Source organism: Lutjanus erythropterus, chromosome 4, assembly GCF_056507025.1.
Source record: "Lutjanus erythropterus isolate fLutEry1 chromosome 4, fLutEry1.hap2, whole genome shotgun sequence".
NCBI classification, from domain to species: domain Eukaryota; kingdom Metazoa; phylum Chordata; class Actinopteri; order Lutjaniformes; family Lutjanidae; genus Lutjanus; species Lutjanus erythropterus.
Window position 1 is genome coordinate 24,632,404 of NC_139320.1, and position 72,089 is coordinate 24,704,492.

General features: G+C 40.0%; 2 protein-coding genes across 2 annotated transcripts in view; both read left to right on the forward strand.

Moving 5' to 3' along the window:
• Window positions 1-1,089: 1,089 nt before the first annotated feature.
• fndc3a (fibronectin type III domain containing 3A) lies at window positions 1,090-60,428 on the forward strand. The gene is made up of 25 exons (XM_084717409.1): window positions 1,090-1,227; window positions 20,328-20,403; window positions 33,384-33,460; window positions 33,560-33,803; window positions 34,079-34,378; window positions 36,520-36,578; window positions 38,328-38,494; window positions 38,605-38,664; window positions 38,755-38,893; window positions 40,111-40,164; window positions 40,273-40,397; window positions 40,570-40,744; window positions 42,518-42,604; window positions 45,640-45,778; window positions 47,041-47,109; window positions 47,212-47,330; window positions 48,408-48,513; window positions 48,735-48,910; window positions 49,075-49,188; window positions 49,992-50,141; window positions 51,534-51,880; window positions 53,971-54,183; window positions 54,481-54,647; window positions 57,179-57,303; window positions 59,734-60,428. Exons 1-25 carry the CDS (start codon window positions 1,117-1,119, stop codon window positions 60,055-60,057), a joined length of 3,723 nt encoding a protein of 1,240 aa, XP_084573535.1. The 5' UTR covers window positions 1,090-1,116; the 3' UTR covers window positions 60,058-60,428.
• A 7,120-nt stretch (window positions 60,429-67,548) lies between these two features.
• Window positions 67,549-72,089, forward strand: part of mlnr (motilin receptor) — a 5,885-nt gene continuing 1,344 nt past the window's right edge. Inside the window, exon 1 of the mRNA XM_084716391.1 lies at window positions 67,549-68,379. Within this exon, the coding sequence (XP_084572517.1) occupies window positions 67,596-68,379 (784 nt within the window). The 5' untranslated portion in view covers window positions 67,549-67,595. The remainder of the gene's footprint in view (window positions 68,380-72,089) is intronic.

The window sequence follows — 72,089 nt, forward strand, 5'->3', positions numbered from 1 at the left end:
GTCAAGACCAGAACATCTCGCCTTCACAGTAGTACTTATCCTACGCATCTTAAATCAAGCACATGCACTTGCCACTTGAGCAATATGATGAATTGCATTATCGTATGAATTGCACAATTTATATTTGTTCTTATGGTACTGTTACTGCAGTTTGTCTTTGTGCTGCTTTGTGTTATTTGTTATTATGTTTTTGCTGTGTAGTGCACACCAAAACAAATTCCAATCAACTGTGGATATCACAATAAATTATTGGACTGTGCAAGTTCCAGACCATATAGACTGATATAATAGCACAAAGGATGTTTCCAATTACTTTAACCTACATAGCATATTTATATTCTATAAAAAAATACATCTGATCAACCCTCTTTGGTCTGTGATAATCAAGCCTGTTTAGTTTGGATGGGACAGCTGGCCTAACCTGGCCTTTCATTGATGCCCTCAGAAAATATCTTTCAGAGTCAGCAACTGAGCTGCTGTGCCAGAAAATGCTGCCAGTGCACAACTGGCAGTGGAAAACAATGGATGATGTGTGAAAAGTAATTATGATTTGTGTCAAATTTCCTCTAACTGCCATTCAGCTTGTCACTATGTCTTGACTGGAAACGGTGCTTTCAGAGGTCATTAATATCATCATAAAATGGAAAAAAAAATCCACCAGCTTGGAGTATAGCAGATATGAGTCTTGCTGCCCAACACTCATATCCAAATAATATTTACATCTTTTTGATTACAGTATTTGTCACACTGTCATATTGTTTGTGCTATTAACAGAAAACACTTGAGACATCTGTAGAAATGGATGTTTTATGGTGATCATTATCATTCTGTCATATATTTATTCACATTTTTCATCTGCTTCATATTAAAAGTTGTCACATCCCCAAGTTGTACAAATGTAGGTGATTATGCGCTCTTATGTACGAGGAGAGGGGAGAGAAAAGCTGCATCCTGTTGGCATTCTGGGTAAATGTGGGTTTCAGAACAGGTCTAATGGCTGGTTGGAAGTCTCAAGACAATGATACCACAAATCTTTGTGGTATACTTTGTACGTTTCCATTGACCACTGTGTCTTTGTTGCAGGAGTACCTCTTCAGTGGTGTGAATGAGGGAGACATGGCAGACCACACCCCACCTCTGGAGTCCGGCCAGCTTCTCAGCCCTGAACTCCCAATCCTGGGCTCACCACCACCCCCAGCTATGGTCAACGGGGAGGGCCCCCAGCAGGTACACTCGGGCCCCTCTGCCCTCATGTCTCTCTGCTATTAGTCACACTTGCCGCATCAAGTCTGTTATGCCCAAATTGACTTTTAGCAGTCTCCTCTGTAATTATAGTTGAAGGGGGTTTGTTAGAGGTGGTGCCTCAGGCTTATTTTGTCTGTTTTTGGCCTCAAGTTTTCAGTTGTTGAACTGTTGTGTGTTCCATGTAGCCGTGCCTATGATGTGGAAATGAAGCAATAATAGCATATGTTAGCTTCTCTGTGCTTGTCAGAAATAATAACACAGCACAATGGACTGCTTTGCTAAGCCAGAATATTACCTTAATTTAATACCTTAAAATCCAACCGATTCAAGGACTTAATCAGTGAAATTGAGAAATTTTAGTAGACATGCTTAAAGCACTTAAGTAGTAACATTAGAGGCAGTGACATAGTGAATGGTTCGACCAGCACTGTGGGGAAATACTAATCTGGTATTCAGCCTGATATGTATCCAGCAGAGGCTGGAACCAGGTTTGTGAGTGTCATTTAATAATTAGGGCTGCAACTAACGATCATTTTCATAGTTGATTTTTTTTTTCCTCAATTAATTGATTGCTGTTTTGTTTTATAATATCAGTTGACCGTTGTAGAGAATTTTAGCAATCAAATATACTAACATTTCAGAAGCTGAAGTTAAAGAATTGTCACCTTTTTTTCCTTTAATTACTCAAACCAATTAATCGAATATCAGACTAGTTGGTGATTAATTTATAATGAACTGGGTTTGATGAAACTACTGCTACATAATTGTTTAAACGTTCAGTTGTTGCAGCTGTAGTAATAATACATCCAAATGGTGCCTGAAGCCCTGGATGTGCAATTGTTTTACACAATGACTATTAGTGTTGCACAGTATAACGAAATCTATTTATTTATTTTCCAAAAGCTCTACTTGGTGCTCCTCGCGCACTTTGCAAAGCTTCGATAGTGTACATTTTTCGCTGGTTTCAACTGTTGAATACAATGTTGCCTGTGACACTATTAAGCTCAGGTTACTTTGGAGTCTTGTTTTGGTGCTTTTTAAAGCCTTTAATGCTAAATAGCATAGGGCTACTGTCACTAGCTACATGTAGTGTCACAACGGGCAGTAAAAAAGGCACAATGACTCCCACTGTAAATTTAGAGAACATAACGGTGGGTTGCTGAAGTAGTATTTACATGTAACTGGCCTGTTAGTAAAATCATGGTTTGTAGTTTGGGAATTATTCATATAATAATACATGGGCATTGTGCAGAGCAGGGCTATAATATATATTAACATTTGACCCAAAACATATAACCATAGATTAGCAATTTGCCCTCATGTGTATTAAATTAAAATGAAATCATTCAGATTTCATTGAACATGTATTCTACTCTCTGTAGGTCTCATGGTTTTGCAGCAGCATACTGTATGTCCAGGGTTAATGTCTCTTGAAAACGTTTTGTTTCTGTTCTGTTCTGGTTTCGTGTATCGAACTACTATTGTTTCGGTTTCAAGTTTAATTTTGGTATTGCAAATCCTATTCTCCACATGTCGGAAAACATGCTTGTTTGGTACAAACCCCAACAAATGTCACATTATAATAATTTTAATAGTTATTTTTGCAGCAGAAATGGAAATTGTGATGCAAAAACGAAATGTGAGTCATGGCAATTGCAATATCTGTTAAAATAATTGCAATATGATTATTTTTAACTCATCATACAGCCCTATCGCCAACCCAGCTGTATTTTCATTGTGTTCTATAAACCCAATCTTATTATATCTTATTCATAACTGTTTTCTGACATGGACAACAGCATACAGTATCTCTTGGTGGATTGTTTCAGGTGCTAAACAAAATTTGCAGTACTCAGATGAGTATTGAAACAACTCAAACAGATTTGACTTCTACTCCTTTCTTCAGCTGCTCGTGGAGTGTATTTCATAGGCAACAGGTGTTTGTTGGTTATGAACCACATCTCTCTCGGTTTTGACAGCAGCCTTTGCTGTGTGAGTACAGGATATGGGGCGATATCCCCTACCCTCTCTTGTCAGTATCAGAGTGAGATTGAGTGGCCCTGACAAGCCTGGGTGATTTCCCTGTCATTTTGATTGTCATCAGTTCGATTTGCTTAAGTTTCCGTGACTTCCTGGGGGATAGCATGGAACCCACGGTGATATCTTTTCCGTCATTTCCTCAGTCTTATGCAGTTTGTCGAGATAAGACTTGCTAATATTAGCGCTGCCCTATAAACATGCCTTTCCAGCCTTCTTGTCATTTTCCACAGTGGAAAAACCCTCACCTGAATCAGGCTTTGTTCACGTAGAGATCAAATTTTGCTGGTTGTGTTGGGCTGTGAGGGTGTTGTTCTCATGGAATTCAGTTACCATACCACCTCCCACAAAGGTTACCTGATTACCTGTACATGTCCCCTGTCAGTGTTTACAGTGTTTTGAGAGCTAGAGGAATAAAATGCTGCTGTTCCTCCCTGGCTTACATCATTACCACCCTGCTGCTCACACCAATTTGAGACACCACATGTTCATGATCGCTGAAATGTACCGAAATGTGTTCCTATGAGGAGGAATAACAAGTATCGGATAACACAGAGCTGTTACTGTTTTTTGAACCACATCATGTTTTTGCATTAGTTGTGCTCGTATATCCCTCTCAGACACATCAATACTCAGATACATGATCTACAGTTACATACAGAAACAATTGGTTGCTGTTGAGCTAAGGTTTTATATGGTTTGATTTTATGGTAAATAAATTATGAGGTTTGAATTGAGGTAGCTAAAAACAAATATTGTCAATGGCAAAAAAGCAAAAATCAATAGCAAATAATATTTTATTTCAAGTATTCACTTTTTGGGACATGTCCTTTACGTATGTATTTACATGTGTATGTAGAACTAGATATTGTGCACTGTAGTTTCAGGGTAATATACCATATGCATGCATGCCCTTGCAAATAAAATGGCTTATTGCCTTTGACCACGAGGATCTGGGTGTGAGTATGCAGTTGTTAATGCTAGTATGGTTAGCTTTGTGTTAAAACTGATACTCTCGGTGGAATAGAGCACTAAGGTTTATGGACTACCAATACATTTTTTAAGTATTTAATGGTTGTTTCATGTTTTGCATGGTTCTGTTGTTTTTCAGACTTGCTTCACTGCTTTTTGCAGAAGTCAAAGAATGTTGAAAGTCTGTACCTACAGCTGGCTGGTGGGTTGTGTAGAGAGCAGTCTGTCATTTTCGTCTGTGTGGGATTTGTTTAATATTTTAACCGAAGAGTGGTGGGTCACATGCACAAATACACATAGTTGAGGCTCAGGAGCACAGAGACTATTGTCCTTACTGGATCTTTGACATCTGTATTGTTTGATCTTTGTTTAAATTCAGAATTTTTAATTGTTAAATGAATTTCTCATCCGTATCAATTTTAGGGTTGGATGATGTTTACCAAATCAACATATGATCACGTCCACAATGAAAATCGAGATGGACAATGTTGTTTTTTTGGGCCTGGGAGTGTTCCCTTTTTGACTATATTAGGAAGGCTGTCCAGTAACAGAAAAGCTGACTTGCTCAAGTGAATCTTTACCAGCTCACCACTGTAGTGACCGTTGCTTCCAACTGTCGTTCTGACACCAACCTCCAGCTGTCACACTCTGCTGAGAAAACTCTGGCTTCCATCACCAGTGAAGGGAACAGGCAGATTAACTCACATCCCTGCCAAGCAAGCATCTGAAATTCCAACATGCATCCCCATGCCAGGTTTAGAAGGATCTTTGTCTCTTCATCTCCACACCATGTCTGTGACTTAGTTGTGTTCGGGCTCTCAAGATTAAAACAATGTTATCCGGCTAGCTATACTGAGGAAGCTAAGCAAAGGAAACAATAGTGGTCATAACAACAGCACAGTTGAAAGAAACAAGTAAGAGTGGCTTGAGAAAAGAAACACTGCTGCCACCAACGTAACTGTGAATGCTGTGTTAGTTTGCATTATTTTATTTATTTATTTAGAGTTAGCTATAAGTTAATTTTCATCTGTAGTCCCTGGGCAGGAAACAGAGAATAATTTGTTCTTGCCTTTTCTGTACTGTTTCACATAAGCTTACATTTGGGCCACTAAAAATGTACTTTGGTCACCAAATTAAGGGGCCTGGTGGCCCATGGAGTTAATGCTTCAAAAAATTAGCGTCCATCCCTGTAGAGGGCTCAGTGGTCGATGACTGTGGGCCATAGGCAATGAACTCGTTCCTAATTGGTGTGTCTTTGCGTACCTACCAGCATGTGTCTTTTTGATTGTATAAACCTTTTTATTCAATTAAATTTTAGCTTGTTTACCCATTAGGAACTAGCACTATGTAGTGCCTTCTTTAATGAGGGAAGATTTTGTAAAAGCACATTTTACATAGGAGATTTTGATGTGAATTTAAGCTACTAACAAGGAACTTTGATATTGTGTTCAAAGCGGTAGTGTTTGTACAGTAATAATCACAAAATATAACATTACATGAATTTAAATAAAAATCTCCTTGTTTCTTTGAACTGGCAAATATACTGCTCACTTTTACTTTACCTGGGAAAATGTGAACATGGGCTTCATCTGATTTCAAGGAGAATTCGACCTGGTGGTTATTTAGAACATCTATAGGCCAACAGAAGTAGTCAATCGCGGATGGTCTTGTTAACTTATGTAGGTCAGTAATAAATTGACTGTTTCATAATTAGTTAAAAAGTCATTGTTATAGCTTTAATTAACTAATTTCTTGGTATCAGAGTCTTGACTCTGATCCTGATGCAAAAAAGACATCCATTCTGCATTATTCGATGTAGGGCTTTTCGAGGATTGTTTTTTGAGCGCTGCTGTGAATAAGATGTAGCTTATGTGTGTCGTGTGTCTGAGGAGGTGTGTAAATATCATGACAGCTGCAGAGTGAGGAGCAGGAACCACTGGAGGGGTCTGGGCCCTGACAGAGCGAGGCAGGACTGTGGTGACAGTGAAGAGGATTCACAGCGATGGCTGACCCCTCCATTTCTGACCTTTAGTTGGAGAAGCTGCAAGGACACCTCATTCTTTGTTCTTGGTTTCTTTATCCCAGTCCTGGCTTGGTATTAACGCTCTGTTGGACCAATTATTCTGAGTCAGAGAGGAAGCTGTTGTCTTGGGGTCATTACCTGAGATGATTCCTTTTTAGAGATGACTTTGGCTACAGTATGATTCATTGCTTCCATCCATTTAAGCCCCCCTCCCCTCCAACTTTTTCCTGCTCATGCCGTTTGGTTTGTAGCTAAATTGGTGACCGATGAATCAGTCTGTTTCTGTCAATGTTTAAGCCCAGCTAATGGCTTATGTACTTAGCTGTTGTCTGTGCTGATGGTTATGTATATTTTCTTCCATTTTGTTCATTACTCTTTTTCATTAGACCTGCCATTTAATGTTTTCATGTTCTTTGCGCTTGTGTCTTTCTGATTTTTTATTTTTGATGGTTTCGAGGTCTGTGTTGTGTATCCTGACAAGCTGTAAGTGAAAAAACACCTTTTTGAGAAATTTGATGAGGCGTTAGTTGAAATGGTTCTTTGGCAGTTATTTTCACTCCTTTGTGTAATCTTCCTGCCGTGTAGTTACTGTCAAAGGCTTTCCTAAAAATCATCCAACCTTTCAAGAAATACAACATCTTTCATGGCAGTGTAGAACTTTTGAGGAATAGCTTAGAAAGAATAATGAAAAGAAGAGTATGTGTTTTGTTTTTCATGTTATTTGAATTTCCTTTCTATTCTGCTGTGATCCAAACAAGATTATGTCATTTTAAACTTATAATAATATACAAGTTCTGCTGCTCTGGGGCTCTCTTGCATTAAAAGAATAACAAAAATTGCAGTTTTATGCCATGATGTGGCTTGGGATCAAGGGAGCTGTTTTTTTCCACTTTTAAACAACTGCCATAGCTGAAGAAAATCTCACTATAGCAGAAATCATGTTCATGCAGGGTTCCACATTAACTATGGCCCGTGGCCGCAAAAAGTTACTCCTTAAACAAGAACCAGAAATGCAAAAGACGAATAAAAAGGTAACACCAATGAATGTTTTGGTGTGAAAGGAAGCAGAAGTGGTGGCTAGAAGTTGACACATCTAATGTGTCTATCTGTAATGTGTGTGCTGTAGTTTTCTCAACTAGCCAAAAAGCATGGCTCTTTTTTTCATCAGTCATCAGGAAACACCATATCACAATTAATGGCAAAATGGAAAAGACAAGTATCACAATTAGGAAAGGCTGTGTTAAGTTGCATTGCCTGTTCTGTATTGTTTTTACATAAGTCTACATTTGGGCCACCAAAAATGCACCATTGCCACCAGCATTAAGGGCTTGGTGGCCAAGTGTTTATTCTTATATGCTGACTTCCTTTCTCACTTTCTGACTAGGGGTGTGTGATATGACGATATTAGATTGTGAAGGATTAGAACATGTAGACGATCTGCCAAAGTGGGGAGATCGTATGGATCGTCTCGGTCGCATTCTATAAACTGCAGTTCTATGCTGATGCACCGACGCACCTGTTACGTCCCTTAGCTTGTGTTGGGAAAAGGGAAGGAACATAACGGCGGTGGCTGTAACAGCACCAAACGTATTACGTGGTCAACCTGACCGACCAATCATAGCAAATTATGGGCAGTGATGGAATTTGGAATTGGCTTTTCCCCAAATGACAAAGCGCAAACAAAAGGTAATTTGCAAAGTTTGCACAGAGACGGTTCGCACGTTGGATGGCAACACAATGAACTTGTTCAATCACTTGGGGAGAAAGCACCCTAAACTGTATGCTGAGAGCCAAACAGCGAGGGGACCGCCGGCGGCACCGGAGCCAGAGGCAGCAGCTAGACCCAAACAGACAATGTTAACACAGGCATTTGATAAAGGCACTCCGTATGAGAAGACAAGCAAGCGGTGGAAAGAGGTAACAGAAGCAGTTAGCTTTTATCTTGCAAAAGAAATGGTTCCGTTCAAGACTTTTAGGGATGTTTTACATAAAGAAATGGTTTGGTTGCACTGACCAGAAACTTGCAAATTAGTCTCAAAAATACACGTAAGATTGTGATAAAATCAAAATCATGACTTTATAATAAAAAAAAATCGTGATATGATATTTTTGCCATATCTGCGTATCTGACATATTCCATATTTTCCCTGAAGATCTAGCAACAGCTAGCAGAAAACAGGTTTCTCAGTGTTTGAACATTTTTGGAAACAATTAGAATCATGAAAGTACATAACTCAACAAAATATATAACATACCACTGGTGTTTTTAGACATTTTAATGCGGAAATGTTATATATGATAGTTTTAAATCCTCTATGGCATGAGATTTAAAAAAAAATCAAATATTGTAAATTTTCTTTGGATGTCTTGAGAAAACACTCAGCTTTAAGTAGTAACTCCACAAACTGAACAGAGAGCACAGAGACATGAGTGTATGGTCTGCTTGTGGCTACGTGCCATGCGTGGGCTAATGTTACTGTGGGATAGTGAGACCTCACTCCCGACTCAGCCGTCTTTGGTGCTGGCCTTGTACGCTATAGCCAGACACAGGAGACAGGGCCTTGGACATGTGCCCCTCACCGGTTGCCAGAGGCCTCGAGATGTTGTGACAAAAAATGCAACCCACTCTGCTTGTCTCCTGGTTAGCCACTGAATCATCTGTTAAGATGGGTTGAGCCCACAATTTGCCAACTATTGTGAGGGGGTGGACAGTGTGTGACTCAGCAGTATTTAGGACACTTTCTTCTAAGCCAGTTAGAGAAACCATACAGTTATTACTGCACCAATATTCAGAACAGGCTCAGGTACTGAATATGTTATCAAGAAAATCAATCAATGCTGAGCTCCACTCAATAATCGTTCAAGTACAAGTACCGCACTTTATCAAGATATGCAATGAAAGCTTCAAGGTAACTCAGGTACAATGCAACAATTTGATGTAGAGTCATGTCAACATTGATGTTTAATATTATAGACTACACTTGGGAGACAAAGGCAACAGGTGGCAGTGGTTAAAGCTAGTATTATATCTTTCACATCTTTGAGTAAGCAAGGATCTGTATGACTTAAATTGAGTCACATTAGGGTGTGTGCCTAGACTTTGTGTGGACATCGATCTACTGTGTACCTGTTGAAGGCAGATATCAGAAAGTAAAACAGAACTACAATGGATTCATGATGTCCACAACATTCATGTATGTGTCTGTTTCAAAGTATAATCCAGCCTTAAGACTTCTGTGTAAATTTAGCGTGTTTTTCCCTGCAAAACAACAGCCGTCATTACTCTGGCTTTGGTTTTTTTTCACCTCCAGTGAACCAAACAATGTTGGTTTAATGCTGCCCCAGTGTGTGATTGGCTCTGGAGGTAAAGCAGGTTGTCCACCCCTGGATGGTCACTGGTTTGATCCCAGGATCTTATAGTCATGGGCAAGATGCTGAACCCCAAATTGCCCGATGGCTGTGTCATCAGCGTGTGAATATGACTTGTAAAGCACTTTGAGTAGTCAATAGATTGAGAATAGTGCTAAATGAAATGCATTCCATTTACCAGTCCATTCCAAAAGAGGCATGATGTGAAATGCAACTGCGTCTAGTGTATCCTATCCAGCCGTCTCACCCTTTTTACACAAACGTTGATTTGGCTCTGTGACTACCTCCACTGCCAGCTGAAAGATGGAACAGCCCCCCCTTTTGCATGATTTATACCAAACGCAAGGGGGGATATTGGTGCAACATTCCTTCCTTGAACAAGCTATGTAAAAGGGGCTTATGTATAAGTCCTGTGAAGAACTGGGTGAACCCTGCTTTTGCCCATTGTCAGCTGGAATCGGCTCCAGCTCCTTGCAAACCTCCATAGCAGTCCAAACATTTGACAGAGAATTAGCAGAATGTTTTGGTAAAATTCAATTTTAGGTAATGTTGGTAGAGATAATAATACAAAGTGCCCAAATGAATGAGCAGTGAATGTTATTGTAAGAATGTGCTCACATCATGCTTGTAAACACACCCACTTAATTGCTTTTTTGCATTAAACTGAAAAAATAAATAATCAGATCAAATCAGAATTGCCTCACTAGTTTTTTACTGCTAACACCCTCTGGCTGGATGGAGAACATTGGTCTGTGGAAGAAAGACAAATTTTAATGTGTTGGAAATTCAGGAGGAGTACATAAGACTTCATCATTCAAAATGGCCAAAATATGAAACTATCAGGACTTCTCCAAGTGCAGGTTGACTGACCAACCTAAGGACTTTTGCCAGAAAGCTGACCTGGAACCCAGGGACGAGTATGACAAAGTGCCTCAGCTATGATGAAAGATTTCTCTGGAAGGACTACACTCAGAACAACACTTCACAAGTCTGGATTGTGTGGTAGAGGAGCCAGATGGAAGGTACTCCTTAGGAGAAAAAAAGCACATGACAGCATGCCTGGAGTTTTCAGAAATTCATGTGAAATTTTCACAGGGCATGAGCCAAAAGCTAATGTGGTGTGATTGAACAAAAAAACTAGTTCAGCTGCAGTGGAGATCTCCTTATCAGGACTAACACAGCCTATCACCTATCTAGCACCAGCTCCACCATGAGGCATGGTTGAGGCAGCATCAGGCTGTGCGATATTTTCTTTTTTGGTAGATATCAAAGAGAACAAAGACCAGAATCACATGCAGGCAAAGTGATGGGTCCATAGTAGCAACTTTCTTTATTTAATAATTTTTAGCCAAATAAATTAAGGCTTACCTATAAAATCATTATCCATTTTAAGTATACACTAATTTAGATTTTTTTGGCTACCTTACTTTGCCGTCAGATGGCCCTTTATTTTGGCACTACATTTTCTCAACTGTAGTACTCCGAGATCAGACTGAAATCAAATGTTACTTTTCTAAAGATTGCAAAGAGAGTTTGTGCGTGTATTTTTCCAGGCTGTTCAAAGAAACAGTTGTCCTGGTGCAGCACCAGTAGGTGCTTTATGTGTAGGAATACAGTTGAGTACTATGCTTGGGAAAATGTCATGCCAAATTAAAGGGCTGCCTGAGGACAAAATAACGAAAAAAAGTTCTAAATATAGCGTTCACTTGAACAGATACTGATTTTTTTGTAGGCCTTTATTTATGTGGCGTAAATACAGCAGTACAATGGTGAGCTCCTGTGCCGGGACTAATCTCCATGCCTTTTTTGTGCAGCTGCTCCAAGCATTTCAAGCTGAAAATCTCTGAACTTTTCACAAAGTCACCAGTGCTTTTTTCTAGGCAATCAATCATATATTAGATGGGGACTTGTCACCTTGGTAGTCAGGGAAATGGAAGAGAGTTTACCTGTTTGTGTGCACCGCGAGCAGAGACACAACTCATGTCTGCGCAGCAGCCAGTGGGAAAGACATTTTTAAGAGTATCTGTTTTCAGCTCTCAATTGTCTTGTGTGTTCTAAAGGCCTGCCCGTGAATCTCTGTGGTTTGAGGTTTAGTTTCTTGCCTGAGTCGCTGTTCATACTCTAAGGTATCTGCTTTATTTTACTTTCATGTTTGCTTTCAGTTGATAGGACTTGTGTTAAGTTACTGCAGATGAAAACCAAATATTTCCTGATTTTGCTGCTTCATAAAACAAGATTTTAGATACAAAACATTAGGGGACTTTTATTGTGAGAAATATATAGGAAGTGGCATGTGGTTAAGGATTATTTCACAGTCACTTGACTGAAGACAAACCTCAAGTCACAAGACACACCTTCAAGTGGGTAGACCAGATGCAAATCCCAGCACTGCTGGGCTGATGAGCTGAGTCAAACCGAGGCAGCACATCTTCCGGTTGGTGCTCACAGTGGAAAAAAAGTCAAACAAATGGATACAAATAGCTAATAAAGACCAACGTGGCGATGCCAGACTGTGCAACAATGGTGCGGTCATAGGAACTGTCAACATAGTGAAACAAAACCCACGTGCACTGTGCTTAACGGCACAGATGCTTAGTCCCTGTGTCTTTCTGCCAGAAAAAAAACACTATGTGGGCCCTTAAGACAACAGTCTGTCTGTAGGCTAAATGAGACTGAATGAAGACATTACCTAAAATTCATGTATAAATTGTAAAACAGACAACCAAAATAATAATATACTAAATTACATAGATGTTGGGAATTTTACCGTGAGATGGTCTCATTCCATTATAGTTTTGCCTTATGCATAATTTTTACTGATAATATATTTATTTACTCAGATGAGTATGCCTATATTTTCATGTTTGATGTTCAGTTTTGTTACAAAATTGGCCTTAAAGGGATATTTCACTCAAAAATTAACATTCAGTCATCATCTACTCACCCTTATGCCAATTGAAAACTGAGTTCTGTTTATTAGTCCACAAAATACTGTTGGAGTTTACAGGAAACTGAAAAATCAACTGAAACACACACACACACACACACACACACAATTCCTCCATACTTCTCACCTAGTATAATCCAAGTCTCCTAAAGCCCTGGCATAATGTTCACTTACACACGTCACACCACAAGCACCCAGTTCATGGTGTGCAAGTGGCTCAAAGCTAAGGATCTCCAGTGAAGATTTAGGCTAAAGAAAATGGTGCAAATGATGCCTTTAAAGTCAACTTGGCATGTCACAGCTTTAGGAGACTTGGATTACACCAGACAAGAAATATTGAGGCATTTTATGTTTTTTTTGTTTTTTTCCCCTTTATTTTCACATTTGCTAGTTACCATTCACTTGCATTGTTAGCATGATTCTGCAGTGCTGTTTACCTGTGAAACTCCAGCAGTGTTTTGTGGACTCAAAAGCTAAACCCAACCTTCAGTTGGCACGAGGGTGAGTAGATAATAACAGAATTTTCATTTATTACTTAATATAAACTAGGGCTGCACGGTATACACGGTATGACGGTAGAAACGATATAAATTTGACCACGGTAGAGATTTGTGCTCTGCCGTCATACCGTTGATGACGTCATCGCACCTGCCTCTGTGTGAAAATGGCCGCAAGCACAGTAGGAGCGGCTGGTTAAAAAAAAAAAAAACTACTACATCCATGATTTGGACATGGTTCGGGTTTAAAAAGTCAGCTGTTGAGCAGAAAAATGTCATCTGCAAGATGTGTGTCTGAGTCTGGACCCAGACGCTGTCCTATACGGACCTGGACCTAACCAATAAATTATTAATAGATTTTATTTTTTTTATGGGACGCTTCTATTTTAACTGGCGCAAATTTTCTAGTCTTTCCGCTGCTGGTTTAGCTGATCAGGAAACGCACAGACCAACTGCAGACAAGGTGCGTGTGGAGGAGACTGTTGTTAATGACGGAGTTTATTACAACAGTCGAAACTAACGTGATGGTTAATGACATCGACACCAACCAGATGAACTTAGAAAATTAAACAACTGTATAAGGAGGCCTATACGTAAAACAGGAGAGTCTGTGTTTCTCTGTGTCTAGAAGGGAACCCTAGACCCGCAAAAGATCGTGCGAGTTTGATTATTTTAGTTGAAATAACGGAAACAAATCTCGCAAATAAAGAGTTACCTTCTAGACACGACCGAAAAAGGTGCGTAGCTCCAAAAATAGAAAATCATGTCTCGGTGCCGATGTTTTTAATGTGGCGGGCCGCCATAAATAAAACACTATTCACTGATCCACAGAGAGTCACTGAAACACTGATCACTGACCTGCTGTGATGGAAAAAATACTCATATTCTTTACTTAGGTATTTTTTACAGATTTTTACAGGATAACAGAACCTTTTCACTGCTTTTGCAATTTGCCTTATAGAAAACCTCTCTTACTTGAAGTAATGTTTACAATATCCACTTTATTTTTGTAAGAATTTTTGTACTTCTGAGGCACTATCCTTACTTCTGTTGTTCTTCTGCACAATAAATGCTCAAAAAATTACATTATTTCTTTGCGTTTTTTGTTGTTGTTGTTTTTTAAATCAATTTAGTTTTGCTAAGGGACTACAAAACCCATTCAGAAACACTTCCATTATAAGTTTTACACCGTGACATTTATACCGCGATAAATACCGTTACGGTGAAGGGATTCAATTTATACCATGATATGAATTTTGGGTCATACCACCCAGCCCTAATATAAACTGTCATTTTAAATTTAATTCAATTGTGGCATTAAAAAAAGTCTTACATTTACCATGCTCATAAATGTGGACTCTCTGTAATATACAGTACCGTCCACCAATATCCACTTAATGCAGAGCTCAATGTCATCATCAGTCAGGTGACTGATCGGGTGACGGTTAAAGAGTTCTTAGAAATATGCTGCTGAGATACTGTGTGGAAACATTCAAGATAATTAACATGGTTAACTGAAAGCTGGTGGGAAATATTGTGTGGCTTAGGTTTCAGATATTGCGCAGATGTATTTGTGCTTTTGATAAGTTTTGTGGTTCGTCTGATACATTAGAAGATAAGTCAAATTTACAAGAAGTTGCTACAGCATGAACACCTCTCTGAAAGACTTGTCTCCCCATCTGTTTCTACATGCTATCCTGTCATGCAATGTTTCCAGTGGATCCTGGAGGGTGGAGGATCATCAAATTGCCTTGAATTTTCATTGCACACGTAAGCGTTTGCCATCAGCTGCTGGAGACTGCGTTAGTTCCTGGCTAGTTCCGACTCTGGCAGGATTTTCCCTGTGTCATTTGGCTCCTGTTTCCTGTCAACCCAGCTGCTGTGTCACATCAACGCACAGTCAACAATTAAGAGGAACAAATAGTGAGAAACCTGAACTCTGAGTCACCAACGGCTAAGAAACGTCAGAGCTAACAGCCATGAACACACAGAGCTGGCCCATTCTCCTGGGTAATAAAACACAGCAGTGGCCACCTGTGTGACAGTGTGTGCTAATTGATCTGCACTCTCTTTGCACAGAGTTACATTCATGGACGCAAATCTTTACAATGGAGGGAAGTGAGAACAAGATTTATTGCTTTGATTTCAGACATGTTGTATAAATTTCATAGTTCCTCTTCTCTTAATGTATGGCTTCTTCCATCAAGTGCTCTGTTAAAAAGACCTTCCTGTTGTGAAGGTGAATGCATTGCACATTATGGTGCTTAGTCATCTGTGTCAAAAGTAACCTTTTGCAGTATCCGAGCACTGTTTGAGAGTCTATCCACTTCCAAATGAAGTCCTCCTATAGCTTGTTTATGATGGCAGCTATACATTAAGTAATGCATTGGTTCTGTAACAATGACTTGGCTTTGGCTGGGCTTGAATTTCTTTTACAGTAGCACTATAAACTCAGCATTCCTAAAGCCTGTATTATACTCCCAAACGATCGTGTATATAGAGCTGAGAAGCATGGCGTCTGGGGGATAAAGTTACAGGACCAACTAGTAAAAAAGATAAAGGCCTCTGCCTCTGTTTGGGAGTATTTTGGCAGCAAACACTGTAGACCACTGGTTGGTCAGACAAGCATAGCATAGTTGGCGCTTAACAGATAATCAAGTGTGAGAGACAGTGAGAGGTGGTAAGTGCGCAATGAGATGAGATAGTTAGTAGTTGTCAGTCTGGCAGTAACTGTACAGTGTAGGTTACAGTTTGTCAGTGAATAAAGGCTGAAGCTTTTCAAGACTAAAACAACGCCCCTGAGTGTGTGTGTGTAGTTGTGGATAAAACAAGACATTTGAGGTTGTCTTGTTTGGTTTTGGGAAACATTGATCAACACTTTCCACCATTTTTCTGACATTTTATAGACCAAACAACTAATCGATTAAACAAAAAAAAAAAAAAATCAACAATGCTGACTTCACTTAACAAGTGGAGTTTTGATAGTTTGGTTTTGTTTTATTTTGTTTATTTAATAGCTGAAAGCTTCCTTCACTGTCTACAGGTCATTAAATAGAATCTTATGAATATATTGGCCACTATCAAATTAGATAATGTATAATTTATCAATAATTATTATTCGGACACACAAAAGTTCTGCCCTTCCAAAAAGACAGTATAGCAGTATGTCTAAAAATTCCATGTTTGGTTCATAGCAATATGTATTTTAAATGGATAAAAGTCAGCCTGAAAGGGGCGCTATTGTAATTTCAGTTTGTAAGTTGGTCCATAACTCCCTGATTGTAGTTGGAAAAAACCCTTTTTTCACCAGACTCTCAGCATAATGCTCAATTCTGAACATTTATTTTCTTCTAAATTAAATTTTACTTAATATTTCCCTAAAGTGATCTTAATTAATAAGCCTTCTGTACTTGGACCTGCATCTTGTCTGCTAGCGGCCTTACTTATCTAATTCCTTAAAGCCAGCTTTTTCATTTTACAGAGTAAAACACGCTGTAGGATTTGATTTTGTGGAGGATGTGCTATAGGTGTACCCCTTTTACAGCAGTATCTGTGACGCAGAGTATCTGTTAACTTTGCACATGCTGATCAAGTGATCAGCGCTGTCGCTTTAAGGAATGATCCATTCGGAATGAATGAGGACAGATGTTACAGAAGCACTGAATACTCGCGAGCTCTGTTTATTGTGTCGCTGTACAAATAGTGTCTCTGTTTTGACTGTCAGTAGGCTGCTTTGTGATCTTTGTGACAGTAGAGAACTCGAGGGTGCAGTTGTCGCCAGCACTGGAGCTCTGCAATTGAACTCCCACCACCTCGTCTCCTCTCACATCGATCGGAGTATTAAGAGAGGGTGTATGGCATGTCGCTCTGTGAATGAGAGAGAGAGCCACAGAGAGTATGAGGGGGAGGGAGAGAAGGCAGGGAGGGAGGGAGAGGGACTGTAGCGTAGTCGTATATGTCAGCCTCAGAAGCTGCGTGGGTCGCTCAGCTCCCTCACGCCATTGTTGTTGTTGTGAAAAAAGGCAGAACAAAGGACTCCCCACGCTATGGAACCCTTATACCTCTGCCGGCTCAGCTGTGCTATGATCACACCCTGATGGAATGCTATTGAAATTAACCATATTAAGGAGCACAGCAGGCGTTGACTGAGCTGGCACACAGTCAGTGACAGAGGCAAGAAGAAAACTGAATAGCAAACTGAGGCATCATCCAGTCCTTCTCACATTTTTGGTCCCGTTTTCTTGGGTTCATCCGCCTCCTTTTCCGGAGAGTGGCCACTGCTGATAAGGTTTCAATCCCTTCTCTGAAGGTTTGGCGCGGACATCGCTGTGGCTTATTTGTTGAAGGGGTTGCTGTGGATACTGACGATAGGGAGGCTGCACTGGAGCCAGAGGCAAGAGTGAACAAGCCGCCTGCTGCAGAGAGTGCTGCTATGGAGCAGATGAGGCTGAACCAGGCTAAGCAAACATGAGATCCACGCCACACTTTGTGTGAAGGCTACATCCAGCGCAAGAGACTAAGCCCCATCCGCCTACATAGCTCCCTCCTGCTGCACTGCTCGCCTCTCGTCAGTTTCTTCCTGGATTTTATGCAGGAGTTGATGGAAGTGAAGGGTGTAAAGGATCAGCACAGCCAGATGTGTTAGCATCGCAGGTCATGTGATCTCTCATGAGGGTTGGGTGAAGTGGTGGAGGGTCTGCTAGACCCTGGAGCATCTGTGACTGCGTGAATAGCGACGCCTGAATGAGAAAAAGCAATGCGGGCAACAGTAAGTAGCAGTAGCATCTTTTGCAAGCAGAATTTCCTTCCTTCTGAATTTCTGAACATGCAGTGAACGTCTCAGTTTTGATTTAAAATGTAACTTCCAGTGTTAAGATTAAATTGGAAAAAAAGAGAAATCATCCTAGGAGGGGTGTTTGCTTCACACAGAAGGGGGTGGACTCCAAATGTACACATGCACCCGTCTGTGAAGTGCCTAGACTTTGATTCAATTACACGTCCCTTGCCCCTACGCCCCCCTCCCCTCCCAGCCCCCCACCACCAACACCACCATCCACACTTGCTGCTGACGCTGCCTGTGTGGGTGTGTATGAACATATGAGCTTCTGTGTGTGGCAGTCAAAGGGCTCTTTCCTCTCCCTGCTGAGCACATGAATGGGAGCAGTGTCGGAGATGGAGGTGCTGATGATTTCTGTGCTTGAAGAGAACCATGCCCAGAGCCCTTTGCCAGGGGAGTGTAGATTCTATGACAGCGACTTTCACAAGAGTGAGGTAACAAGCGCCCACACACATTGCCGGGCAACAAAAACCTAGTTATGTGTCTTCTTTGGGAGTTTATAAGAGCAAGTTAAGAGGATGATGAATTTGAGACGATTCAGAGGGAGACGTTTCAGAGTAGCTTGATTTTATTAATGTAATATAACCTGTTGATTAAGTGAATGAAAAAATGTTCATTCTAGTTTTATTCGGCTGTTGTGTAAGAATGTGACACTGTCAGAAATGTTAAAATGGTGTGAAAAGTTAGTTCCTTGATTAAATTTTACCCTTTTCACAAGGCTTTTTCTTGTTCAGTTCTGATGCTGAAGTCTTTTGTAATGTCAGAGGCAGCATGACTCAGTGGATGGTAACAGTGTGTACCTGATATTTCCAACAGTCATGAACTCCATGAAGGGTATGAGCTAGTAACAAGTTACAGTTGTTAGTTTAAGAGGAAAGAGGAAAGTTTTTTGCATATTAAAATAGAGAGAAATAGTTCAGTTATCATGATTCTTTTGACATTTGTATTGATAGTCAATATTTTTTACTCACAGAAGTCAGTTGTTATTTTCTACTGTGTTAGAAGTGGGTTAAAATAGTAATCACTTCCTTTGCTTCCTGTTTTTTCACATGTAGGCAACATCTGTTGCATGTTCTTGAAATTTACATGTTCTTGTTTTCATGATACATATGTAGATTTACACGGACTCTTGTAAATAAAAACTTGAATAACATAAAAGTAAATGTCTATTGCTTTAAGACATACTTGGAAAGTTATCAGGCACAACTTACCAACCATTTCATGTCACTGATTTACAAAAAGAGCTGCTTTAAATATTTTGTCTTGTAAAAGACACCCAAATCACAATTTCATGATTAGGGTTAGGATTAAGGATCAGGATTTTTTTCATCATTAACCTGCACTGCTTCTTAACTAGAATCTGACTGATATATTGGGGGACCAATATAACATATAACAATAACTTATTCTTGTAGTTTTTTATAAGTATTAAAAAAATACCAGTGAAAGTTAAGTTTCGGTGCTCTGGTATCATTTTGGACAATAATGTTTATAGTTAAGCTATAAAATATCCTGTCTCTGTTACATGTATTTGTCATAAGTGATAACCACTTTTGAAGGATCATTGCAAAAAAGTGTGTGTATGTATGTATATACAGTATTCTGTATTGTGTTGATGATAGCCTAGCTAAAGAATGTGATATATTGTTAGATTGTCTTGATTTTGGCATCTGCCCTAAAAATCCAGTGTCATTTGGGCCCTATTCTGAACAGTCCCATATTTTATGAACGTATCTTGTGTTTTACATTCAACACCTCTCTATAGTATTGAATCAGTTGTCCAGGTATGGCAGTGGTTATTGGTGTTTTTTGGTTAAATAACTGTGAATCCCCCAAACTTGGGAAAGTCTTGCCACCACCTTAGCTGTCACAGTCTATCAGTCTTTTTCTCATCTCATTTCTCCTGTTGATTTTGTAGCTAATACTAGTTTTCTGTCATCAAAAGTTAAAGGTTATCCGTCTAAGGTTTTTTATTTACTGCACATATTTTCAGCCGGCTGGAGCATTTGTCCTATTGCAGTCAGTTTATTGATGCTGTGTTATTTCTGTTGCTTGTACCTGCCGCTGAGAACCTGCTGTTGCCACAGAACCAAGAGATAGGATATGATTTCTTTCCCCCACCATGATTTTCAGTTGACCGTATCGGCATTGTAAGACTAAACTGTTGGGAACTGTCTGGTGCTTTTCATACAATTGTTTTTATTCACAGCCGTGGAGGAAAATTAGCAAACATTTTAAAAGATCTTGATTTTTTTATTTTTTTTTTTACAGTGCCAGAGCAGGTTCTACAGAAAATTCACTCTGGCTTCTATTAATACATGTCAACATGTAAAGCTGTTCATGCTTCAGTTTCAATTCACTACTTGCTCCAATGAAATACTGTTTTTTTTGTCTGCACAGGTAATCCTGGTGCAGGTAAACCCAGGCGAGGCCTTCACTATTCGACGAGAGGATGGTCAGTTTCAGTGTATCACAGGTAAGAGGACAGTTCTGTTATTACATGTGCATCTTTTCACTGTGATTTTAAAAAATATCCATTTTATAATACGCATGATACATACGGATATATTTGGACCTGTGTTCACAGATTAACCCCTGGCTTTATTTTGTCTTTCCACAAAATTTCAAAGACGTTAGTCAGTCAGTCATCTGGTTTCACCATTATTTTTTTTCTATAATTAACCAGTATCTATACACGGTTCAGAGATGTCCGTCCCAAAAGCAATAAGATGAATAAAAGCACATTTTAGCAGTACCTGCTAAATATGAAGACCTTCAAAGACCATGCTGCAAAATGCTGCAAGCGGTACTGTAAATTCAGAGGGCAAAGCTCTACTGCTCCAGCAGAGAGTGCTCCAGTGAGAGCAGACAACATATTGCCACTGTGTGAGTTTCAGGGCATCGTGACTGCAAGACAGATGCCTTCCTTGCTGCACTCTTCACAGGGCTGCTGAAAAGCTTGAGGAAATGCATGGCTCATTTAAAATGCGTAGTACTTTGCTTACACCTTTACATCTAAAGGAAGCTAAGAGGCTTGTCTAAAGTGATTTCTTCTGCAAATATGAGAAATATCCAGGGCTGGGTGGTATAGTTGAAGTGATTATTTCAAGATGAATAACAGCATTTGAAACAACATGGGAAAAAATTTAACTGGTTGCTTTGTATACTCAAATGTAGATGAACATTGTATCAAGTTCTCTAGCAAAATGTGGAAAAAACACAGGATAAACACAAAAAAGGCAATCCAGGCACTCCAAATCAGCCCTAAGAATGAAGAGGGAAAAACAAAAGTCTATTTTTGTAGTGGCTAAACCATTGTAAAAAACAAAAAACAAAACCACATGTTTCGGCCACTGTAGGTCTTCATTCAAATCCCAAAGGGAGACCTGTTACCACTTAATTTTTGGAGTATTTGGATTGCCTTCCTATTTCTCTCTGTTTGTGGGTCCAGTTCAGACAATAAATGGGCATGATGGTACTTCACAGCGGCGCACATAATATTAAAACAGGAGAATAACTATCTCTAATAATTGTCTCTCAACAAGGTTTGGTTATAGTAGAACTCTGGACTAATGCAAGATGGAAAGCAGTGGATTAACATCAACTATTTAAAATGTTTATTAGCCCCGGCATTGGTGGCTGCACATCTGTCAGTAAATAATAACCATCAAAATGTATCAAAGGAAATCTGGGAGAATCACACAGCTGTAAATGTTTATTCAGGATTTTGAGATGTAAAGCTGCCATTATAGCCTTTGGGTTAATGTTTACATTATATTGCCAAAGCTAGTTGTGAGAAATGGACTGATTACCAAGCAGCAGAGCCAAAGCTCGGTTTTATATTTTATTATTTTCTACATTTTATATTTTCTACAATTTCTTGTTTATGTTGTTGTTAGTATTCCCTTATACTATGATTCCATAGAAAATATAAAATTCAATGAATATGGTTTGTTTACCTCATTCTGTTCTGTATATACCTACTTGACCTTAGATCAACACATGGAGCAAACTGGTTCTAAGCAGTGAGAACTTGAGTGGGACCCCTGGGCTGTCAGACTGTGTGGCAGTGGCAAAAGGTTTACATGGCTGATGGGTCAAGTAGGAGAACCCATTAGCAGAATTCTGCTTAGGGCTCAGAGAGGTTAGGACCAGCTCTGACTGCCAATTTGCTTGGAATAATCGATTTGGACAATTAATTTAATGATCTCTAAAAATACACACCCGTACAAAAAGCTGGTGCTTAAATAAAATACCTGGTGAAATTGCAGTTTTCCCAAAGAGACAAAGACAGGCTCTTTAGCACTAGAGAAGATGTTTTGCTGTGTATTTGTGTTTGGCTGATTAATAAAATGTACAAGAATATCTGAAAAAGGCAAAAATTCAAATGAGAACTCAGAATCTCTGTGCCTGTACCTGTAGATAATTATAACCGATCGAGGCTTTTCTAAATCCAATGTTGACATCCCAAAAATTGTCATCTAATTATGAGACTGCTAAAGGTTCTTTCAGTTAACAGAAAAAAAATCATGTAGGTGCTTAAGTCTGATCATCTTAACAAGTGTATGGTTGTAATGTGTGGATGCATAATCTGATTAACAGATTTTCTTTTTTTTTTGCTTCTTTGTTTCCAGCAATAACCTTCACCTGAATTCATTCAGCTTTTTTCAGCCTGTGCAATGATGAAGAGAGGGGGTTGGCTAGGATGCATTGACGTATTTTTACAGAAATGATAACAGGATTACAGTCATGTCTCACAGCTCCCAGACTGCTCAGTGGCATAATTACATCTCATGGTTCCAGCCAATATTGAGAAATGTGCAGCTTGAAAGCTTGTGTTATGGAAAAGACTGATCAAGCTTGATTACATTGATTTCACGTCACCCGTGCTTAATGTGCATAGTTACTAGAGCTGCAGTGATTGATTATGAATCAATTTTTTTTGATAATCAATAAATCAGTGCGAGTTTTTTTTTTAAAGAAAAAAATAGTCAAAATTTGATAATTCACGCTTCTTAAATGGGAATATTTTCTGTTTTCTTTACTCCTCTATTACCATAAACTGAATATCTTTGGGTTGTGGGCAAAACAAGACATTTGAGAATGATGGGAAATGTTCGGTCTTTGGGATGTGTTGATCAACAGGCCCAAACAGAATCTGCAGGTTTGTTTTGTTTTCTCTTACAATTTTTATTTCTTACAAACGGTGATCCAGAGTGAAAATCTGAAGAACATTTTTTTGGCTGTAATTCGATAAACAATATTCATTTGAGATAGCAAAGATTGTTTTTGAGAGAAAAATTAGCAGATACAATATATTAAAACAAGCCGAAATGACCTCAAACAGGGCTGAAAGAAATATTTAGTAGATTTTAGTATAAGTTTTAAATTTGAGATTTCATTTCATCACCTTCTGCTAAAACAAAGTGTGATCATTTGATGGAAAAGTCAACCAGCATAAAATTTAGGACACATGCTGTAAAACGTAAGGCTAAATGCAGGGCAGACAGAAAACAATTATTTGTTAAACCATTGATCATTTATCTACCAACACTTTTATAGACCAAACAACTAATCAGTTAATGGAGGAAATAATCAACAGATTAATAGATAATGAAAATAATCGTAAGCTGTAGCTCTAGTAGTCACTAAACAAAAAGGAGTTAGTGCTTGTAGACGATAACAGATTAAAAACAGACACACAAACTGCTGCCTGACCTCAGGAAATGGATCGTCACCCTTATTCTTGAATTAAGTAACTGTGATGTTGTGTGCACATAAATGCATCCACTTTGATTTTTATTGATGTTTGAACAACACTTCCCGTAGTACACAATGTGTCATCCCCTACATTTTTCCCAGACTGTCAGAGTCTCCTGTCCAAAAAGACCCAATTATTTTTTCCCCTCATCAGCTTTGCTACCTGAACGTCACTTGGCACGCTACTCCTCCTGTTTAATTTGACAGATGATAAAATGAACTGTGTGCACTGGTAGAGGATCATAATGTAAAATAAGCATATGGTATAATCACAGTGTGTCGGTTGAGGAGTTGGGGCAGAAAGGCGTCTGTTTGAATAAGATGTGTTACACATTCTTATTTGTCCTGATGGCAGTCATTTCCTTGTCCTCAGTTGTTGGTGATTGTGCTGGCTTTGTGACAGCAACAATGAAGTCTGGCTCCAACACATCGTTGACATTGTGAATGGAAGACAGCTGGAGTAGTTGTAGGAGGTAGAGCTGTGGGGCCATAATTGTAAACGATTATGATCAAATGTAGTTCCCAGGAAAACATGGATCCGAAAATGATTTGCTTTGTTTATGGCTCGGTCTGCGGACATCGCTCCGTGTATTGACGTTTCTGTGAGCTAATAGGCCGCTCTTTTTTTCCTCTTAAATGTTCAATTTGATTTGATAAAGAAAAATAAAGGATGGCAGGATGATAAAGGTTTGTGAGTGAATAATGTTTTCTACCCTTTGTGACCACAGCATGCAGGCCCTTGACATTTTAGCATAAATTTGATGACCCATGTATAGACCAATGCTTACTATCTCATGAAGGTAAGATGGAGGTATTTCTTGACTGTAGCCTTCCAATGTATATCAGTAACAGCGGGACAATAGGCCTGTGCAATAGGCCACAGGTACATCCAGGTTTGGATGACAAAGGAGCAAAAGCAGTGATATAAAATGATGCTGCCCAGGCTGGAAGCAATCACACAGTTTGCTCACGCAGGGGCTCTTCTCCCTACTTCTGTCTGACTGAGCTCCCACACCGGCCCCCCATTACGAGCTGAGTAAACCCTCCTAATAGGGAGCGAGCATACATAGTCTCTCCATCAGAGGAGAAACAAAGAGCTGCGAGGTGCCACATAGATCAGTGTGACTGCTACTAACTGGCCTGTCACAGGGTGCACTCATCTCTCGGTGACGTGAATAGAGGGATGACTCACCGCTTGCGGTGCAAGGAGGGAGGATGAAGAGTGTGTGCGTGCGCGCATGTATGCGCATGTGGTTCATTGGTTTGATTTGTTGTGTGTTCAAACCAGCAGATATCTCTGTTCACTAAAGTGTCTGTTGTGCATATGCATACTTCCACCTTTAACTCTGGTGTGTACTGACGGGGACGGCGAGACACAGTTACAGAGACAGGATGATCTGTTTTACACGTATTTTTCAGGATTTGCTCCATCCCACACCAATTTGTCTATTCAATCATGTATTTTTAGCAGCTGGATGTGCGTAATTGCTACGTGTTAGCGCATGACAGCCTGCTTAATATGAACAGACAATCTTGTAGAGAAGGCATTTGTCTTTTTTTTTATATATCTGTGTTGGAGGAGGGGCCTTTAGTGAGGGGCCCTAATTGGAGTGGTCGTTTAACATCATCATCCTGCTCGCCACCTCCCCACCATGAGGGGACCTCTATATGCAAATAGTTCCTCATAGCTTCTTTCAGCACCCACCTGCATTCAGGCTTAGGGAGTAACCGATTACATATAACAAGATTTTATAATCTGGATACAAAACAAACATTACTGTATTCCATTACAGTTACTGATTAAAAGAAGATGTAATAAGATTACAGATACATTTAGTAAAAATGGGGATTATTAGTAGGTTTACAAGTTTAAATAAAGAACGATATACTACTATGCACAGTGCGCACACAGTTACCAATTCACTATCCTGGCCTCTAATGAAAAAATACTTAACTGGGTGGAAATTTCACCTTTTTTTGTCTTTTAATAAACTTAAAAACATAAAACACTTACAGCTTAGAGTCATTTCTCTATATCTTTGGGTTGAGGACAAAGCAAGACATTTGAGGACCTCATCCCGGACTTTGGGAAATGCTTATTAACATTTTTCAACATTTTCTGACATTTTATGGACAAAACGACTAATTTGTTAATGTAGAAAATTGTTGACAGATTAATTGATAATGAAAAGAATTGTTACGCAAAAGACATAATAAACAGGTCCAAACAAGACATGCTTCTGTGCATTCCACATGTTTGGACCTATTTTTCAACTGACAAGATTGTGACAGGAATAATTAATTGATTGATCATATTAAGTCATTTTTTAATTAAGAAAATAACTAAATTCTCTGATTTCAGCTTCTTCAATGTGAATATTCTTTTCTTTATTATTTATTTGTTTCTTATTATATTTGTTTCTATTCTCTACTTCACTGTGACAGTAAACTGTATCTTTTGGGTTGAAGACAAACCCAGGCATTTGAGGATGTCACCTTGAGTTTAGATCAACATTTTTCATGATTGTCTGACATTTAATGGACAAAACAACTAAACAAACAAATCAGTTAATTGAGTAAAGAATCGACTGATTAATTGAAGACGAAACTAATAGTTACAGCCCTAAAAAGACTGTATTAGGCTATACAACCCCATATTTTATATTGAGGTAATCAAAAAGTAAAAGAAAGTATTGAGTTACATTACTTTAATACTGTGATACTTGGATTACATCACTGACTACAGTTTAAACAGGTAATTACTAACTGTATTGGAATACATTTTGAAAGTAACCCTCCCAACCCTGCCTCTGTTGGCCTTTTCTCTGCGTCTGCCACTGTGGATCTGAAGGCGGTATCACTGGCACTAAGAGATACACCACCTGATAAGCTCAGTGATTGATGAGGCAAGTCAGCATCAGGACCATCAGGTTGATTAGATCCTCTTCTTTATCTGACTTAGCCTGCTGCTGATTCACATCACTTTGGATGATTCAGTCTCTGGTTGATGGCTGAAAGCACCGTCTAGTTCCTCTGGGCTTATTGAGCCTGATAGATATGTGCCTCTTTCTCCCACAAAAGCCAAGACAGCCATTTTGGCATCTCGACAGGGAGCTAAAGAGGCAGTGTGTGTGCTCATTTGTACGTGCATGCATACACCTGGCTCAGTTTGTAGCCTTGTTGCCAGTTTCTTGCTTCTTCTCTCTGTTAGACACTGGTTGGTCAGTCAGCCCATCTGTCTCCTTGTCCCTTATCTCTGCTGCCATAGCTGTGAAACACCTCGTCTCATTCCTGATGGTGCTGCAGATGTGCGTAGTCTATTTTCTATCAGAGGAACTTGAGGCTGTCATGTCCCCTGTGCCTGAAACTGAGCAGCCAGGACGTGCACTGTTGAACATCTGACACTCTGTGGTAAGGGTGTATCCATGCGCACACTTGTGGGGTGGTTGCATGTTTCCTCTCCACTGAACAAAACATCGTCACATATGGTTCACATAATTGGACCGCAAACATCAGACACATTAGCCACATTAGCACATTATTTTTATACTCTTCACCTCCCCCACTCCACGTACACAACGTGTGTGCGTGTCCGCACACACAGGCGCTGTTCATTCACAGCTTCTGCAGTGAGTAGCTCTAAGAATGACTGAGCTTGTGACTCATTCTCCCATTGCTGTGTTGATACCAAGGGGGAGGTAGGAACGGTAAAGAGGATGATAGAAGATGATGATAAGGAGGGGTGTTCAAAAAATACCCTTTTGTTTTTCCTCTAAGTTTAGTCAGGGGTGGGATGTCCGGAGCTGCTGTTTTTGTACCAAGTTATCAACATCACTGGGTTTGTGAGGTTAGCTTCTTGTTACAGGAGGGTTACAGACAGTGGTTTCTTCAAATCATGAACACAGCCAAATAAATCATTATTAAAAAAAAATCCTTTTTTTGTCTGTCTGGTTGAGAGCAGCAGCGACAGTATGATGTTCTGTAATAAGCACAAGCATAAAGGTTACTGATTCCCTCCCCTCCTATAAACGTCATTCATGCCAGTGGGGCTGCAAGAACCAGGCGGATGCCTTAAAATATCAGGAATGTTTTACTAAAAAAAACAAAAAACAAAAAACAAAACGGGCTATTCTTATTAAGTAGTTCCATTGTTTACTGTAAAACTTCCTCCTTCATGCTCTGGTTTACACACAGATCAACACAGAATGCCCTTGTCCTCTTTTTCCACTTGCTCTCCTCCTTTATGACGCTAGTTCCCAACCTGTGGTCTGCAAAAGTCATGACTTTGTCTGCTCTGACATTGTCAAAATTAGATTTGCACGTTAACTACAGTCACAGTTTATATAAAAGTCTGCATACAAAACTATTTAAAAAGATGCATTTAGTTTTGTCCTCACTCAAAAATACCATGCTACTCCTGTGGATCCACTTTTGCTTCACCTGTATAACATCAATAAAAGGATGTGTGTTTGAAGACTTACGGGCATATATTTTGTCTGATCTGTGGGAACAAATTAATAGCTGCTGACTTGACATCGCTGACTCAGGGGGCTCAGCTTTGCTTGGACACAAGTAGGGAGGACTTTGAGGAAAAACGCTTGGAACCACTCCTCAATGTGCATGGATTGGCAGAGGTCGGATGCATGTTGTGGAGAAGTAGCCTAGCCAAGGATGAGCGTACACATTTGTGGCTTCGTAATATGCTAATAGAATGTTACACTTATTGCAAATTACTACCCTCTTAATTGATGAGAGAGATTCACAGCCTCCAAGAAAAATGTGGCACTCCTGGCAAAAAAAAGGAACCATTTGCCATAGAGTCATCACTAAAAATCAAGGTCGGGGTTTTAACCTGCAATTAGTATTTTTTTTGTTTTGTTTTGTTTTATTGACAGTTCAGTACTTGGCCTCTTTCACTCGCTTGGCTGTAATCATTAACCTCCGTCAGTCAGTCCGCCTGCCTTCCCTCTCCTGCCCTCACTCTCCTCTTTATTTGTAGATGGATACAATTTATTAGCTCTAATTAATAATCAAGCCTGCTCCATCTTTATTGAGAGCTCCCATATGACTGTCTAGCTGTCTTTCTTGCTGTCTCACTCTTGTCCTCTGTCTGTCTGTATGCCTTCCTTGATTTTTACACCCTTCAGTTAGCTCAGCCAGCCTGTCCAGCTTGTCTTCTCTGCTTCTTTTTATTCTCCGTGTCTAATTGAGGGTTCATTTGTACATCCGATTAAACTTGACAGTTTGCTTGGATTGTTGCTGTTACCACGTCTGCCAGGTTTCCTCTGTTTGCAGTATGCCTTAGAAGACCTGCATGAAGTCCCACTCGAGTTTGTTTGTTATGATCTCTAGCCATTTTCAGACGAGAGGAAACAGGTGGGTGCTCAAAGTGGCCTCACCACCCTTGCGCATCTGTGTATATATGTTTGTGGTGATGTGTCTGGCCTTTCATAAGCCTCTCCCTCTGCTTTTTCACCCAACCTGAACAATTATTCCCATCTCCCCGCGGTAACCTCCAGCCCCCTCTCGACTCTGGCACGCCGCATCAGTTGATCCTGTCTGCCTGCCCCAGGAGGCGGGGACTAGGAGGTGAAGACAGGTTATGTGATGTTGACTGGAGATGATGGCGCTCCCAAAGTGTTGCCTAGCCTCTGTTTACACCACTAGAATGGACAGCTTGTTTGTGGCTATTCTTGGCCGTCAGTGGCAGCCTGCCGTTTTGTGGAGGAGGACTGATGTTTTTCCCGTGGTTGCTTCCTCTGGAAGGCTGGCACTCCATGGCCACGTCAGCACGACCAATGCTCCAGTTGACTCAGGGGGAGGGGAGGGAAGGGGGATGTGGCCTTTTCTATCTGATCTCTGTCAGCACTCGTGCGTCAGTCTGATGTAAAAGAGTGGGTGTCCCCCCCCCATTCTCCACCCTACCTCTCGTCTCTCCTTTTCTCTCTCTTAGATGTGTGTGGCTCCCTCACCCTGTGCTTTCTGCTCGTGCTCTCCTCCCTACACTCTGCAAGTCGGTGCACACAAAGTCTTTCAGTCTAAACGGACAAACAATGGCATATTGAATGCTAATGTGATTCATCAGATTTCCTGTTAGTCAGCATCGGCGGCACTAGCTGGAGTTGCCTTAATCATGATCATGCAGGTGCACAGCAGCACCTGGCAAAAGCACCACATAATTTAGAAGTCTTAAAAGTGAGTGGAGTTAACAGTACACACTTTGAACTCTCACTCAAATGATATTGTAATCTGAAATCAATGAGGGCTGAGGCAGTGTGACTGGTTTCATTCAGGCTGAGCTCTCCCATGCTCCCTGAATTGAGATTTTTGTCCTTGTAGACCCTGTGTTCTTAGGTAGGGAAATGACTCACTGCCTATCAGACTGCTGGCTTGGTGCACTGAGAGGGGCTTCAAAGCTCAGTACCCTTTTGATTTCACAATAAGAGGTCTACCTGCTATCTGTCTTGTCCAATGAAGTTTATTAGCAGCTAGACTAATACAATATATTCCCAATGATCTTTCTACCAACAGAAGGTAATAAATTGTGAGACTGTCTGGCATTAGATGGTAACAGTTTTAACTAGAGTGCATTTTCCAGCCCACAGTACACAGTGATTAGAGTGCTCTGATGACAGTTTTGGGAAATGTCTTTTTGGCTAATTTATTTTGAAATGAAATCCAGTTTTAATGTCTCATGCAGGCCTGTGCCAACCTGAACCCTGTTCATTTTTGAGTTTTTGAGACGATTCACTTTTATTTGATTTTTGCTATTTTTTGGACTAACTTAAAACTACTACAAGGAGTTTTTAATTGGTTATGACACAGCTATTATTTCATGTTTTACCAACACATTCTTGACTGGGGGAGCAGAGTGTGATAGACTGTGATAGAATAAAAAAAAGAACTGAGAAAATAAAGGGGAAAAAATCAATTCTAACAACTTATAGTGATAAATTTGACCCAGACAGATGTGATCGTTACGTGTGATTTCCACTCTAGTGTGTTAAGCACAGGTGTTACCAATGATACTAATTAAGGTCCCATTCCATTTAGTGTAGCAGGTCCAACATGGACAAGAGCAGCACCCTGACTGGTTGATTGGTCTACTACACCACGGCTGTTACAAAAAAGATCTCTCCAACAGCACCACAATATCCAAAAAGACCATAAAGTTGAATCAACACCTTTTTAAAACAGTTTCAATAATAACTGAACTTTATAACCTTCATGAACGTTGGATTTATTGTAGGGATGTTCTGTTAGACTGTATTCTCAGTTTTAACTATGTGTGTTTACCCAACAAACAGCCAGCTGTCCATAAATCACTTGCCGTTAACTCTGCCTGAGAGGTGGAGCCTGGACTTCAACACCTGAGGAGGTGGTGCTAGAAGTTAGATGTGGGAGGTTTCAGGGTGTCCTTATACAGGCCAGCCTCTGTAGTCGTGGGCCCATCATGGCTGCTCATTTAGAAGTGCCTTCTCGCTGCATAATTTGACAAAACGAAGGAAAACTCTTCCTCAAGCAGGCTACTGGTAGGTCAGTGTATGTGTTGTGGATCTTTTTGCTTTCCTGCATGACATCTGGCGTCGGGGCCCAAGTGTTTATGTCTTAGGTTTGTAAGAAGAGAAATGTGCGAATGTGCAAACTTGGCACAGAGGTCCCTCTCCCTCCCAGGCTTTCTGCTGAGCTGTCACTTCTCTGAGCTGAGCTAAGCCGCTGCACTGGCCCCTACAACAGAGCCATGCAGGAAACTTTGTTGTTTCTCAGCACTTTTCTAAAGTGGTCTTCTTGCATTTGCCAGAATATTATAGAAGATGCATTTCTATGCCTTCTCTTACTCATAGGTATTTAAAAAATGAAATAATCATTGAAAATGCAGCTGGTTTAGAGAGAACTGACGACGTGGAGGTTTTTACCCAGCAGTGTACGGAGTAATGTCTGAGGCTGGCTCCAGTGAAACTCTGCCAAGTAGCATATATCATAGGTGGCAGAATGGAAGGAGTTATTATGGTTGTCCAATAGGTGATGAAGTGAAAGTCCATTTATCATCTGCATAGAAGGTTTAAAGGGAAAATCCGGCAGTTTCATGTGGATGTCCAGACTGTGTTGATGATAAATGTAGTGAGGTGAAACAATAATTTCGTCATTGCACGATATATTGACTAAGAAAACTGCTGACCAAGTTATTCTGCTGCAAAATCTGTAGTTCTTCATTGCATCCAGTGATATCAATGGATGCATGAGAAGTTCTGAATTTTCACTTTAAGGTGATGGCAGTATGAGCACTTTCAAAACTTTTATGGACAGTAAGACTGAACAGTTAATTGAAGTGTTAAAAAATTGAAATGCCAACTGCAGCATCCAAAAAGCAGGAGCTGCAATTATTTTTAATAAAGGTAAACAACACACTTTTAAAAATGAAGCATTGTGTTGCTACAGAGATGTCCCCAGCCAACAAATCATTCTCCAGACGTAAACCAACCAGTGCTCAAAATTAAGGATGTCGGGTTGTCCCAGGGACAATAAATATAGCATCTGGGAAACAAAGATACAGTGTCTGAGACAATTCCAGCACAAGGAAAGTCAAGACACTTATGATGAAATGATTACTTTTATGTGTCATGGTATATCATTTTAATTGTTAGGTGTTCAAAATTTTAAAATGTGAGGTGTCACTGGCACATCCACAACGCTTTGTCACATGCAGGGGTGTGTAAATTTCCATCGTCATGTACGAAGCAGAAACAGATTTGCATTTGCGCTACAGTTTGCAGTGATGCATGTATTGATCAACCAGTCACAAATAAAACTGTAACTTAACCAAAGTCTCAAAGAATAATTAAAATTGATGGATTGAAGTGCAGGGAAAAACCAGCAGCACTTTCACAGCAGACCAGAGTGAGTCAATGAAGTGAAGAGAGCTACTGAAACAAAGTTATTTAACTGTATGTAGAATGGAAAAAGACATTAGAAGTTGGACAGTGGCAACATGCTAGTTTGGTACAGACCCCAGCAAAAATCTTGTCACTATTTTAATGGTCTTTTTTTTGTTTTGTTTTGTGAAAATTAAATGCAAAATTTACCATTCCCACTGAAATTGTGACTCATATTGCAATATGTGTCAAAATAATTGCAATATGATCGTTTTTGCATACATTTAGCCCTATAGGAAGATGAGAAACTGCCCTGAAATAAATCTCTTGGATTAAAAAGTCAAAAGCACTGTCAGAAGATTGTCTATAAAAATGTTAGGAATGAATTCAAAGAAGCCTCTCCTCCTGGGTACTGTAGTATTTAGAGTCACACTGATGGAAAAATATTTTTTGCCTGAAATACTTGTAACTGATGGCTTTAATATAAACCTATATTACAGTTATCATTCAGGCAACTACACTGTTTGGCCCCATTTAGGCTCCTATCGAAACAAAACTTTCAAATGTTGGTGTGGGCTTAAAAGTGTTTATGTTTATGCATCTGTGTGTGAGAGAAAGACATTTTTGGCATAAAAAACTGTTTGGTTATGAAAACATTTGTCAGCTTTTGGGCACAGGCTAGGGGCCTGAATCACTCTGACCAGGCTGGAGCTGAAATTTCAGCCCTGTGCACCACTCTAACAGTCTCAGTACATTTAGCAGTGATGAAACAGCTGTTTGCCCAGAGGAAAAGTGTTTGATCTTGCTCCATCTTTCTTCACAGGTCCTGCTCAGGTTCCCATGATGTCTCCAAATGGTTCAGTGCCTCCAATCTATGTGCCTCCTGGATACGTTTCACAGGTATTAATGCTGTACTATTTCCAGTGAACGTTACTGATTGGAAATTTTGTCAAAGTCAGGACAGCTTTGATATCTACATTTCTTGTTTGTTTTTCTTAGATCATAGAAGAAAACGGAGTGCGGCGGGTTCTGGTTTTACCTCAACCAGAGTACCACCCAGGGGGCCACTCCCCTCTCCACCATCCTCCACCTCCACCCCATGCCCACCTGCCTGCCTTCATCCCACACCCTGCCATGATGCCCCCACCACCCCACCTGTACACCGGCATGGCGGGGGGCGTGGGCGACATGAGCTCTCAGTACATCTCCCAGTACCATCCAGCTCATATCTACTCAGAGCAGGGTGAGTTGGAGCCAGCAGTGTCTGAGCTGTGTTGTTGTATTAAGATGCTATTTATTTCCCCTCATCACTTTTTTTTGTGCAATCAAGTTATACAGTCAAGGCCTCAGTCTTTAACATTAATCTTCAGGGGTTTACTTCACTACCACCCTGTTTATTTGTATGCTCTTTCATATTAACCTGTGTGTTTGCCATATTTTGACCTGCTTGTCTGGCTTTTTTGTACTCTTTTCTGTGTCTGTACAAACTCACTTAGTGTTGCCTTTTTGTTCCTTCAGTCTCTACAGATTCTCACTCCCAACACGGACGCCCCCCGTTTGTTCACAGAGATGACAGAACTAGCAAAACGTACGAGCGTCTGCAGAAAAAACTGAAGGAGCGTCAGGGAGGCGGAGGAGGGGGACAGGTGAAGGACAGCCCTCCCCCCTCGCCACAGAAGACTTGCAGCAGCCCCCTGACGGTGGACATACACAACGGTGTCGGTGGGAAAGGGCTGGAGGCGGAGCAGGGACAGCTCAGCCACGCAGTGGCCGGTCCTGACAAGCAGACAGGCAGGGGCAAAAATGGAGAGTCAGGAGGTAAGGAGGTGAAGGGGTAGAGGTTCGCTGAGGTTTACAATCAGGCTGACGCACAGCGTTTTCTGGATGTTAGGAGTCTGTTGTGTTCAGAATAATGCCTCATTAGCTGCAGCAGCTGGTGACAGTGAGGGATCAGCAACACGGCCAACATTATTCTTGATTATATGAACTCCGACTGCTCATTAATCACAGAGTTTAACACTGCTACTCTGCAACACCAGTGCATAATTAAGGAATTGTTGTCAATTTTGAAAGTGGAAGGAAAAATAATTTCACCTTGTGACCTCATGAAGATTGCTGGAATCTAGGAACACTGAAATACGAGCAGTCGACCACTAAAATGTAATTGGATGTTTCTTTTTTTTTCTTTCACTTGTGATAATTCTGAGGGAGGAGGTTGAAGTTGTTGCGTTCTGTTCAAGGTGGACATACAAGCATACCACTGTACCCAATTAGCAAACTACTGTGTGAACTGGACTTGTCTTATGACTGTGGCTTCAACCCTCATGATTGCATCACTTCCCTTAGCTGCAGTGAGGTGGATTCAGGTTTTTTGAGGCTGCAGTCAGAAGCAAAATTCATTACTTTTTCTACAGTAAAATTGTCAGTTATTCTAGTGTTTATAAATGTTGATCTGTAATGATGCTTTTATAGAGGAATGTCACATCTTCAGGGTACCAACAGGGTCTTAAAAATATATTTAAAAACATTGAATATAAAATCCCTAAAATAAGTCCTTAAAAACATTGCATTTCTTTTACAAAGGCAGAGCTCAAAATTACTGTTGGGCAGTGTCACCTCACATTTTTCAAAGTTGAACAACTAGCAGTTAAAACTATAAAAATTTCATGACACATAAATTTGTAATGATGAGTTTGTTTACTGTCCCAGAATTGTCCCAGACACTGTATCTTTGTGTCCCAGGTGCTATTTTTTACTATCCCTGGGACAATGGGGAATCCTTCATTTCGAGTGCTGTGCAGAGGTCTTAAGTTTCCCTGTCCTTTATTATATACATATATATATAAAAACATAGTACTTTTTAAGGTTTGGATATAATTTGTTACCATGCTGCAGCCTCTCTTCTGCTCTCTGTGTGGGGGCTGAACACAGGGTTGCACACGCACATACACACGGAGCAGAGACAACACGGTGGAAGATTAGGCTACTTGTGTTGACAACAACTACACTTTCAACTGTGCGTGAGTGCAAGAAAACACATTTGTGAGTGAAATACCAATAGTTTATCAATACACATTATACAGAATCAGGATTCACTCAGGTTAGGTACATGATCTCATTAACCTAAGAAACCAACCTCATTTATTGAGGGGCTGATGTTATACATATCATTAGCAGCAATACCCAGCCCACAGGAGAAACTGGATGTAGCTAGTTACCATGGTTGGCTGGCAAAACAAGGAAGAAGCCAGGTGCAGCTACTTAAGGGTAGGGGATGGGGGGTGTGGGGTTGTGTGGAGAGGGCAGTGACGATTTGCATATTCATGAATCCCTTGGATAATAAATGAAGTCGAGGTGTAGAGCTAAGGTATTTGAACTTATTTTGCAAAAAACATATCAGACACAATTTATTACTTCTTGCAGAGTATTGATAGTGTTTAAAACGTGACTGGAGATTAGCTTCTCGGCTTAGTTTGTCATGAATCTTAAAATTAGTCAGTTTTTTGTAAATTAAGCTGCAAAAAGGTCTTAAAATGTCTTAAATTTAACTTGGAGAACCCTGGAGGTACTCTGATCTTTTTTATTTCCTTTAGATAAGTAACTTTTATTGTTTCATTTTAGAGAGTCATTGTAGATGAACTGAAATATTATTATTGTTAATTCGGCATGCAAAAGGTATTTAAACCACGAGATAACACACTGAATATATGGTGCAATGTTACACCTATTACTGCATGGTCCAAGAAACACACAGATGTGATGTTTGGAGCTGTCAAAGTCATGAGAGGGATATGACATTGCTCATAAAATCCAGCAGAAACATTAGCAGGCAGAGAATGTCAGTATTACCCACTTGAATGGAAACTGGCCTCTTATTTGTCACATGCCTTCATTATTTCTTCTCAGTTATGTTCTCAGGGTTGTTTCATATCCATATTCACCTGTATTTCTCTCCTCAGAGCTGGACGAAGAAGCTCAGGCCCTGCAAGCACTACTCAGTACCATCAGTAAACCAGTGGTTCGTATTCACTCTTGTTTCCTCTATCTTTTTTTCCCCCTTTATCTTATTAATACAATTTGCATGATTTTATGTGACTATTAGTGCTGTGTTCATGAAAACACATAATGATGCAAATGTGTTGCGTCATTAAACATTCTATTAACATCCATGATGAATTCTTGCTGACATCTTGCCTAATGGAGTCAGACCTGCTGACTAGCATTCATGTGGGGATTTCTGTTCCCTAATGTGCCCCAAACAACTACGTTTCGCACTTACTAAAAGGTCTGAGCTTTGCTTTGAGAGAAGTACAGATTTTAAGTTAATTACCAAGCTCTCACATCCTCATGGTACAATGCTTGGTGGTTCATAGTCTAATATGTAATGTTATATTTTGAAACAAAATAAGTGGTTGTCTAAGGGAAATAAGCACGTAGAAACTGTCCAAAAAGGTTGTGTAAAATGTAAATGGAAACAGAATGCCAATTTGCAAAAATGTTTAGATCTATATTGAATTAAATGCAGTACAAAGACTAGATATTTAATGTTCAAACAGATTAACTTGTTTTTGTAAATATACACTAATTTTGGATGTGATGCCTACAACACATTCCAACACGTTGGGACAGGGGTCTGCTTACTACTGTGATACATAACATTTTGTTTTAACAACATGTGGTAAGTGTTGGGGAACTGGAGGACACTAATTCTTTTGAAAGTGAAATTCTTTCTCATTCTTGCATGGTATACGACTTGATGTGCTCAGCAGTCTGGGGTCTCTGTGTTCGCATTTTGTGCTTCATTATGCACCACGCATTTTCATTGAGAGACGGGTCTGAACTTCTGGCATGTCAGTTTACAACCCAAACTCTTTTAATACGAAGCCACGCTGTTGTGCCACATGCAGAATGTGTCTTGGCCTTGTCTTGCTGAAATAAGCAGGGATTCCACTGAAAAAGACATGGTCTGGATGGCAGCACAGCATAAATACATACAGAGGAGAATTGCTGTTTTAATAGCAGCTGGATGTGAATCAGTAGAACTAGAAATAGCACTTCCTTGACCTCATACAATATGGGATTTGTCATGCACTGTTGCTAAGATCTGGTCTAAGGCTAACTCGCTGTAAAAGTACCAAGACAAGTCTGTTGGACAGATGATGGATAAAGTTAAGGGAGGGTGTCTAATACAGGGAAGGTTCAGCTTCAATGGAAAGTGGATTTCCTTCGTCTTTGCTGCCACATTGGTTTGCTAAAGGACCAAAAATCTAACTGTGGGGAGTAAAGGAGTAAAGTGGGCCCCTGAGGGCAGAGGGGAGGAGGTGGTATGGACTTGGCCTGATTGAATTCTTCCACATATGAATCCCCCCTGCAGTGTAGCTCCGGCTATTTTTAAACCTCAAAACAGAATGAAAAATCTTGGGGTCGCACAGCACATCCCTGCCAAGTGCTGAAAACCTTTTCCCAAAGTGAGATCAGCTTGAATATTTTGATCCCTGTATCTTTTCCTCTTCAAAGCAATGTGATTTTTATTTTTTGTTGGTTTTGGAATTTTACAAATAGGAAATTTTCTTAAAAATAAATATATAATACATAGTAGTTTAGTGTAGGACTGAGCACCACACATGACCTTCTCTTGACCTTTAGAGAAGTGACTGTACTTTGAGATTTGGTGCTGTAGTTTGAGGAGTAAACACTTTCCCTCAGTGTCCAGAATTGATGAAGTTGTGTAGACTTGATGGTGACCCATGAAACTTTGATATGATAGGTGTCAGACATCCAGGCAAGAGGAGCAGTAGTGAGCTGGAGTGCGCCCACCAGGCCCGAGAGCGAGAACGGCAGTGTGGAGGATGAATGTAGACCCCAGGAGCCCTTCAGCTACGAGGTTTCCGTCTCATTTAGCGGCAAAGATGGGAAGTTCAAGAGCATGTACTGGTGAGCACTCGAAGCAAGATGCTACAAGGCTGAAATGTTGTTGAAGCATTATAGAGACACTTGCTTGAAACAACACTAAATGATGTTTTTTCTTTTCTCCGTTGATGCAGTGGGGAAGAACTAAGTGCTACTTTAGAAGACCTTCGACCAGCAACGGACTATCATGTCAGGTTGGTGTAACCCTCCACCTGCTTTTGTTTAAACTGCAGTATTAATGCACAGAGGAACATTTTGTAACCACTTTGTCTGTCTTTCTTCAGGGTCCAGGCCATGTCTAACTGTTTACAGGGAAGCCCGTCAGAGGCTGTGAGCTTCACCACTTTAAGCTGTGAGCCGGATCCTCCCAATCCTCCTAGGAAGGCCAGCGGGACCAAGAACACACTTGTACTCCAATGGAAGGTAAAAACAGTGAAATTATTGATGGGGTTAGGATTTAAAACACCAGTTTTAAGGGGGGGCAAGTAGCAGCAGCATTTAGATGACAGAAAGCAGGATTCTGTTACAAAAAAATATGAGACAAGTCTTTTTCAGGCGCTGCTAGTGATTTTCTTTATTCACACATGCAGTTTCGTTCAGGAACATTTCAGTGAAATAGATGGGGTAAGGTACAATCCAGTTCATGGTGGTAATAATGGACGCCTATTTATATTTAAAAGTAATGGTTCATGATAAGTGACAGACAAGAGCATGTATGGCAGGAATATTTTCATTGGCCGTTTCCTGCAATATAGTTATATAATCATGACTGAAGCTGTTCTTCCACTATAAAACTCAGTTTATACTGTGCTATTATGTATAAAAACATTTGTTCTTATTGTGTTCTGCACTTTCAGCAGTGAGACTCAGAGTGTAGATAATGCATATATTTTCTCTGATCTCTTTCTGTCTTCCCTGAGTCTGCACTGTCAGGCACAGACACAACCCTTTACATGCTTGTTTGTGCAGTGTTAGTGTTTTCATTCACAACACAGCCACACAGGCATTTTCCTTTTAAGTCTTCAGATGAGAAATTGAAGATACAGATTTCTCTGAATATCGACCCCTGTGCCGATTCAAAGGATAGACTGCATGTGTGAAAGAGTTTATAAATTAACCCAGCATTTAGACTGTTATATTACTTGTCAGCCATAGAATCTATAGTACACGCACATATTTGTCCTCTTTAATATTCCTACCATGCGGAAAATTAGTTAAAGAGCATAAGGTCGCCCAGTAAAGATCCCCAAACTGGCTAGAAGCAAGAGAAAAAGTGATTCAGAAACAGTCTGCCCTTCCTCAGCAACTGCTGCTGAGATTCCCATCAGTGTGGTAACACAGATCACCTCCCAGGTGTGTATGCAGATGTATAAGAATTCAGCAAAGCACTTCAAGAACAACCATGCATGCTCAGCAAATTCACTGAATTAATTAAACCATAGAAAATTGTGCACACCTGGATGCACTGTATTTGTTATGAGCTTCTCATAAGGAAGGCTGCTTCTCTGTAATTAGTGAATGAAAAATGGTGTTGCTTAAGCAGTCTAAAAATTTTAGTTGTTCTATGAAATGTTGTTTTCACTCTGTATGTAAGAAAGTCAATCAAATAAATAATCAAATTTTGTTTGTTTTTTCTACAGGCTCCATGTGACAATGGTTCCAAAATCCAAAACTACATTCTTCAGTGGGATGAGGTATATATTTTTTATCATCACATTGCACCATACATATGTATGTATATATGTGCAACTGAGATTTCCAGTTCCTTGTTCTTAAAACTAAAGACTTTTTTTTCTGTGAAGGGGAAGGGCACTGGGATTTATGAACAGTGCTACTATGGACCTCAGAAGCAGTACAGAGTGACCAAGCTTTCACCAGCTTCAAGATACTCCTTCCGCCTTGCAGCCAAAAATGACATGGGTGTCAGGTAGGCTCGGTTATTTGCTGGATAGCACCCTCCCTGTTGTCCATTTTTATGTTACTATTTCCTTCCATTCACTACTGTCTCCATCTGTGTGCACATGTGTGTCTCTCACTCTGTCTCTCCTGTCTCTTTCTCCCATTCTCTCCCATCCTCTGTCTCTCTCTGCCCTCCCCAGCGAGTTCAGTGAAGTGGTGGACCTGTTCACTTCATGCAGTGTGCCATTGCCACCCTTCCCTCCAGAGCTGGAGATGGCGGGGGTGACCTGGCTGTGTCTGAAGTGGCAGAGGCCCACTAGCTCTCCAAAGGAAGACGACATCTACTATATTTTGGAGATGGAGGAGGAAGGCTCGGTATGTCTCTCACGGTCTCGTTTCATTCAAGATCGAAACCCAAAAAATTACACAGCAGTTTATGCAGCTAAAGGTTTTCTTTCAAATATTATACATGTTGTTTGCCTTCTTTTCTCCTCTTGCACAATGTAGTGTGACATATATCCGTTTTACGACCTGCACGTCTGTTTACTTGCTGTCAATGCTGTAGTAACATTACCCTCAGGCTAGTTACTTCACTTTCATAGATAACCATTGGCAACATTAGCTAGCTAAAATCGGCATCTTCAGTGTCTTGGCTCATCTATCCACTGCTCTAACAGTCACCCAACTCTGTTTTTTTTTTTGTTTTTTTTATACAAAAAAAAAAAATAATAATAATAATTTACTGCAGTAGATGAGAAAATATCACCAGGAGAAGAGCAGGACATAAGGACATATTTCAGATCAGAGAAGCAGAGGGAAGAAATGACGTGCACAGCCAAAACATTTTCACATCTCATGCGGTGATTTAAGGTTTTATTCTGACCAAACAACCAGAGTTGGTAATTAATAAAACACAGGAAAGAGTGAGCCAAGATGTTTTTGGTGAGTTTCCCTGTCGGGACCCTTTTCATAATGTTGTCAAACACTTAGAAAAACAATCTGTCCATTGCAAAACAGGCACTTTTGGTGGACATAAGGATTAACATTGCATTCCAGCACTGTTCAACAAGCTGCAGTCTTCATCTTCACTCAGACAGAAAAAAATAAAACTCACCAAAAACATCATGGTCCATGTTTCTGCTGTTTCAACAGTCACCAACTCTGGTTGTTAAGTCAAAATAAAACCTGAATTCACCCTGTTAGGTGCACACCATTTCTCACCTCTGCTTCTCTGATGCACCACCTCACTGTCACTCATCTTCCATATTTTACCATCTAAAACAGTAAATTGAAGGTTTATTTGAACCAAACCGTACCTGGTGATTGCTGAAACAGTAGTAATATGAGTCAAGAGACATTTTTAAGTTTAATTTAATTTGTTGAATTTGAATGAAGATGACAAGTTAGCTTACAGGTTATCTACAGCACTGACGTGATTATCAAAATGCTCACAAATACAATGTACAAAACTAAGTGTAAATACTATTAATAATATGTACCAAGCTAGCTGTCAAAACTGAAGGAACTTACTTAAGGATGAAGAAATTACTACGTTTGTAGGCAAAGATAATGTTACTAAAGCATTGACTGGAAGTAAACAGATGTGCAGCTCCTAAAACAGACATGTGTCTAGTAGAGAATATGAGGTGCATGCTGCAGTTGCAGGACCATTACTTCTGAAGGGTTCTATTGACAAGTGCATCTCTTTGACTATAGTTCATCTTCAGACAGCATGAAATATATACACCATTAACAAAGTATGTTTACAGTTTTCAGTTCTCATCAGTTAATAACAGACAGCCATTTTCTTGCTTGATGTGCATCCTTGTGTAGTATTTTCAGATGCTATTATTCATTTCGACCCAACCTGAAGAAAAAAACAAACTCACATCTTTTTCTTTTGTGACACGTCATCAGTTTTCTCTGAAAGTTACATGACATTTATAGCTACTGTCACCTCCGCCTGCACTGGAAGCAGCTACCTGCAGACATAGTGTCTGTCAGGAAAAACACAAAAAGGTTCCTCTCTCCCCCGAAGCTGTTTGTCTCCTGCAGACCACTTTGTTTTCTGTGCTACAATAGTTGTCTGGTAAGTCATTGCTCACCTGGTTGTTTTCTTTCTCCCTTCATCATTTGTCTTTGTCCCAGGGATATGGCTTCCAGCCAAGCTATGATGGCGAAGAGCTCTCCTGCACCGTCAGAAATCTCCACAGGAGTACCAAGTACAAGTTTAGGGTAAGGGAGCCCTGTGATGTTTGCAATCAAAGCTGGTGATCTAAAGGTTTAATTTCAGTATCAGTGGACTGTGTGTGTGTGTGTGTGTGTGTGTGTGTGGAGGGGACAGTGTTCAGGCAGGGAGGGTGCTGAGGCCCACAGTGGCCCTATGACTCATCCGTTTGCAGGATTCTGCCAGCATGATGGTGGGCAACTGACAGGAGGACTCCAGTGCTCATCACATGCAGGGCCCCAGTACGAAGCTACTTAAGCAAAGTGTTTGAGCCACAGTGGGTTTTTTGGCTGGCAGTGATGTGACCAGGTTTAGGGACAGACAAATGTCTCTCTTCATGTCACTGTATTTCTGTCTTTTTCTCTCACCTTCTACCACATGTTCACTGCTCTCATTCTCATGTTCTCTTCTAAACTGTTGCTGACAACTTGGTAAAAGGCTCTGATGAGATACAGGTGACCATCCTTCATCTGACAGAGACCATAACAAGGAGGACACGTGATGCTCCTGTTAAGCTGAATAGTGGAAATCCAGCCAGAAAAGCTGGCACAGATGAAAAATTAAATGATCTACCGCACATTTGAGGCCAGTGTGTGCATGCAAATTTTTATAGATGAGATCTGTTTATTTTTAAAGCTGTCAGTTTTGTTGCAGAGCTTGTGTTCAAGCAAAAAACAGCTGATTTTGATCGCCATGCTTCTCACTTTGGTTTTTAAATCAGTCATGGGATCTGTCCCAGGTAGATTTATAAATGTGTTGAATGACTTAAATGTGTCTTTGTGAAAGCAGCAGATAGCCTCTTTGTAATGTGTCTGCTGTCAGAGTTTGACTGTGAGAACAAGGGGACAACAATCAGCTAATGATTTTAGAAGCCTGCAAGACCAACCCTACTATTTAAAATGTGATTCCAACATTGCCAGGGTAGACAGTTCATTTCCCTAAAAAGCCATTCATGCTAAAAGCATATGCAAACATTATGCTCTAAGGCAGCGGTTCTCAACCTTTTCAAGTCCCCCCCCAGAATAATCAGACCCCCTAGTCTGCCTGGGATTGCTCAGGAATTACTATGCAAAAGGTGAAAGCTACCACACACATGTTTTTGAGTTGATTTTATCCTCCACAACCATCTGGCACCCTCAGAAATTATGCTGTGACCCTCAAGTTGAGTGACACTTAAGATAGAAGTAACTATAGGTTTGCAATAGATGCTTTTCTCAGCAACTATCTTGACTAGAAATAGTGGGGTAAACAGGTCCCTTGTGTACAAAAGTGATGGCCACACTTTATGGGGTTGACAAATTAAGTGAACCTTTGTTGTTTTTTGGTCTCTGCTCTACAACTTGGTTAACATACTGGATTGTCTCTCAACATGTTTATCCACATCTTAATGATACATCCCTCTTTTAGAATGGAAAATAGTTATTGAAAATTTTATATGATGCATATTGCTTTTAAACAGAATAATGACAAGGGAAGGGTTTTAAGCAACTTAGTTCATATGGCTAAGACATGTAATTCTCCCTGTAACTGCAAGGCTATTTCTTTGCAGCTGTTTTTTTTCAAACACCCTTAAATTAAAAAAGGCAAAAGAAAAAATAAATAGCAAGGTAAACACAGGATACTAATTAAGAAGTCCTAAAGAATCAGGGTGTTGCTGTTGTGCATGTTGGCTCACTGGAGAGGCTCTGCTACACTAAATGGGATGGGACCTTGATTAGAATCCACCTGTATTTACCCTACTGCATTATTTCATATCAGTATGACTGTTGTGAAAAAGGTCTATGCTCGCTACTGGCCTGGATGGAATTGATATATTCAGACAGAGGTTGAGCCACTTTGTTCACACTAAATATTACTGAACATCATTGCCTTTTAAAGGATAATGCTGGTAATATTCTGTATATTTATTTAAATTATGATGGTCAGCCATAACATGTTCTTTTGTTGTGATGAAGGCCACCACAGTATTTTGAGATGATCTCGCATACACCATCCTGTTGTCATAAATATTCAGTAGCATGTATAAATGTGTGGAAAATAGTCCCTACAAATATGCTATTTACTCTTATTTACTCTGACTCCCCCTGGAGATTCTGAAAGTATTGAGTCATGGTCTAATGCATTTTTGGTTTTGGTCTTTTTATGGGATATGTTGATAGTAATAAAGAATATAAAGTAACACCCGCCTCCTTTAATTCAGAGCAGAGTATTTTTATTTCATTGTACAAGTTATGTGTAATATAAATTAGATTTCACAACAAAATAGCTGTTTATGTGAAATTAAACTCAGTTGAAGCTGGGAGCTGCACCACAGGCATTTGGAGTGGCTCCCTCCTTCACATTTTTCTGCAGCAAATAACAACAACAATTGATCTTTCTATCTGTCCAGCGCTTAAGAACATGAAACCATATTAATGCATAGACCAACAAGAGAATAAGACAGCTCACATAGCCAGAAAAATTTGCACTACAGCGTTCCTAAATTGGCAGAAAGGTATTTTATTACCCAAACAAACCACCATATGCCCAAATGATCGAAATGTTCATTAGTCACTCCAGGACTCCCTCCCTTGTTTCCAATTATCCAGCTGAGCAGTATGAGGGAAGTCTGGGTGCTGCGCAGGTTTGTCTTGGTACACTATGTGGATGAGCTGTACTCAGCAGTCTCACACAGATTTCCATATTATCGCAGATGTGCTGCACAGAAATGCAAATGCCACTAAAGCCTTTAGCCTCGTTTTTTGATTGCCATGCTTGTGGTGTCTAAACGGTTGTGTTGAAATGTATCTGTAGATGCTTTCCAGCTGAATCTGTTTGATAATGTGGTATTTGTCTGTGGCCATTTTAGTTGCAGGCAGCAAGTGTTGCACTCACTCTCTCAGATCCCTTCATTACCCTTCTCTGAGTCGAGTCAGTGCTTGTTATCAGGAAACATAATGACCTTTATACATTTGCCCTCACTGACTATCTGTGCAAACAGCAGCCGATATTCTGTCAGGAATAATATGACTCCTCACTGCCTGTGTTCACGCACTTCCTCCAGGTGGCGGCATACAACTCAGAGGGGAAGAGTAACCCCAGCCAGGTGGTCGAGTTCATCACAAACCCAGACAGACCCAGCAGCCCCTGCAGGCCTGTCATCAGAGGAAGAGTCCTGCCCAACAGCTTCAAGATGGCCTGGGGTGAGCAGTTCCTATCAATTGTAAACACCAGTTTACAGTTCTTCTTCAGTCTCTGTCCGACCGTAGATGAAACTGCTAGAGGCAGATGACGTTCCAGGTAGTCTGTACAGTAGGTGAATGAAAAATCTTGCTCTCATTTGGACATCATCATGACTCCTTCCTTAACTTCACTGGACAAATACATCACCCACTGCTGTGCTCGGTCTCTTCCAAGTTTCAACTTGAAAAAAGAACATTTTCAAATGTCTCTCTATTCCCTAAATGTCAATCTCTGTTTCCATGAAAATAAGTTTCTAAAGAAATGTTGCCATGTCGTTGGCAAGTCGAGCTTAATCTGCATTTACTTTTCTTACTTATAAAACTGATTAATGGCTTTTTAGAGTTTTTAAAGGCAGCAAGTTCTCCCTTTAGTAAGTTACTCCCCAAATTTTATAGTTCCTGGAATTGATCAATTCTCTAGTAGATTTCCAGACATAGCATATTGAAATCTGAGCTCGCCGGCATTGAAAGGCTGCCTTGTTGAAGAACTTGTTAGTGTAGTTCAGGCTTATTCAACTGGTGTCCCATGAACTGAATCCAGTTCTTTAATAAGCTCATCCCCACCATTTTGGGGGGAAAAAAAGTAAAAATTCTCAGATTTTAGCTTCTCAAATGTGAATTTTTGTGATCAGTATTTTTCACTGTTTTCCGCCATTTTATGAACCAAACAAGTAATTTATTCATTGGGAAATTTATGAACAGATTAATCAGTATAATAATAAATAATCATTAGTTGCATCCCTAAAAAAGTAGATCACTGTGATTTTATTTTATTAAACTGCCAGTGTTCAAAGTTAACCTGTGCTTATTGTGTATTAGAAGATTAATCATTTTATTTGTAGGCTAATGAGTTCATTCATTATATCTGTTGTTAAGCACAGACACTTAGACTGTTTAAGCAGAGAAAGTTTAGGAGTGTCAACAGAATGAAAAAAGATGTTAAATGCAATATTGTCTTTATTATAACAAGCTACTCCTAATCTAGAATTACAAAGGTGCATTGTTTTTTCTTTACTTTTGTACATAATGTTTCTTTTACAATTGTGAAAACTAATAAATCTAATAAAACCTTAATTCCCTAAATTTACAGGTCAGGCATAGGAAATGTAAACACCCGGTTACTTGGTACTTCACATTTGCCCACTTTAAAAAAATAATAATAATTGAATAGGCCTGATTTAGATTAATGGTGATTTTTTTTGTTCATTTGTTTTGCAATTTAGAGCCTCCAAAAGATAATGGTGGAGCAGAAGTCACAAAGTATATTGTGGAACTGTCTGAGGGTTTAAGTGGTAAGTTCTAAATAGTGATAATAAAAATGATTAATTAGTTCAATTGAAAATTATGAGTTTATTGAAATGATTAACATTTATGTGCACTGTGTTTATACTCAGGCTTGTCATGGGAGCTGGTTTACTCAGGGCCAGCTATGGAGCATGTCTGTGAAGGCTTGAAGCCTGGCTGCTCCTACCAAACGCGAATTTACTGCATGAGTGAGGGGGGACAGAGCCCGGTGAGTCATTCAGCATCAGCACACGTGCACACAGTTGCGCACACGGCCTTGTGTTCCCCCACGTGAATTCAAAGAGTTGCAATTTTGTCGCTGGTAGAAAAGGATCCCACAGTTGCATCTGTTTCTTTCTTGACAGCTTATACATATATAAGTACCAAGATTAAAATAAGATTCTGTGGCGCACATTTTAATTACCTACACTTCTTTTATTGACCTTAAAATCAACTTAAAATTATAAAGCAGGATCACTCCAGATACATTTCTTACAGTGTAGCTCTACAGTGTAAACTCTGATTATTGTGCACTGTTTTTCTCTTGGTTTTCTTATTATTGATACATTTCTCGCCTGTTACATACTATAATTGTGAGGGCAGGCAGCCATGAATCTCACCACATCCCATCGTTGATCTGATAAATTTTACATGAATAATTCTAGATATGCACTCTATTTATGGGAAGTTTTAATAGGAAATTGTCATTCAGCTTGTGTCCTATGTTGGGAGATTAGACTGTGCTTCCTGGTGTGTAAGTACAAGACAAAGCCCACTAATCGATTAACCCTCTCTGCATGTGTCAGAGGATGTTTTTCTTAATTAGTTCGGTTCACAGACACTCTTCATTAATTTCTTCATTTGCTGTTAGTGCATGCATTTATTCATGATGGGGCTTGTAAAGAAACATGAGTCATGGTGGTGAGATCCTGCCTTTTGGCGCAGCACAATGTGACATAACACTCACATGTTTGTCTTTTGTCACACAAGTTGAGAGTCCAAAAAAGACTTATCTTTTCACTCGCCAGACAATCTGTCCAACTTAATCCAAAGCTTTGTGAGGAATTCAGCATATTTTTGTGCGAGCAGGTGTACCTTTGAACGATGCATTCACGTTTGTCTTCTCTCCAGTCTGTTGTAGCCTGAATCAGTCTGATAAGCTGCTGAAAATGACAATCTGTAACCAGCGTGAGAGAGAAAGATGGGGGGGGTGGGGGGTGTGGGGGGGGGGGTGTTGGTGAGATTGTCAATTTGTCTTTTTTTTGTCTCTCTGGGTCTTAATTGGTGTGTTGTCTTCTCTTGTAAGCTGTCGGAGACCCTGCAGGTCCAGACTCCCGCAGTGCCCCCAGGGCCCTGCCAGCCCCCTCGGCTGGTGGGCAAGCCCAAAGCCAGGGAGGTGCAACTGCGTTGGGGTGAGTCATTCCTCTCAAACAGATCTGTGTGGGATGTATTCTAGCTTCTGTTGATGCATTTATTTGTCTAGCGAACTACCTCAAAGCAGCGGGCTTTGATTATTCTATTTGTATTTTGTTGTTTGTACATTTATCTTTGTGTACATACTGTATTATTCTTTCTTGGACAACCCTTTTGAAAGGATATTGATTTATAAATGCTGTTTGCACAAATTTCCCAGGTCCCCCTCAGGTAGACGGAGGCAGCCTGGTGTCCTGCTACAGTGTAGAAGTGAGTGGGCCACAGTCTGAGGAGAGCAGGGAGGTTTACCAGGGTCCAGAGCTGGACTGCTCTGTGGGAGGCTTAATGCCTGGCAAAACCTACAGCTTCCGGCTCAAAGCAGCAAACAAGGCTGGGGTGAGAACAACTGTCAGAACCGATCTATCAATAATAGGAGAAGTGATTGTTTTTTTCTGCTGCGTGCTTTCAACAGTCTCTCACTAAATGTGATTTTAAAAAGTCTAAAATGATTTTTTTTTTTTCATTTGTATTAAATTGTTTTTGTTATTTTATGCAAATAGTTTGGACCCCTTTCGGAGCGCTATGAGGTTACAACTGGCCCCGGGGCCCCTGAGCAGTGCAAGGCTCCTTCCACTACATGCAAATCCCCCAGCTGTGTTGTTGTTAGCTGGGAGGTAAGACCAGTTCCACTTCTATTCATTCACTGATGTGCATAAGTAATATCAAAGAAAAAAAAAGTAATGCCTGCACACTTGGTCCACGCCACTAAAGTTTAATAACGACAATATTTCAAGCCCAGTACATTATACATTTCTATACTTTGCACTGAGTGTAACTCCACACTTCTTGATTTGCATATTGGTCTTATTTCTGCACATTTTAGTGATCATTGTCTCTTAATGTAAAGCGTTTTGTATTGCCCAGTGTATGAAAGGTACAATGCAAATAAATTTTGAGTTGAGTTGATCCCACTTGGATCTTCGTCAGGATGTTTGAACAATGAAAAATACACCCATATTTATATGTCATCCACTGCAATAGGCCGACAAGCTTTATGACAGCAGGTAGTTAACCATTCAAACCACACAGGGTGAAATGCATTCAGAAACCATTAACAGTTAGTTAAATTGTGCTTAGAAAATGCACAAAGAAAAACAGCCATACTTGAAAATATCAGATATATATGAAAACAAAAAGAAAAGTCTCACCTGTTGTGTTAATAAACCAACATTTGTATGAGTGTATTTACTGTATTGTATATATTTTACAAATATTCTTTTTTAGTTATTAAACTTTTCTGGCAGGAGTTGAGTGAGCCTTTTTTCTTTGACACTGTTTCTGATAGCTTTGCACACACATGATGAGTTACTCTCTTTCTACCCATAAATTATAATATCATGTGCAACAATCTGAGAAAATACTGTACACTTAACATAACTGCATCATTATTGAACCGTGTTTGATGTGTGTCTTCTAGGCCCCTCCTTGTAATGGAGCTCCAGTGACAGAGTTTCGTCTGGAGTGGGGAGCTGCTGAGGGCAGCATGCAGGTGTGTTACAGTGGACCAGGACTCAGCCATGAAATGAAGGGGCTGCTGCCTGCAACCAGCTACTTCTGCCGGGCACAGGTGAGCATTGATAAACACTTGATTTAGTTTATTAAGTCTGGGTTAATTTCCATCTGTCCCCACTTTTAAACAAATACTCTAAACTAGAATCAGATCTCACTTTACAGCCCACTTCAGAAACCCTGTTTGAGTAATTTCAGTATGATTATTTTTATGCAGACTTTATGAAGAATCTAAGGAGCTCCTGTTAAGATGAAGAATAGTTTGAGTACATGTTATCTAGTCAGAGTTTGCTCAATAAGAATAGCAAATATCAGTCATGAATTTTTATATCAGCGTCAGTATAAGATATAAAAAGAAAAATCTTCCGGCCTCGTCTCACCATCATTTGATGGAGATAAGATTACTTCACTGCATTTGTACTTGTATTTCTTAAACATTTAAGATTGCTGCTGTTACTCCTACCATTTTTCTCTCTATGCCATTGTGGTTCGATGGATAATAGGGCTTGGACGATGCATTTATCTCCCAATTTGATACAGTCTCAGTACTTGGGTGCTGATTCAATATATAACATGATCTATTGCAATTTTTGTTTTTTGTTTTTTTAACACTAGATCATGTGAAAAAGTTAATCATGATTCATATTAACAAAAACAATGCACGTCACATGTCAGTCTTTCTGACTTTTATTCAGCCGCTTCATTGCTATACGGCTTATAAACGTGGTAAATAAAATACTAAACTCCTATACATATATATGCACACACACACACCGATGATCAATCAACTGTGATGATCAGCTAACTGATAATTCATTATGATGAACAGGCTGATAGAGCAGCAGGTTAGATCATCATGTCTCTCTTGTGCTTTAGACTGAATGCATGTTCAGACTGTGACCAATGAAGACAGGGTTTGTGTAAAAGGGGAGACAGACTGATTCTGGCAATAAAACAGTGGCTTTGTCCTTTGGGTCTGGTTCAGCCTGAAATTTCAGACCGTGCTGTTCTCTTGCAGCCTCTTTTCTGCTCCAGCTGGGGAGGAAAGGAAGGAGGGCTGCTGGTTGTTTATGGGTTATCACACATGCACTGTGTTTATTTTCCCCACTGCCGCTATTGGTCCTCTTGTCCAATACAACAAGTAATCAGACCATCCTTAATTATTACACTCTGGTGAGGCTATAAAACCAGGCTTTCCTTATAATAGTTGATTAAAAACTTAGAACATAGGCTTCTAGCTTTTCAGACGTAATATTTTTTTCACTTCCTTGCTTGGCAAGAAAATAAAAAACATTCTTTTCTTAGGCCTTGTTAAAAACCCTGACCAATTACATTTACATTGGAACTCCACCTTGTGGTCAAACATGGCCGTTGCACGTGTTCTTTCACGTCACCAGTGGGAGTTGACGTTGACTTGATGAGCTGACTCTTGTGTATTGCTGTCATTCAGGCTGTGAATGTGGCCGGCGTGGGGCCCTTCAGCGAGGCGGTGTTGTGTCAGACACCCTGCTCCGTGCCTGCAGCTGTCAGCAACATCTACGCGCTGAAGGAGTCTGAGCTGCACAGGTACGAGACTCCAGTGGATGCAGATGAAGATGAGGAAGATGAGGAAAGCAGTTTGCGGCCGCCACCGTTCTATTCTCCGTCCACCTGCCTGGGTATCTGCTGGGACCCCCCATGTGATCACGGCTCTGAGATCACTTCGTACCTGATCGACCTTGGAGAGCGCCAGCCCATCAGTGTCGGTCCTGTCACCAAACACATCATCCAGCACCTGCAGCCCGACACCAGCTACAGGTGGGTGCTTCCTCATCATGAATATCGAAATGTTGTGTTACGCTTTTACTGCACAACTTGGCACCTTTCAGATGCCAAAAAGTCTCTCACAGTCTTTGGAAACTGTCAGATCTCAGCACTCACGAGTAAGAGAATGTGATACAAACAAGTTACACAAACCATACTTTGAAATTTGCATAAACGGAGACAGCTGAAGCAAAATGTAATTAGTTACGTTCCTAAATCCAAGTTTATCTCGACGGTTTGACAGTCATTTTCAAACTGAGGTTCAGGGACCAACAGAGGTCCTTGACTGGGTTGTAGGAGAAGGAGGAGCGAAGAGGGTTTGTGATTTTGATTGACTGTTATTTATAGGGATCTATTTTCCAACAGCGAGCAGCACAGATTGTTTTGTCCCTATTGAGTGTCATTGTTTTGTTGAAGTTTCAGTATTTGACAACCTTGGAATGAGACTCAACAGTCACCTGTCTTTCTCCAGAATCACTCACCACACTTTGAAGACAACAACTGCTCAAACTGGGAGTTCATGGTCTAATGTTCGTCTGTTTTAGGGGTCCTTTACATGAAAAAGTGTGTGAATCCTTAGGTTAGGAAACAGATGAGGTGTCCAGACCTGACTCAGAAATTTTCACAAACCCACCATGGCTCAACTGGTACCGGAGTGGTCGCTCGTCTTTGTTTCTTTGTAACACAGGATTATAAACCAGCTGTATTTTTACAGGATACTGAAGTCATGTAGAGTTAAAAGAAATAAAATCTTCTTTCTGGATTAATAATTTCAAGGTCTCCTATGCAGAATTTTCCCAGACTATACAAAAATAATCCCTCTCAGTCATCACTGACAACCCACTAGAAGTGTGTGGTGATACGTGGGTCTGCAGAGACCCCAACCTTCGCCTGTGCCTTCTTATTTTTTAATTACACCCCAAACATTGGTATTTCATGTCCTGGGAATGGGACTCTGTGCTGACAAACCCTACTGATACTACCTTTAAGAGTGTCTTATTATTTATCTGAAATGTCACCCTCAAAGGCATGTTTAAGTTTAATTATATGCTCATTATGTTAAAGGTAAAATACCATTCAAAAATGAGCACTGCAGTCAAAATGACAAGTTGGAGCCATAAATAGATGGTATATTAAATAGGTTGAACCCCTGTTTAACATACTATGATTGAAGCGAGTTGCCCCCCCCACCCCCACACCCAGAACCAAAACTCAGTCAGGTTGCAGGGACAGAACCTATAGCAGCACAAGATAAGCGCAACATTCTAATTTCACAATTTGCCTACAACTGTCAGTTGCATGTCAATGTAAAGCTGAGCACATTAACCCAGAAATAAAACCCCACTGCTCTGAAAATACAAACCCTGGAGTTGGAGTGCAGCGACTGCCTGCCAGACTCCATGAACATATCTCTGAATTTAACAGTTATAAACATCTACTCCTTCCACAAGATTATTGATGAATTCTTACGACTTATAAACAGACACTTATGAATTCTGCAAACATTCAAGCATTATTTTGATCTCTGATAACCTGAAACAGGCAAACAAAAGTGGTCATTCTGGCCCAGAATGGAAATTTCAAAAGAGGACATGCTGGCTGTAGCGTTGTTGTTGGAGAAGCTGGTATTTCACTTTAGCATGTTTCCTGATTCTCTGAGGACATATCATTGTGATTTTATGATTTAGAACGGTGAATACATTACGTTTTTCCTTTAAGCCTATACAGGGCTGTGGCAGTTGTTCAGTGCAGTCTGCTAGCTGCAGGATGCATCGTTCATCGTATTGAGTCTACACAGTGGACCTGTAATGAAAAGAAAATTGAGGTTGAATAAAAGTGCTGACTTTCAGCTTTTAGCCAGTATGAGTGTGTTCAGAACCAGACACCGAGCCAAAACAACATAAAATGTGTCACTGCCCACCTACTTAAGAGACTGTACATTACCAGTGGCTGAACATCAGCATCTGTCAATGAGATGAAATACTGTTAACGTCACTCTGACAGTCACTGCAGTGTTTCTGCTCAGGTCAGCTCTGTTCCGCAGCTCTCTGACGTTGACATCTCTCTTTCCTCTTCTTCCCAAGGATCCGAATCCAAGCCCTGAACAGCCTGGGCGCAGGCCCCTTTAGTCACACCTTTAAGCTGAAGACGAAGCCCCTGCCCCCACAGCCACCCCGCCTGGAGTGCACCGCCTTCAGCCACCAGACCCTCAGGCTCAAGTGGGGCGATGGCCCGGCCAAAGCCACCACCTCAGACGCCCTCCAGTATCAGCTGCAGATGGGGGACAAGAGCGGCAGGTCGGTGGCACCATTAGTCAGGCGAAGGGAAGTGACCTGACAAGAGATGAACCGATAAGAGAGGAGACTGGAGTTTGAGAGGAAGCCTCAGATAACTGTACTGAGGCGGGTGGGGGAAGCAGAGAGCAATGCAGCAGACAGAGCGCCTTTATAGGGAGACAGAAACTGATGATGTGCTTTAAGTCGCTCGTTGTATATTTCCTGACAGAGGAGTCACTCGTCTCGTTTGCTTTTTGTCATCTTTACCCTTTTACTCATTAAATCCTGTCTCTCTTTTTCATGTTCCTGTCATTGCAGATTTATATCCTTGTATAAAGGACCATGCCACACACACAAAGTCCAGAGGCTTAATGAGTCTACCTCTTATACGTTCCGCATCCAGGCCTTTAATGAGGCGGGCGAAGGGCCCTTCTCCAATGTTTACACATTCACCACCCCGCGCTCTCCTCCAGCCCCTGTCAAAGGTACTGTGGCAGCTCTGTTTTTCTTTTCTTTTCTTTTCTTTTCTTTTCTTTTCTTTTCTTTTCTTTTCTTTTCTTTTCTTCATATCTCTGTCTGTATGTCTGTCTTTCCTCCTTTTCTTCTATGTGTCTTTCTTTCTTACTCTCTCTTCCAGTCTGTCTTTTTTCTTTCTTATTTTTCTTTTTTTTTTTTGTCTGTGTTCCTTTTGTTCTGTATGTCTTTCTTTCTTTTGTTCTTTCTGTCTGGCTTTTGTTCTTTCTTTCTGTTTCTCTTTCTTTCTTCTTTCTCTCTCTGTCTCTGTATCTCCCCGCTGTGGATCTTCTCTTATTATCTTTACAAACACTCTCAGTTGACATACAGACAGCCAGTGTGCTCAGCTTTTAACCTGAGTTGACCCTGGTTTGACTTGCATTTGATTAAGACCCGACAGCCTGAGCTTCACTTGTCGACTGTCATCATGAGTCGGGCTGTTCAGCTCTGTGGTCGGGTCTCAAACAGCCTCTGCAAAAAGCCTCTTTTGATCCTACATGTTGAAATCAGTAATGAGGACGTGGGTTTTATTCTCAGCGCGGCACCTCTTTGGAATCAGGCAGTCGTGTGCCAGTTTGTCAGTGTTACTTAACGCTGTTTGTCTCCCCACACAGTGGAGTGGACTCTCAACCATTAACTGTTTGAATTCAGATTAACCATTTCAACATTACGCTTAAAGCCTAATATTACAATCCTCCCCACTGCTGCTGTGTTTTTGGATGATTACCACTTTGCCAGACCAGAACAGCCACTTATTTTTATTGTTTTTGCTTAAAATGCCACCTACCTAAAGAAGAGCATGACTCATAATTATGGCACTCAACTAAAGTGGGGAAGTTACATGTAGTTCAGTCTAGAATTCACTCTTAATCCATCAGCTGAGTCATTGTACATATGTAAAAGAAGTTGTGTGTGGTGGCTGAATCTGCAGAGACCCTGCCCTCTGCCTTTTTCTTTTTTTTTTCTCGTTGTGTTGCTGTGCTTTGGATGTTTCACCAACCAAAAACATTAGTATTTGACGTCCTGATGTGTTTAAGAACAGTTCGGACAAATCCTACTGACTCTACCTTTGAAAGCAAATTGTTTCTGTAACAGCCCCATATTGAAAAATCCCCCAAAGCTCAGATTCAAACAAAGTTCACAGCACATATGAAACTTCTGTGGAACTTTGATGTCTGTTTTTTTCTTTGTGTCTTTTATCTTCAAAAATTCAAGCTATAACCAGCTTTAGCGAATGTGGTTTGTTCTAAATTCTCACCCTGAGGTTTTGTAGATTATACTGCGTGAGTTCAATTCAAACCAAATGGGGTAGTAGTTTTTTCACAATGGCATCTCAATGGCAGCAATATGGTACTGCCCTTCACAGAGAAGCTTTAAAAATGGAAGTTCAGTTTCCTTGCATTTGGCATTAAAGGTGAGTCTGACAAATTGATAGAAGGTCAGTCAGCCTATGCATCACGAGTATACCACTTATAACATGTCAAACCTTTCAAATGGTGTTAGTGATGCTGAGCTGTTTGTGTTATTTGCGTTTCCACTCGTTAATATTGTGATACATAGTTTAAATGTACTGTAACTCATATTTCTCCTAATGAAAGTAATAGATCAGAATATTTAATGCAGAGTTGTATGAGGTCCTTGGCTACAGTAGATGGCAGTTGGCACGCCCCCAGTTCAGTGCGGCAAAGAGGAGGATTAGCACAGAAGCTAAGCAATGAACTGGTGTGGATAGGGTCAGCAACAAAAGGTATTTCAGCCACTTAAAAATGGTCCATCTAAAAAAGTCAATATCAATTTAAGTGTATGCAATATTGGGAAAATTTTCACCACTTTACTTCTGCCATCAGATAGCCTGTTAGGATAAGAATACTGCTGCTCTCTCCAAACCAACCAAACTTACTGGCTGAAATCAATAATTTTACCCTGCCGAACACTGTAGTTGCTGGTCTACCGCTGCCTCCATCTCTTAGTTCATTTGTGTTATTGTGTGACTTCAGTCCTTTAAAAACATAGTTAGGAATCACCAAAGTCACACAATAAAAGAAAAAAATAAATAAACTAACCGATCAGGGCAGCAGTAGACCAGAAACTACAGTGTTCTGCAGGATAAAATTACTGATTTCACCCATGAAGTTTGGTCTAACTGCCACGTTAAATGGTTAAAATATTCTATATATGTTTGGGTTTTTTTATGTGGACCTTTTTTAAGTGGCTAAAATATGTTTCAGCAGACAGCAGCACATTGCTTAGCTTCTGTGCTGGTACTTGTCTCTGCTTCTCCAAACTGGGGACTGGTTGATTGCAATCTGCTGACTATGGATGAGTACCTCATACAACCCCACAACCAATAATCCAAATTATCCACTTTAAATGTTTTCTTGATCAGATTGGTTGATTTCCTGTTTTAAATTTGTTAGTGTTATTCAGAGATTCAGTTATTGCAGATCTCACCTTCCTTCAGTCTACTTTTCATTAAATCTGTGCTCTCCTCTCCACCTTTCAGCCCCTAAAGTGGAGCGTGTTGATGACAACTCCTGCGAAGTCACATGGGAGGCCCTGCAGCCCATGAAGGGGGACCCGATCCTCTACACCTTGCAGTGCATGATGGGAAACTCTGAGTTTAAACAGGTACTGACTTTGTTGTTTGAAGGATCAGTACTCCCTCCCTCCTCTGGCTGACCTGCCATTCATCACAGCAGTCGTTTTATGCAAATGAGGATCCAGATGGAGCCGGGGCCGTAATGTTTTTACCGCAGCGTTCTGTATTAGTCACCGCTGGCTTTAAATTGCCCATTATGCAAAGGTCATTGATCCACGAGGTATCCCAGGTGTCTAGCCCCTGCCAACACATTCATTCCTCTCAGCGGCCTCCAGCCATGTTAAGGTGGAGTAATGGCCGCTGCAGCCTTATGCTAATCTCGCCACATCATACATGGCAATTGAATCAGGAGTTGAAATATGTGGCTGCCATCCCGCATGAGTTTGTTTCCATCCTCACTGTCAGTCTCAGTGGGCTTTAAAGCTCGTGTTGACGAAAGAGGATTTATTCATTTTTCTAAGGATGGAAGTTTGATTGAGGCAGTTTGCTTCAGTCTTTGCACCAACCAGGCCAGTGAAGATTGGCTGGTGTATATGGACAATTCACTGTATTTGTTTTTGTTCTTAGTTTATATTGTTTATAAATTGGAAATGAAATAAAAAAAAAATAATGGGTAATATTGGATTTCAAACTCTGGGAATGTGTTGAATTCAGTTTTAGCATCCTAGCAACCAAATGGCTCCTGTTCACAAGGCGCTTTGAAAACTTGTGGTTGTGTCAGCTGGGCAGACAGTTTAGGCAGATGGCTTCCCCCTGTATCGAAGGCAACAAACAACTCTAACAAATAATCAGAAAATAGTGAATAAATTGAGGAATAATCATGACTGACAGAGGGACACAAAACACACTGAATGGCAGCTTCATCTAGTTGATCAGAAGCTGTAAGATGGGAAAGATATTATCAGCTTTACTGTCAACCACAAGTTCAATACAACAAACCAACCTAATTTCAACCAATAGTGGTCACCAGGTTCAGGCTTTAAAGGGGCTTGATGACAGTCTTCCCTCTGTGATATATTATTACTATAAGCATGATGAAATGCAAGAAGAGATGAAAAATCCATATGAAGAAGAGAGGGTCTGGCAGCTGGTTACAGAAAACCTTTCTGGTCATCCGGCCTTCATCAGTGTGTACAAATACAGGCATATAATCATTAGTTAATGATGCCCACTAAGTTACCAGGTGAATGTAATCGTCAGTAGAATCATGTAGTTAACAGGTGAACAGCATCACTCACTGCTGTGCTTTTAAATTTTATACAGTTTTGTCTGAAATCTGTCAGTCAGACATCAGCAGAAATGTCTGACTGACTCTGTGTGATTCTATTCTACAGGAAGTTCTTGCTGTGTTTGTAAACACTGTTGAATGCAAGATGGGCAAAAACATTTTGTGTAATCTAGCCATTCTCAATCACTGGGCCACGACCCACTGGTGGACCTGCGGAGGCAGTGGTGCTGCCAAATGATAGAATAAGATGTAAAGCTACTACATTGTACTTTATATTTTGTTGATTTCAGAGACCCCTGTCCACAAAAACTGTAGTGTTTCCACTGGAATAACACAAAATATAACAGTAAAAATAAAATTCTCTAAATAGAGATCGCCTCCTGCTTCATTATAACCGACTAACATATATCTTACTGTTACTTAAACTGGGAAAATGTAAACACAGGCTTCTTTAGTCTGATTTCAAGGATAAACCGTCCCTGTTGCAGGTATTAAGAATGACTATGTGGAAATTCTGTTCTTCTCAAAAATGCTCTCATTTGCTTATGTGTTAGTATTAAATTGAGACTGTTTCATAACCAGTTAAAAGTTGCTTGTGTTTTTGTAATTTACAAAGCTAGTTATTTTTTATATCTAAATGTGCTCAAGAATTTACATAAATTTAAAAAAGAAAACATCAAAATAAAATGCATAATTTCAATGATTTATGTATGAATATCACCATAGCAATTATGACTCATCATCAGGAATAGACATGGAACATGTTTTGCCATTGTTAGCTAGCTATTGTTCCCTTGGATGCAGCAACAGAATAGACTGGTTGTTGAAGCTAAAATGTGATGAGGGATAAAAGCCTGGGTCAGTAAAAGCTCCAGAGCATTTGCTGAGAAAATATGACACAAAATACATTAACTTTGGATTCATAATGGCAGATTATTTGAGAAGGTGATCCTCAGAAACTTTTTAGTAGTCAGAAGTGGGTCTTCAGTTACAAAAGATTGAGAATCTTTGGTGTAACTTACTGCCAGACGTGATTGAGTTAAGTCAGAGTGTAGTGGCGACCCCACAAGTAGATGAAAAACACAAATTATTATTTGTGCAGTGAAGAGAAAAATCCACAATATCTTATTTCACAGCAAAATACAAAAACGAACATAATTTTTCTCTTTCTTCCTGTCTTATTTTCATATTTTTTATTCATTCTTCCTCTCCTCCTCCCCTCTGTTCTCAGGCTTACAAAGGCTCTGCCACATCCTTCCACGTCCAGAACCTGCAGCCCAGCAGCGACTACCGTTTCCGGGTGTGTGCTATCAGGCAGTGTCAGGATGCTCCCGAGCTGAGCGGTCCCTACAGCCCCACAGTGACCCTCTCCCCGCAGCGGAACGACATGGCGGTGAGCGGCGCCGCGTCCGGCTCGGGGTCCAGGGCAAGCACGGAGTCCAACCGAGCCAGACGAAGCCTAACGGACGAACAGTGCGCTTTCCTCCTCCTCATGGTTTTCGCCGTCATCGCCATCCTCATTGCTTTTGTCATCCAGTACTTTGTCATTAAATGAGCGGTTTGCGCCACCCAGCTGCAGGGTTATAGCTTTATTCTTTCCCCCTCTCTCTGTTGTTTTGTATTCTTCCTTTTTGTACTTCTTGTTTTCTGTTGTCAACAGAGTAATGGCATTAGGCGCGTTGAGGTGCAGCAGGAGGGACGGACGGTGAGTGAGAGCTGAATAGCAGTTAAAAATGAGGATGTGACGCCTTCTTTGGCACCTGTGACACCCTCCTGACTCTCCTGCCTTCGTCACCTTGTCCCAACTTTGTGGTATTTGTTGTTCAGTTCAGATTTCTGTTCCATCATGATCAGCTTACTGCGCAAAATGAACTCGGAAAAAGCAGGGAACGGTTTATTTAGGGGAGAGGGTTGGGGGGGGGAAAGGCGCTTCTATTTGTTGATTACAGTATATATAAATATATATATGTGTATAGAAATAGTCATTATTTATATTTCCATTGATGTGTCCAGTATGAAACTGTTTTTGATAGATGTGTTCCGAGAATAGTATGTAGGTGTGTCATTAGCCTATGTGCTATTTGATCCTGGGACCTGGTGGGCCAGTGTTTGCACAGTGGGGTGTGTGTGTCCAGATGTGTATACTGTATGTAGTTAGTGCCACAGAGGTACACGGCTGGGAGGGCTTCAGGGCCAGATGAAGGGACTTTAACCCCCCTGCTGGAGTTTAAGGGGTCTATATTGAAAGAGAAAACGGAAATGAAAAATCTTGTTCACATTATAGAACGTTCATTTAGCACTTTCCAACCTTTTTGATGTTCAGAATGTTTAAGGATGCAAAAATGACTGGAGAAATGTTAGTATATTTTTGTACAGTGAAGACACAAGGACCTGTAAGTTTGAGAAAAAAAAATGCTCAGTATAAAGTTAGAAAACAAACAAAAACCAAACTAACAGTGAATTCTAATTATTTTTACTATCATATAGTTATACTGCTGCTTTACTCCGAAATATTGTTGTTCAGCACAAAAAATGTATGCTTACCTGTATGTTTTATTTTATTTTGTTTTCGTTTTTTCCCCAGTAATTGATTTTGCACCTTAGTGAAAGAAAACCTCGACTAACTGCGTCTTGGTCTTGTGATGCATTTTATAGAACACACTTTGAGATTGTGCGAGCCCTACTTGTGTTTTGGGTGTTTTAAAAGTTGTAGTACCATATAACGTGTCACTGAAACAGCTGATCGATCTCAGCAAAAAAAAAAGAAAAAAAAAAACAGAGGGAAAAAAAAGTATGTACCAGTTGTTTCAGAGGCCTTAATTGGAGAGGAAAAAATCTCGGGAGAATTTTCTTAATTTCTCTTAAGTTTTGATGTTTTTTCTTTTAGTGTTAGAAAACACTAAAATGTGTTTTATTTACTTTCATTTTTGCAACATTTATTTGATGTTAGTAATCATACGTAATCAGGAGAGAAATGTAAAGTAGTTCTATGTATTACTTATGATTTCTTTTGATTTCTTTTGTCAAGTTATACATGTGTGAAGTATATTTTTTTATAATATTGAAGTAATATAAGTTAATACTCTCCAGAGAAAATAATAAATCCTGAGTACTCATGAATCATGGAACGCAAATGGCAGATACAAAATGTGTTATATCATGTACTTCCTGTGAATCTAAATTTGCCTTTTCTCTGTGTGTTAAGTATTTGTAACAGATTGCTGACGCTGACTTTTCAGTAGTAATCTGGCTGTAGGGTCTAGTGTTGTTTGGTTTTGGGCAGATAATTGCTGTTGCAACCATAAAAATGAAATACAGGTACCTTGCAAAACGTCTTGGATAATTACATGATTTGGTCTTTCGGACATTCTGCAAATGTCTTCTCTTTGTCATTTAAAGAATTAAAATTCCTATTTTTGATAGCGATTGCAACGTGTGCCATTTTAACACCTCTTCACCCTGGGCTTACTACCTTTGGTTGGGGAGATTAACAAAATGCTACAAAAATGAGTAAAATATGCACAAAAATAGAGACCATTTTTATGTAATTTTAATGTTTGCAGTTACCTCATACACCGTACATTCCAAAATGAAAATTTGTTATACTATACATACTACCAGACATATCACTTTAAAATGTTCGTTATGGGAAAATGTATAATCATAGATATGTATCTAAAGTGTATCTGTATAGCCATGATATCTACAAAGGATCCATGCACAATAAAAGATTTATAATTCTTAATCATGTTTGATGTTTGACCATATATCTGTCTCTGGATTACTCATCAATGAAAATGTTTCTTAGTAAAAAAAGGTCAGCAAAGTTCATTGATGCACAAATTAAATCTTACCAAGATTTATTGATAAGTCTTATTGTGAACTTGGTCATGATGCTTTGTCTTTTTTTTTTTTTTTTTTTTTTCTTTTTTTTTAAATGGGTCCCCAGAAAAAGAAAAGTTTGGGAAACACTGCTCGAGGGTGTCCTTCCAGTGGACAAAACACAATGCAGTGCCATGTAGGTCGCCCTACATGCTAGAAAATTAGTTTCCAGTGTATTTTTAATCACAGAGGTGTAGTAGATGCTGTACTTTAAGTTACATAATACATCACATAATTTTAATGTTAACTGTTTAACTAGACTGCATGGCCAAAAAAACTCACCACCTGTATTTAACTAAGCAAATAGGTTATTTTATCCTAACTGATGCAGTGAGTAGTTTCTCATTTCTTAAACAACCACATCATCCTGTGATTGTCGTGAAGATGTTTCAGCACAGTCAAATTATTGGCCTGCATCAAGAAAAGAAAACAACTAAGGAGATTGTTGAAACAATTAAAATTGGGTTAAGAACTGTTCAACGCATTATTAAAATCTGGAAGGACAGTGGTGAACGATCATCTTCCAGGAAGAAATGTGAATGGAAAAAAATCTTGAATGATTGCGATCAGAGAACACTTAAACATTTGGGGAAATCAACAGTAGAACTCACAGGTATGTTTAATAGTGTAAGTAAGAGCATTTCCACACACAATGTGAGGAGAACTCAAGGGACTGGGACTAAACAGCTGTGTAGCCTTAAGAAAAATTTGAGTAAATGAGTAAATTCAGTCAAACACTAATCCATTACCATTGATCTTGTCAGCTGCTCTGATAAAGGAAAATCTACACTGCCAGAATATTTTCATGATGATGATTAAGACAGGTGGGCTCAACAACATCTTTCTGAACCAAAGACTAAAATATTGAAGGTTCAAAAGCTGAAGGACCTACACTGAATCTATGATAGTGAGTCAGTCCTGACAGCTATTTGTCCAGTCAAAGGATCTGTGAGTAAGACGAATGCCAGTCTGCTCATTTTGTCAGCTAACAGATAACAGTACAAAATCTGACCAGAAAAAGCTTAGAACCTTTTTTTCCCCTCTGGTCTGCTCTCATTTTCCTTTCTTTTTTCCTCTGTCCCACAAGATAAGACATCTTGTGTCCAAAGCATTTAGAAGAATGAGATCAACTAGAAATCGAAAACAGAATATTTAGTCAAAATGTCATTAATGCAATGCTTCTTCTGTCTAGTTTTTTTTTTTGTTGTGACCAACGCTGCTGCTCCACCTCACAGTATTAAGACAGCGTTGAATGAAAGCTTGTGGAGTAAGATATAAGAATTCCCGTTCACTGCACAAGCACACCTAAGTACGATGTAAGAAGACAGTCATGATTAATGAGGGTGAAAGTGGGCTGACTCGTCCCAGTCACCTTTCTGTGTGCAACATTAGCTCTTGCTGACAGACAGACTGGATCCCCTTTAACGAAAAAATAAATAAAAAAAAAATGGACAAACAAGCTGTCTCTGTCGTGCTGCATTGACAGGAGTAAACACTGACAGAGGAGGGACGTTCCTGCTGACCCTCTGGGGTCTGAGTGGACTTCAGCTGTGGGTCAGCTCAGTGTAAACACACAAACACACCCCAGTGGTGTCAGTGTGACTCTTGGTGCAAAGGCTCATTAAGATCTAATGGTTGTGGAACCAACAGAGCACATTGCTGCTCACTCAGCAGGTTAGTTTGGAAACAAAATACTAAGACCTGCAGATCAGGACCTGAAAATACACCTCTGTGCAAGACGGAGACCTTTCTCTCATGACGCACTGAAAGGGGGAAGCCATTCAATTCACACAAAGAGGCAATAATTATCCAGTTGTCATACCGATCTGCACATTTGCAACACTTTTTCTCACGCTCCAAAACTTCAAATCAGACTGAAAACTTCTGAATCTATGGATCAGTGGGACGTGAAGTCAAGAACATTGTGCACTTTAAACCTCAACCAGGTGGAAGAACTCACACAAAAACCTATCAAGGGTTTGTAGTACAGACATTATACAACATGACTCCTCACAAACTGCAACAGAAACTCTTTCAACTGTTCTAGTCTCATAAAAATGTCATTTATAACATATCAGAAGTCCCAACAAATACATTCACAATTCAGATCTTAGTGCTTAATTCTGATGTGTTGCTCAGATCTGATTTTTTTTTTCGTTTTGCTTTAAAAGTGGACAATATCAGATTTCCACTGTCCTGAACTGACACACACGCTCAAAACATCAATAATACAAAATATATCACACGCAGCACACTGTCAGCATTTATGGTTTCATTTATAAGCTGAGGTGCAGAGGAAGGCAGAGAATCAGTGAGCAGATAATGAGGTTGAGGAGAAAGAGAGCAACATTTTTAATTATGGCTCCTTCTTATTTACGGAGGTGTTTGTGGATGCAGAGTTGCAGTCAGGAGTGGTGGAATCGTGACACAAACAGCTGCACAGAAACATTTCATTCAGAATTTCTGGATGGTGACTACTTTTAACCACTCTGTCAGCACCTCTCCACAAGAGTCTCGCTGTTAGACACCTGTATCTGATTTAAGATCACATATGAAAGTATCCCAATTCAGAATTTAACAGATCAGATTCCATTTGATTTGCGCTGTTTACACTGTCATGAAAAAACAGTCAGATCTGAGTCACATACAAGCAAAAAGATCTGGGACACTTTTGCCTACAGTCTGAATGCAGCCCAACTGGGGGAAAATATTGAAAAATACTTAAATCAGTGCAACAATTTCCCATCGCTGTCATATATAAACAATTTTTGCGCATGTCTTCTTGTCTGATGTCCACAAAAAGGGTTCAGATCTGTCCACAATCAACCAGAAACTGTATTTTATGTGAAACGTGTTGGACGCAGTACAGTGCATGTGCAAAATAATTTATTAGTTTTACATGTTGAAGTTTATATTCTTCATTGCCAACATTTATGTTGATTAGTGCCAATTCATCACCAATATTTTGAAAAAAATAATAAATGAAAACCAGGAAATGCTATTTTAAGTATTATGTTAGTCAGTGCCAACATTTATATGGATTACTGCCAATTTATTTTGCCTTGTATCCAAGTATACTATAATATCACCTTTGAACCACAACTTGGATCTCTCAGAACTTTTTATATGTTATAGAGAAGCCTTAAACATGTCATAATAATAAATAAACATTGGTCAGATTTTCTGATATTTAGGAGGTTTAAGTGATTCCTTAAGACTTTTTTTCTCTAATTCAGAACACACTGGAAACAAAATGTGTTAAATTGTTTTTTTTTTTGTTTTTTTGTGAGATTGACCCACACGTTTGAGTGAAACGCCTGGATTACAGGCTTAGTTTGAGGGTTAAATCCAGTCCCAGTCATTCATATTCATTCACTGTCTATGGACACAGCCAGATTTTCCATCAAGATTTTCTGGACATTTTTAGGCCTCTGTTGGTTACAACTCTTAATACTGACCAGCGTTTATGCCATCTCTTAAAGCAGCATTCCTCTTTAACAAGTGTTGTTGACATTAGGTTTATTATAACAAGCCTGATTGGTAACTTGAGGGTGAGGAGGAAGAGATGAGCTGGTGGGTGTGTGGAGTGATGAAGCCAAGCGCAGAGACAGATGGGGCTGGTGGACAATTAGGCAAACACAGAACTCATTTTTCAGTGACTACTTCCAGACGGCTTGGCAAACACGCTGGGATTTCAGCGATTAGCCCTCTTTAAATGTATATTTCTATTTATGCTCAGTCCAGACTTGAATGATTCTCAATCTTTCAGAGGTGCAGCAGCAGTGATGGTGGTGGGTGGGGGTGATGAGGTGGGGGTTCCCTCAAATCTTATTCCTTCCATTTTATCCCTCTTACCGTCATCAGCCCCGTCATCATTTGATTATGAAGATTACTTAGAAACACACACAGCAGACGACCTCCCTGTTGCTCCCTGACTCCTCAGGGTGCTGTAGAGGAGGAGGTGCTCCTTTCTTCGTCTCTCACCAGACCTCCGCTGGTTCATTGAGCATCAGGGACCGGCTCTGCCACTTCATCAGATTTTCCTGCTGCTGCTGCTCTCCAGTGACACTCAGGAACACAACCAAGGAGAAGAAAAGGTTAAAAGTTTGAGAGATCCAGCTTTAAATTAAAGGTAAAGATTTCTTTTTCACCAGAATGTTATTTCTGCTCTTTAGAGCTGAAGTTAAAAGGTCAAACCAGTGATTTTTGCATGTTTTAGTCTTTATATTGAACTAAAATCATGTTCTGTTCCACAATTTTTAATCTATATTTCCAGGCCTCCACTGGTTTCCATTTCCTGTATGGTGTGAAAATAAATGAGCAGATAAATTGTCTAATAATAACAACAATAATAACAGAATTTATCTATAGTCAGTGCAATTGAGCACTGGTGTAGGAATCTAAGCAATAAACTGCTGTGGACAGGGAATATTATTTATATATATTTATATTACATATATTTAATTTTTTTATCACTTTACTTTGCGGATTTTTTTTAGGTGGGCCTTCTTTAAGTGGTTGAAATAATTTTTGTTGCTGACCCCGTCCACAGCTGTTCATTGCTTAGCTTCTAACACTGGTAATACACTGACTGTTGGTAACCCCACTTCAAATAATTCAAACTATTTCTTTAAAATCACTTACAACATCACCTTCCAACAATAATGAGCCCGACCTGCAAGTTTCAAAATCTGTACATAAATTGCTGTAAACCAACAGGTGCCTGGAATTAAAACAAATACATAAAAATTCTTGAGCTGCAACAATTAATTGATCATTTTTTGAAGAAAAAAGTCAAAATTCTCTGATTTCAACCTCTTAAATGTGAATATTTTCTAGTTTCTTCACTTTTTTATGACAGTAAAGTGAAAATCTTTGGGTTGTGGGCAAAATAAGATATTTGAAGACGTCATCCTGGGATTTAGCAAACATTGTTTGATATTTTTCACCATTTTCTGACATTTTATAGAACAAACAACTAATTGATTAATCGAGAAAATAATTGACGGATTAATCAACATGAAGATAATCTTTAGTTGCAGCCCTAAGAAAATCTCCCATGTTAGTGGAAATATAAAGTCTACATTTTAGTAGTTAAGAGAGATAAAGCTTAAAAAAACATAGTGCTGGTCCTTTAATGTCTGATTTTTCTCTCCTCAGCTCCTTGTTGAGTCTTGACTTTAACTGTGTCAACACTGAGTGAAGGTCGACATGCCGTGGACCAGACCCCAGGTGGAGCTTCATGCCGGTGGACCAGAGGCCATGAACCACTACAACATAGACGACCACCACTATGAGGGCTCCCTGTTCCCCGCCTCCACCCTCATCCCTGTCACTGTCATCTGCATCCTCATCTTCATCATCGGGGTTACGGGCAACACCATGACCATCCTCATCATCCAGCACTTCAAGGACATGAAGACCACCACCAACCTGTACCTGTCCAGCATGGCCATGTCTGACCTCATCATCTTCGTGTGCCTGCCCTTTGACCTCTACCGCCTGTGGAAGTACGTGCCCTGGCTGTTCGGGGAGGCCGTGTGCCGCCTCTATCACTTCATCTTTGAGGGCTGCACCTCGGCCACCATCCTCCACATCACGGCCCTGAGTATCGAGCGCTACCTGGCCATCAGCTTCCCCCTCAGGAGCAAAGTGGTGGTGACCAGACGCAGGGTGCAGTACATCATCCTCGCCCTGTGGGGTTTCGCCCTGGTATCTGCAGCTCCCACACTATTCCTGGTCGGGGTGGAGTATGACAATGACACACACCCGGACTACAATACCGGGCAGTGCAAGCACACCAATTACGCCATCAGCTCCGGGAAGCTGCACATCATGCTCTGGGTGTCCACCACCTACTTTTTCTGTCCAATGTTCTGCCTCATCTTCCTCTACGGCTCCATAGGGTGCAAGCTGTGGAAAAGCAAAAATGATCTACAGGGCCCCTGTGCTCTGGCCCGGGAGAGGTCACACAGACAAACAGTCAAGATCCTGGGTGAGTCGGTCATTCATTTAGTTCCTCATCTGCAGACAGATGTTGTGTTGTTAAAGGTTCAGATTATTTGATACAGGGTTGTATGAGGTACAACAACAAAAGTCAGTGTATTACCTACAGTAGATGTTGGTTGGCCTGCCCTCAGTTTGGAGAAGCAGAGAGGAGCACCAACACGAAAAGGTATTGTAGCCACATAAAAAAGGTCTAAATCAGTTTAAGTGTACGCTATTTTTAGAATATTTTCACCATTATACTTTGCCATCAGACAGCCTTTTCCAATGTGAAACTTCTGTAATATAAGCTAAATATCGCTCTCTCCAAACCAACCAAACTCCATAGGCAAAATCGTTAATTTTATCGCACAGGACACAGGAGTTGCTCGTCAGCTGCTGCCTTGATTTGCTAGTTTGTTCCTGTTATTGTGTGACTTTGGTGAAGCCGCGCTAGTCTTTTAAAACACAGAAGTGGCACAATAGCACAAACTAACTAACAGATCAAGGCAACAGTAGACCTGCAACTCCTGCGCTGTCTGAGGTAAAATTACTGATTTCACCAATGGAGTTTGGGTGGTTTGGAGTGAGCGATATCAGGCCTTTGATAGAGTGGTTTCCCATCAGACAAGGCTGTCTGACAGCAAGGCAAAAAGGTGGAAATATTCTGAACATAGTGTACAATTTAAATGATATAGACTTTTTTAGATGGATCTTTTTTTAAGTGGCTAAAATACCTGCTGTTGTTGACCCTGTCCACAGCACTACATTGCTTATCTTCTGTGCTGGTGCTCCTCTGTTTCTCCAAACTGAGGGCATGCTGACTGTCTGCTTTAAATAATACACTGACTATTGATAAGAGCTCATACAACCCCACTTCAAATAACCTGAACTCTCCTTTTAACATGATGGTCAAACACATAAAGAACACAATCAAACCACAACAAATTTCACATAATGTTTCCCCTTTCTAGTTCAGAGTAAAACATTCTGTACAAAGATGCATATCAGAAAGCAGGTTTATACATTTCAAAAGACAGCTCTTACTGCATTGTGAATGAAAATTTCAAGTTTTGGCAACTTGTAAGTAAACTTGTACATACTGATCATCACTGACAATGCATAAAAGCAATCCTGCTCTCTGCTTTTTAAAACCTTCCTCTGCTTTTCACGGCTAGAAACTAAAAAGGCAGACAGCTCAGAATCAGGAGTGATGGTTTGTGTATCAAACTCTCTTTGTCGGTAAAAGGAGAACTAGAAAGAAAAGAAATCCATCTGTTTACACAGTCAATCTGCCTTTCATTGTTGCTGAAGCAAAAAGAAAAAACAGGCTGTCAGATTCCTGTTGAATACAGGATTTCTGGTTTCTGTCTGGCTCTTTTGTGTGGGTTTGCTACAACAAATTGAACCTTTTTTCACATATTTTTAAAAGTAGCACAAGAGACTTTCATACTTTGCTGTTTTTGAGGAGCTCTGTGGGCAAAAGCATTAGTATCTATAGCCACAAAATATAAATATACAATCTGCTCCTGCTTCTTTTTAACTGGCTAACGCACTACTCACTGTAACTTTTTTTCTTGCTTGAGGAAATAGATTTGTTTTATCTGATTTCAAAGAGAATCCGACCGTGACAGGCATTACAAATAGCATCTCGTTGATGGTCTTGTTTGCTAATGTTGGTCATATAGAGGCATCAGTATAAAATTGAGAAACCAGTTGAAAACTGATTGTAAAGTTTTTTAGCCTTTGAGGGGCTTTCCTTGTTTAAAACAGTGTTGGCGTGTAAACAAAAAAGTATGCAACAAAATAGCTGACAATATGATAGCTAAAAGTTCAGTGAGGTAAGAGATAAGCTGTTTGAATAGCCATAGTTTAAAGTGTATTGCAAGAGATCAACATTTTTACTAGTTCAGTTTTGATTAATGGAGTGTGGAGCTACAACCTATTCTGTGAGTGAGTACTGAGATTACGTGAGCTCGGAGTTAAAAGGTGTGGAATATAAGGCGAATGCATTTGCTTTTAAGTTTTATAGTTGAATAAAAACCAGTGCTGGTCCCAGTTCATAACCAGAGATGGCCAGCCAACCTTTTGCTAAATTCGGCAGTGGCAGGCGCTTTGAGGATTACCAGCAATGAACCTTAGAGCTGAGCGGTATAAATCATCCAGAGATTTCAATGCAAAGGCTGTAGCTTTTCCATATATAACTTCCATATAATGCAAAATAGAGAGAAATGTTCATTAAACAATTCTTTTTCCAAAGTGAATAGGGAAGCTATTCTTATTCTGTACAGGAAACCAGGTATTCAAGTATTAAAAACCTAAAATAGTTTCACCTATTCTGTTAAATCCAACTCTCTGTGTGTGCTTTGACGGGCCATTGTTTCAAATTTGAGGTAGAGAAAGCTGGTAACGTGCGTCGTTGTTGATATCAGCTGGTTAATTCTTCTTCTCTATCTTCTTTTGTCTGAAGCTAATCACGTCCTGCCACTGCACGTTTTGATTGGCCTAATCTGCAGCTCTGGCACATTGTGCAGGAAACCCTGTTTTACAGTAAAAGACCGCGGCCGTGCCAATCTGTATTAACCAAATATTTAATCACAATGCCTCCATTAGGATATTAATGCTGTTCATTAGCTGAGCACACACTGCGCAGAGCTCGTGTTGTCAGACTCGCTGCCATTTGTATCCACGTTTGTTGAATCCCAAATTGGATTGTCATCAGAGGGCTCCATAAATCAACCTTAATGGAAATTTACATGCTCCCACAGTCCTTTTTAATCTGCCGCTGTCACACATCTCAGGAGTTACTCAGTGATCGGGTTTCCCGTTTGACAGGACATGATCAATTATGCACAAAACTGTGGCATCTGTTCACTCTCTGTTCTCAACAATTAATGGATAACTGTTATTGTTAATTCACAAATAATAAGGCTCATCTAAGCCAGATATACCTTTCTTTTAATTATTGAATTGACATTTATCATCCTTACAGAAATTACTGTCCCATGAGACAACTCAGTGGTAATCTTATCTCTGGGGGGGTCTTCTTGATCAATATCAGTGACTCAACGATTACCTCACTGACAACTGAAATTTCTGGTTTTCAAAAGCTCAATAAATCTTTGTTTTGTTTTGTTTTTATTTCTGACATGTTTTATCCTCATTGGTGTTTCTTCTGCATATACATGCTTTAATTACCTTGCTCACTTGCCTGTATTTTGAAAACTTGATCGGTTGTTGGAGTAAATTATAGTCCGCTGTCACTTCAGGGACGGGTTGTGCAAGCGAGTTGTGCGTGGGCTTAAGTTCTTTAGATATTAATTGCTGCTGGTCATTAATAACTGTCAAAGGCGACCGCCGTGGGCCATACATCACTGATTACTTTAAGATCCTGAAAACCAATTTTCTTAATCATCTTCTTCTTATAAATGAGCTCAGTGTGAACACACTCATATGGTTTGATGCAGACAAGGCTCTTTTTTGAAAAGACAAGTGTTTCCTCACACCAGTCTGAATTTTACAAAATAACAGCACAACAGGAATAGAGCTTTATATCAGAAACAGAACAGGTTGTTGCTATAAAAACGCCGTCGACCATCAAATCTGATTAAACCACTCCCACACAGTCCTAGCAGATAGCAGATAAGGAGCAGATAAGCTGAAACTGGGTGTTAATGAAATTAATTTTAGAACTTAGGATATGTTTTTTTCTTTTCTAAC

Coding starts and splice junctions, on each gene's coding strand:
- fndc3a (XM_084717409.1), top strand. CDS start 1,117: ATGGCAGACCACACCCCACCTCTGGAGTCCGGCCAGCTTCTCAGCCCT. Junction 33,461..33,559: donor CTCCTGGATACGTTTCACAG/GTATTAATGCTG, acceptor TGTTTTTCTTAG/ATCATAGAAGAAAACGGAGT. Junction 38,894..40,110: donor CACTTGTACTCCAATGGAAG/GTAAAAACAGTG, acceptor TTTTTTCTACAG/GCTCCATGTGACAATGGTTC.